The sequence below is a fragment of the Phocoena phocoena genome, chromosome 20 (assembly GCF_963924675.1).
Source record: "Phocoena phocoena chromosome 20, mPhoPho1.1, whole genome shotgun sequence".
Lineage (NCBI taxonomy): Eukaryota > Metazoa > Chordata > Mammalia > Artiodactyla > Phocoenidae > Phocoena > Phocoena phocoena.
In genome coordinates this window covers 2,543,550-2,602,813 of record NC_089238.1, presented here as the reverse complement: position 1 = coordinate 2,602,813, position 59,264 = coordinate 2,543,550, and the positions used below count along the sequence as shown (strand labels likewise).

The window sequence follows — 59,264 nt, the reverse complement described above, 5'->3', positions numbered from 1 at the left end:
TCTGTTGCCCCCTAGTGTAAAGTGCCCAACATTGAGTTGCCCACGTGAAAAGCAGCTCAGTTACAAATCATCACTTACGATTCAGAGGAAATATGGGTTTGGTGTTTACATTTGAAACCCAATGGGGACTCCTCTAATCATGACATCTATGTAGGGCATGTCTTTCCCAATCAACTGCTCCACAGTCCCGTGATGCAAAATTTCAGGAGCTCCAAAGGAAGGTTCTAACTTTGAATATCCCTAGAGATACAAATGTGGATCTGTACTCTTCTTATAGTTTAAATCATGTGATACAAAACACGTTATCTAAATTGCACGAAACTCTCTCAACCACCTTTTGTGATGTAATGGATGAATGATCAGAATATTCTTATATCACAGTGTATTATATTTTATGAATGTTGTACTCTATTTCTGTTTGCTTGTTTACTGTAAGGGTCATTTATTTGACTGTGACCTCCATGACTCTGGACACTGTTGGGGGGAGGGGAGGGAAATTTCTCCCCTCCCCCTCTTGAGTTCTTGTGGCTGGACTAATAATACAATTGACTCAAGACAGAGTAACAGGAGAAAAAGAAACTAACTTTAATTCAAAGAAATGAGACTTAAGAAGTGGCCACAGCAGGCAGCTTTTATACTTTTTAGACAAAGAAACAATAAATTTGTGAGGAAATGACAGGACAAAGAATTTTAGGTTTTGGGTGCTCAGTTAGTGAAGAATCTAAACAGAATTAGGTTTAGCTGGTAAATTAAAGAAGTAGTAAGGTTTGCTTATACAGGTCTCTTGGCCCTAAATTCCATCTCTGGTGATAAGGATGTCTCGAGACCTTCTGGTACAGGAAAAGCGCCTTTCACACAGGAGATTTCCTGCTTTCAGGGAAACAGAGGTGGGTCAAAGCATCCCTCTTTCACCAGCTCTTTCTCATGTAACTTGCCTTCAAAATAATCAATATGCCAATGTGAATGAAAAATGCTGCTTGCCATATCAGTCTGCCAAATAAACCATAATTCTCAGTTTTAGGTTTTTTCAGTTGACAATATACTTTTGACCAGGGACAGCAATCAGTTAAGTGCTAACTGCTAGTAGTAGTGGTGGTGGTAGAAATAGTAAAAGTCCTAATAATAGTACAGTTAGCTGCTATTTTGATTATCACTACCTAGTCACAGAATTGGGAAACCAAAACTAGTTCTTCACACATTCATTCTTGATACCTACTCCCAGAAACTCACACACTCACAGGGTCATACACACAACCACAAGCCCTGGGTTCCCTCTGCACATACCCTGATATTCTGATTTATAATAAGAAATACGTTCATCACCAGTTCCTGGCACAGAGCTCCCCAAACTCTTGGAATTTCCTTTGTGAGGAGCCAGATCAAGGTGTCTTTTGTTATGTTAATGAACGACTAGTAGGGGGTTGGTTGCCACGGGAACCAACCCAATTACTCAGCAGTTAGAACTTTCAGTTCCACCCCTAGACCTCCAGGGAGGAAAGGGGGCCTAGAGACTGAGTTCAATCACTAACGGCCAATGATTTAAGCAATCATGCCTAAGTAATGAAGGCTCCACAAAAACTCAAAAGGACGCAGTTCAGAGAGCTTCCGGGTTGCTGAACACATGGACACACTGGAAGAGCGGTAAGCATGGAAGCTCCGTGCCCCTTCCCACACATATCTTGCCCTATGTATCTCTTCCATCTTTCCACTCCCGAGTTATATCCTTTTATAAAAATTGGTGGGTGATCTAGTAAGTAAAGTAAGTGAACATTTCTCTGCGTTCTGTGAGTTGCTCTAGCAAACTAATCAAACCCAAGGAGGCGGGGGGCAGTCATTGGAACCTCCCATCTATAGAGGGTCAGTCAGAGCACAGGTGATACCTGGACTTGTGACTGGCACCTGTGGGGGGTGGGGGCATCTTGGGGACCCAGCCTTTAATTAACCTATGGGAATCTGCCTCTATCACCAGCTAGACAGTTGTCAGAGTTGAGTTGAATTGTTAGGACTCCCAGCTGCTTTCAGAAAATTGCTTGATGGTGGGGGGGAAAAAAAATCCACACACCGTAATTGAAATCAGAATTATACATACACACACACCTCTAAAAACGCAAAGCTGGATCACTACACACACACACACACACACACACACACACACACACACTGGTTTCCCATATGCTCATACACAACCACAAAAAGTGGGCCACACGCATACTTGTACAAACGCACACTTCCAGAAATGGTAGCTTCTACACACATTCACTATCTGCGGGTCCACAGACAACTACACAACCACAAAAAATGGGATCTACAGAGTCGGTATTTTAAGCTTTGTGGGCCAATTTCTGTGGCAACTGCTCAGTTCTGCATTGCGCAAAAACAGCCATACATGACACATCGAGGTGCACGAGCACACACATTCAAAATGAATTTACACACACACGTACACAACCACAAAAACTGGGTTTCTCACACACGCAAAACACAAGGGTACACAACCACAAAAATCCGGTCACACGCGTTCACAAAGTTTCATCCTCACACATACACACAATAACACAACCTGGGCCTCACACACATAAATGCACAATGACCACCCGGGACCCGCAAGCCCAGACGTCAGGGGCGGGTTCACACCTCCCGTCTTCTCTCACAGACTCGCGGTCACCTCACGCACCGCCACAGGAGGTCGCTCGCGTCCCCGCCCGGCCGACGCGCAGCCGCGTCACTACACGAAGCGGAAACGAGTCGCAGGGGCTCCTGGGAGATGTAGTCTGGGGCCTGGAAAGGCGCCGCGCAAAGGACTCTGGGGCTGTTCGTTCAGAGAAGGCGCAAGCGATATCCCACCCCTGGCCTGGAGCAACATCCCTTCGCTCCTCTCCTGGGTCCATTCGTGTCCGGGCCGGGATCACTCAACCTCACGATCCGGGAGTGGCCGTCCTGAACGGCGCCACGTCCCGGAGGCTTCTGGGACGTGCAGCCTGAGCTCGCAGTGCGCATGCGCGAGCGTGTGCGTTACGGTCCGTGGGTGAGCCTGGCTCCCCAAACCCCTCTGAGCTCCAGGGGCAAAGGGGAGGGTGTTGGGGCTAGAAGCCCCCGGACGGGAACGTGTAGGTGTGGATGCTGGGGAGGCTGGGTTTGGTTGAAGGGATCAAGGAAGGGTCTCAGCACCCGAAAACATCTACGTGATTTTATAAGGACAGCAACAAGTGGGGCCCTGGGAAGCGCTAGGCGGCCCTTGCGCGTGCGCGCGGCGTAGCGTGTTCCGAGGGCTGGTGTAGGGGCGGGGCCTCGGGCGGGCACGCGAGCGGCGATGCCCCCAAGAGCGGCTCTGAGTGCGCGAGCGCGCCTGCGTATTCCTGCCTGTGAGTGTGTTGGGGCCTCAGGTCTGTGCCTGTGGAAAGGTCCCGGGAGAGGTGAGTAAGCGCCTGCGCACCGCGTGGCTTTATTTAGGGGCGGGGGCCTCGCGCTCCTGTGGACGCCTAGGGGCGGGGCCGCGGCTCGCCGTCGTGTCTCGCGCGTGAGGGGGCGGGTCCAGCCAGTGCAGACCGAGGGCCGCGGAGGAGAGTACGCAGGCGCGGGGAGCGCGGGGAGCGCGCCGTGCCTGCGCAGCTGCCGGGGTGGGCGCTGCCGGGACGCGACCCAGGAGGACAGGTTGAGTGTGGCTGTGGGTGTGCGCCCACGGCTGCCTGGAATTTTCCGCCCGTGACCGCCTGTGGGGTTTTGTCTGGTTGTGTGGTGACGGAGTGTGAGGTGAGGGACTGTGTTTGAAGCGTGTGGTGGCGTCGCTGTGTTGTGAGAGGAGAGCGGGTTGTGGCGTTTCTGCGTGTGTCTGTGACGGAGCCAGCCGTGTGGTGACGGGGACGTGCCTCAGGACCATGTTCGTATTTCACCGCAAGGTCTGTGGTGTTTATGTGAGGAGGAGGTGACTGCGCCTGTGGGAGGGGGGCCGGGAGTGGGTATGTAAGTGTGGCTGTGAGAATTTGTGTTGTTGAAGCGCGTTCGTGTGTGTGTGTGTGTGTGTGTGACCGACTGATGTAGGTGGCCGTTTATCGCCGTCTGGAGTGGCTGCGTGATTTGACCGGGTGGCTGTATGACTGAGCTTCAGTGGCTTTGCGGTTGTGCGTGTGTGGCAGTGTGCGACTGCGCTGTCGAGGTGTATCTCTCCCTGTAAGCGTGGAAGGAGGATCCCTGTGGGGAGGACTCAGCGGCTTTACGGGCGTGCAGGCTCCTGGCAAGGAAGTATGTGTGCGGTTGTGGGAGGCTTTCCTTCTCGGTAAAACAGGATAACACCCGCGTCAGTTTTGGGAAAATTATATAAATGGGGTAACGTAGTGAAATACCCCATTGCCGAGCTTGGCACTCACCAGGCCCTGTGTAGGTACTGGGTGTTTGTTGGAGTGCTGGTGGTCGTTTTTCGTTGTCCCCGTGCAGAGGTAGAAGCGCGGTCGTGAACGCTGGAGAAATTTGCATCTCTGACCTTGAGATTGAGCAGTGCTTCTCAGGGCTGGGGATCTGACCTCTTCTAGAAGAGAAGCGGTGCCCCAGTAGCCCAGCTGCTCCTTGTTGTCTGTTATTGCATTAGTGCATTTGAAGGGAGGGCAGTGTCTGCCCTGGTCTCTGGGACCTGAGGCTGCGTATGGTTGTGTGTCTGCTTCCTAACCAGTGTAGCTTGGGGGACTCTGGGACTTCTGGTTCCATCACTCAGTAGTTCTGTGACTTTGGGAGAGGTCACTTAAATTGCTGACCCTCAGTTTCACCTGCAAAATGGGGATAATAATAGTACCAATCTTAGGCCTGTGGTGAGCGTTAAGTAGAACAGTGCCTGACACAAGTAAGCAACGAATAAATGCTAATTGCTTTATTATTAACCTAATAACCCCAAGGATTCCACACCCAGAGAATCAAATCCACAGGAAGAAAAGCAAGAAGTGGAGCCTCAGAGAAAAAGTTGCAGGTTAAGAGATAAAGTAATCCTAAAGGCTAAATTGAGCTTAGGTTCAGAATTTTCTAGTCGGGGTTCTAGGAGGGCACGAACAGAGGGTCTTCCTTTATGGAGATATCCCTAGGGAGCCTGTGGGGTCAAGACGCAAGCACTCAAGAGTTAATTTCTTTCATTCTGAGAAGCCCACTGGTCAAGACCCAGTGGCAGGGACTGAGGAGGAGTATCTCCTGATAACACAGCGATCTAGAGACATCTCCGTGTCTAGACCAGGGTTTCTCAGGCTTGGCACTTTGTTGTTTTTTTTAAAAATAAATTTATTATTTATTTATTTATTTTTGGCTGCGTTGGGTCTTCGTTGTTGTGCGTGGACTTTCTCTAGTTGCGGTGAGCTGGGGCTTGTTTGTTGCGGTAAGCGGGCTTTTCATTGCAGTGGCTTCTCTTGTTGCGGAGCACGGGCTCTAAGCGCGCGGGCTTTCAGTAGTTGTGGCTCATGGGCTTCAGTAGTTGTGGCGCGCGGGCTCTAGAGCGCATGCTCAGTAGTTGTGGCGCACAGGCTTAGTCGCTCCGCGGCGTGTGGGACCTTCCCGGATCAGGGCTCGAACCCGTGTCCCCTGCATTGGCAGGCAGATTCTTAACCACTGCGCCACCAGGGAAGCCCCAGCCTTGGCACTTTGGATGCCTTGGGGCAGATAATTGAGAGATGGGGGAGAGCTGTCCTATATATTTTCGGATGTTTAGAATTATTCCTGTTTCCTACTCCCCAGATGCCAGTAGCATATCCCTGCTGCCCCAATTTTAACAAGCAGAAGTGTCTCCAGACACAGCCTGGTATCCCCTGGAGAACAAAATCACCCCAGTTGAGAACCACTGGTGTACAGGACCATGATGAGGGCACACCATGAACATTTTCAGGGCGTGAGGGTGGGGAGGAGAGCAAGGGGGCTGGAAGAGAGAGGTGATAAAGGGATAATGTTTCTGAGATGAGAAGAAAGGGTGTCCAAAGCCTGCAACATGGGTAGGCTCTGAGAGGCACTCATTCATTGAGCAGTCAGATGCCTGCCATAGGCCAAGCACCTTGCTAGTCAGGATGGACCAGGTTTCTACTCATTGGAGCTTGCATTTAGTAGAGAGATGAAATTAAATTTTTTTTTTTTTTTTCACGGGCCTCTCACCGTTGCGGTCTCTCCCGTTGCGGAGCACAGGCTCCGGAGGCGCAGGCCCAGCGGCCATGGCTCATGGGCCCAGCCGCTCCGCGGCATGTGGGATCCCCCCAGACCGGGGCACGAACCCGTGTCCCCTGCATCGGCAGGCGGACTCTCAACCACTGCGCCACCAGGGAAGCCCCTGAAATTAAATTTATAACAGGTGGCAGTAATTATTTTGAAAAGGAAAGCAGGGTGAAGGGATTACAGGGTGACAGTGGGTGCTGTTTTCAGTGTCGACACCCAGGCTTTCCATGGGCATCTCAGTCAACTCCAAAGCCAAGAATGGCCACCATCAGTGACTCCTTGGAATCCTTTGATCAGGGAATCTAAGGGTTTGGCTTTTCTCCTCCCCAGTGCTGAGGTCTGGACTCTTAACAGGGAGAGGTCAGATCTCCAGCCCGCGACTGAGGCTTGGAGACTGGAGCAGTAGTTCTAAACTATAGCCTTGCATATAATTTAGAAATCTTAAAAGATAAAAATAAGACATGCCTGGACTCCATCCCCAGAGATTCTGACTTAATGGTTCTGGCAAGGGGCCCAGCCATCAGTATTTATTAGAAAGCTCCCAAGAGATTCCTGTGTACAAACAGGGTTGAGAGCTACAGCTGTGAGAGTTCATGGGCTTCTCAGAATGAAAGAAATTAATTGAGTGCTTTCAGTATCTTATCAAAGGCAGTCCCTACAGCTGCACTTCCCTGCAATAGGGACATTCCTAACCCCATCCTACAAGTGAGGAAATCAGATCTGTACCTGTGCCAGCAGAGCAAGGGCAGGTCTGACATTCAGATGCAAAGCTTATGTTTTCTGCTATAGCTGGGCTTGGGTCTTTGGAGAAAGTACCTTTCTATATCCCCGGCCTCTGGGGCTGGCAGGTTCAGGATAGAGGTGATCTTAAAATACCAGATAGGTGGTATAGCAAAAACAAACTCTGGTTGAACGGAAGCAATGTGTGGGTGCATTAATGGCTGGCTTTCAGTTATGTCAGGACCCACCCCAGCTCAACACCCAGCACAGGCCCCCAGGATCACAAGGGTGCTGTGCCCCAAGGGGAGGCATGGCCACTGTCCAGTAACTCTTTTTATTTTAATTTATTTATTATTATTTTTTGGCTGCACTGGGTCTTCGTTGCTGCACGCGGGCTTTCTCTAGCTGCGGCGATCGGGGGCCACTCTTCCTTGTGCACGGGCCCCTCATCGCTGTGGCCTCTCCTGTTGTGGAGCACTGGGCTCCAGGTGTGAGGACCTCAGCAGTTGTAGCAGCGGGCTCTAGAGCGCAGGCTCAGCAGTTGTGGCACACGGGCCCAGTTGCTCCATGGCATGTGGGATCCTCCCAGACCAGGGCACAAACCCGTGTCCCCTGCACTGGCAGGCGGATTCCTAACCATTATGCCACCAGGGAAGTCCCTCCAGTAACTCTTTAAGCTTGTTCTCATCCAGGTTCTAGCCATCCCTGCCTTAGGAGCAGGAATTTAGCTTTGTGCTAAATTGCAAAGCCCCTTCCCACCCTAAGGTCTCGGACTCGGAAGAGAGGCCAGGTTTACAGCGATGCCCTGACGTGGGTGGGATCCAGCCTCTTTATTTGTGGTGGTGATGGTGTTTTGAAAAGGTAATTGTATATATGATACAGAACGCCAAAGCGTAGATAGATAGGGAAAAGTGAGTTTTGAGTTTCCAAGCCTAGTGACCCAGTTCCCTTCTTCAGGGACAATCGCTGCTACCAACTTCTTTATTTCCCTTCCAGAACTTGTCTGTTCCTTTTCAAACTCATGTATTCGTATCCTGTATTTTGTTTCTTCTAAGCATTTTCTCTATATCTTTATTCTCCTCATTACACCATATCTTGGAGATCATTTCACAGTACATATAGAGCAGATTTCTCAACCTCAGCACAGTTGACACTTTGGGCCAGATTGTCCTTTGCTCTGGGTGCTGTCCTGTACATTATAGGATGTTTAGAAGTATCCCTGGCCTCGACCCATTAGATCCCAGGAACACCTCCCACCCCCAAGTTGGGACAACCACAGATGTCCCAGGCATTGCAAGTGTCCCCCGGGGGCAAAATTGCCCCCAGTAAAGAACCTCTGAGGTAGTGCTGCCTTGTTCCTTTTAAGAACTACACGGTGTCCCATATGTGCGTGTAACATTCACTGATTTTCTTATTGATGGGCAGTTGTTTCCAATCTCTTGATAGGAGTAGTAATTGTAATAGGGAAGAACCTTTGTATTCTTTTTTTTTTGGCTGCACTGTGAGACATGTGGCATCTTAGTTCCCCCGACCAGGGTTCGAACCTGTGCCCCTTGCAGTGGAAGTGCAGAGTCCTAACCACTGGACTGCCAGGGAAGTCCCAGAACCTTTGTGTTCTATTACAAGTTAATCACTAAAGGGAGGTTGCTTGAATTACACATAATGGGGTTCTCTGGGAAACCGTGCCTCCCAGGTAATGAGCATTAAGCTAAAATACCTTTGTTTAGCCCATAGGAAACATCCCGACCAAACCCACCTGTGAATGACTGCAGGAAGGAAGAAATTAACACATCCCCTCTGAAATGTTTGACTTTTTCCCCTCCCTTTTAGTATAAAAAAATCTTGAATTCTAACTCAGGAAAGATGATTCTTTGGGACGTGAGTCATCATCATCTCCGTCTGCTGGCTTTCCGAATAAAGTCACTGTTCCTTGCCCCAACAACTCGTCTCTCGATTTACTGGCCTGTCGTAGGGCGAGCGCTATGAGATTGGCCTCAGTAACATAGTGATAATAAAGAAACTAACATTTGTTTAGCTCTGGCACTGCTCTCAGTGTGTTACATGTTTTCATTCATTTAATTTTCACCACAGCCCAGTGGAGTCATCATTGTTATTTGCCTCATTTGACTGTTGAGGAAGCTCAGGCCCAAAGAGGACAGGGAGCATGTCTGAGGTCACACAGGTAGCAGGTGGCAGAGTTGGAAGCTGAACCCAGACAGCCTGGCTCCAGATGGATGCCCTTCACTGTAGGACTGTACTGCCTCTTCCTACAAACGCTGTCATTTTACACACATACGAGAACGTCTGAAGATAAATACCAGAAATGAGGTTACTGGGTTAAAGGGTATGTGCACCTTCAGCCTTAAAGATATTGTTGGGCTTCCCTGGTGGCGCCGTGGTTGAGAGTCCGCCTGCCGATGCAGGGGACGCGGGTTCGTGCTCTGGTCCGGGAAGATCCCACATGCCGCGGAGCGGCTGGGCCCGTGAGCCGTGGCCGCTGAGCCTGCGCGTCTGGAGCCTGTGCTCCGCAACGGGAGAGGCCACAACAGTGAGAGGCCCGTGTACCGCCAAAAAAAAAAAAAAGATACTGTTAATTTCTCTCCAACCAGCACTGTGTGAGAATTCTTACTTCGGCCCTCTTAGTGTCAGGCTTCCTTGATGCGTGGTGTATACTGAGTTAAAAAGGAAAAGGAAGGCAAGAAATAACCGTGTGGCTGTTGCTGAAGATATCTCATGTAAACTTTTAACAGCTAAGGGTGAAGCAGGTTTTGTTTACCCCATTGCACAGGTGAGCAACCAGGCTTTGTGTGGCTCTCCCACAGCCAATAATTGGCAGAAGCGAGCTTTGAATCCAGAATTATCTAATATCAAACTGCTGTTCTTTCCTCCCCAGCAGTGCTGAGTTCCTTGGAGAAAATTATTTTGTGGACGAGAATCGTGCTCCTTCAAGGGCAAACAGCCATGAGAATCCACAGGATGGATGCGTTGCCACTTCCTGGAGCAATCCATTTTACTTGAGGAATCAGAAGAGAAGAATCTGGTAAATGATTTAAAACATGATTTTATATTAACACAGACTCAGATTTATCATGATGTAGGATGCGAAAAGTTATATGGATGTTTCAGAACAAAACAGAAGATTGCAAGAGTTTTATGTTATGGGGCAACTGCATTGGGGTATTCTCAGGCCACAGAGCTAGCCATTAACCCTCCTCTACTGTGCAAGGACATTTGTCAGAAGTTCTCAGACGCCACGTGTCAGTGAAGTGCTGGAGCTGGCTTGCCCCGCCTCACATGAACCCGTTGTGCACACCTCTCCCCAGTTCCATGTTCAGTGACATCAGTTTGATATATTACAGTGGGCCCTGGTGGGAGTATGTACACCGTGGAAATTGGCAGACACTGCAAATTACCCAGCGCATCACTGTCCCAAGGTTGAATACAGAGAATTCAGGCATCCAGGATTCTTTGTCACCATTTTCTACACAAGGGAAGCCTTGCTCAGCACAGTCAGAATTGAAGGCCAGGCCACTCGGTTTGTCACTGAGCCACAACTCATCAACCTTAGTGTGGTCTGCTCCAAAGCTCCCCAAGTGCTGTGGCACTCTGATATAACAGAGGTACATATCTCGTAACTGTGGTGCCACATTGACACCTCCCGAACCCTGCCAGAGAAGACAGTGTGAGTATTTGCCATGTAGACCCTTATCCTGCTCCAAGAGGACAGACTGTGCTGCATGTGGATGGGGCTTAAATCCAGGCTTCATCACTTAAAGCTCTGAGACGTCGGGCAGGTCTTCTTCCCTCTTTCATCCTCAGAATGGAAACTGGAACCCATGTGGTCAGTTTGCTCTAAAGGTGAAATCATATAATGCATATAAATATCCAGTACAGCTCTCAGTCTCATACTTACTACTTTTATTGATTTTTAAATTTTTATTGGGGTATAGTTGATTTACAATGTTGTGATAGTTTCAGGTGTACAGCAAAGTGAATCAGTTATACATATACATATATCCACTCTTTTTCAGATTCTTTTCCCATATAGGCCATTACAGAGTATTGAGTAGAGTTCCCTGTGCTACACGGTAGGTCCTTATTATCTCATACTTATTATTAATTGGGAGGCATTGTTGTCACCAGGGGTTGAGCACATTTAACATGCACACACCTGAGGGCTTCCCCAGAGCATGTGAACAGAAGGACAGTAGACTGTTCAGAACAGAAGACTCAGCCCACAGCACCGGCCACATGCCACACTAATAACAACAAAAATGATAAGTACAGCTACCATGATAACTGTCTTGTCTGCTCCTCACAGCAGCAGCCCTTCACCTTCCTTTTGCAGACATAAAGGATCAAGGTAAAGACCCAGTAAGGTTCAGTGTCTTGCCCAAGGCCACACAGCTACACACAGGAATGTTGGTCAACTCACAGCGTGCAGTGGAGAACAGGAGGTGAAGGCAAAGGCGGACGTAGTAACAATAGAATTAGTTTCCCACGTAATGAAGTGGCACCTACTGCATGTTCAAGAGGCCCCTACCCCAGCTAAGTGGGCCAGGGAGGGCTCTTTGAAGAAGTGATGGTAAAGAAAGTATTTACTACTGGGCCTTTAGTCGTTCAGGTAGCGAATAGTTAGCCAGCCCCTTCCACGTGCCAGCTCCTGGTCCCCAGGGCACGTGGGGCTTATGCTCACGTGGTTGGGACAGACTGTAAGCACCAGAAGCAAATCACATAGTGTGTCAGCGAGGAGAACTGTGGAGAAAAGAGAAGTCAGAACTGGGAAAGGGAGAGGTGGAGGGTGATGGATAGGAGGGTCAGAGGTAGGTTGCAGTAATAAATACAGTGGTTAGGGTGAGCCTCACAGGTAAGGTGAGGTTAGAACAAAGATTGAAGGGAATGAGGAACTGAGACAGGGGAAAGAGCATTGCAGGCAGGGTCCTGAGGCAGGACTGTGGCAGCTCATTCAGGGATTGGCAAGAAGGCCAGTGTGAGGAAGGGGAGAATTGTGAGACCTGAATTCATAGCTCATGGGAGGGAAAATAAGGCCAGATACTACATGTAGACTCTTACCTAATCCTCACAACAACTCCAGAAGTAGTTCTGTGTTGCCCCCATTTAACAGGGGAGGAAACTGGCACAGAGAGGCTAAGTAATTTGCCCAAGGTAACACAGCTAATAAAAATAGTCATCAAGCCCAGGTGGTCCAACTTCAGAGTGAGGTGTTTAACACACACCAGGCCACCCAGCCGTTCCCTGTAACCCAGGTGAAGATAGGGCAGGGCTCCAAGCTCCTTCTGGACCTGTGAGTCTGAGTTAGGCAGGGCTGGTGTCCCACGGCTCCTTTCTGCCCTGCTGGAGTGACCTCATAGGCTAACCTCAGTGATCTCCAACCAGCCCCTTTCATCTGGCCTTAGCGCATCCCTGAGATTCCTCTGAATCATGCATTTTTTTTTTAGCACCAGGTCATTGACAAAAGAGAAGAAAAGCCCACTTATAGGGCACATGAATGGGAAGGAACAAATGGAAGGGTCACTGTATTTGTTTCCCATTGCTTTGGTGACAAATTACCACCAACTTAGTGGCTTCCAACACACCTTCATTCTCCTACGGTTCTGAAGGTCAGATGTCTGAAATGGTTTAGGCAGGGCCATGTTCATTCTGGAGGCTCTGGGGAGAATGTGTGACCTTGCCCTTTACAGCTTCTAGATGCCACCTGCATTCCCTTCCTGCATCTTCAAAACTGGTGGCACAGTGTATCCAGACCTTTTTCTCTCTGACTCTGCTTCCATCATCTTCTCTGTCTCTGACCTCCTGCCTCCCTCTCGTAAGGGCCTTATGACCACATTGAGCCCACCTGGATGATCCAGGATCATCTCCCCACCTCAGCATCCTTCATTTCGTCATATCTGCGAAGTCCCCATTTTGGCCTTTTTTAGACCCTGCCCTTTTCCAAAGACAAGAGGGCTTGAAATGACTGCTGTTAGAACTGTTCTCTGTGCTGTGGTTTCAACATAAAATGGTTGCACTCCACCCCACTTTCAGCATGCCAGGAAGCATTTTGGACTGGTTACTAAGTCAGTCAATAATTTTTATTGAGCACCGCTTTGCACAGGGTATGGTCTCATACATGGGAGGAGAGAGTGAACAAAACAGTTTAGGTGTCTGCTCTCATAGAGCCCAAGTCACATGGGGGACATGGTACCTGCATAAACAAGCCCTTTTCAGGAAGCCGGGGGTACTGCACAGAAAATGGAGCAGTAGAATGGCGTAGACTGTATAGTATGAAGCAGTGCTGTCCTGTAGAAACATAATGCAAGGCAGAATTTTAAATTTTCCAGAAGCCATATTGAAAAAAGTAAACAAATTAATTATTAAAGTTAATTTTAATAATACATTTTGTTTAACTCAATACAGTATATCTGAAATATTACCGTTTTAATTCGTAATCAATATAAACAATTACCAGTGAGATTTTTTTACATTCTTTATTTCTTTTTTAACTGAGTCTTTAAAGTCAGGTGTGTCTTCTACATGTATAGTGCACCTCAATCCAGACACTTAATTGATCTGTATTTAAATTTCATAAAATTTACCATTGGAAAAGTAGATTCACACACCCAAGTTGTTCCAAACATACTTAAAAGTTTACAGTAACTGAATTAAGGATCAATTCTTAATTTTAGATTAATAATAAATTTTAATTCAGTGATTTTAGTATTTATCATTTATTATGGTTTTAATAATAAACAAATTGAAATAAAATTAAATAGTTTCTTATTTCCAGAACTCCGCGTCTCACGTGGCTGCTGGCATGTGTTGGGCAGCACAGGTATAGAGTGACTCAGGGTGATAGAGGGCCTCCTGTGGAGGTGATACTTGACGTCTCACCTCTTCCTCTCCCACTAATGCACACCATTGAGATTACCCTTCTAGATTTCTGCATACCTATCTAATGAGTCCCTTCTCCAGCTGTTGCTTCCCCCTCGCCCCTCCCCCACCACACATACCCAGTTTATTTGCCACATAGCCACCACGAAAAATTTTGTTAAATATTAGGTCAGCCACATCATTCCTCAGCTCAGCCACCAACCCCCCATGATGCCTTATTGCGCTTAGGATGAATTCCAAACTGCTCCTCAGCCCTTCATGATCTGGCCCCTCCTGCCCTCACACACCTCCTAGTCCACCACTCCCCGTCTCACTCACTCTGCGTCAGCTCACCCGCCTTCGCACTTCCCTTCACCTGCAAGCATGTGCCTGCCGCAGGGCCCTTGCACCTGTTGTACGTCTACCCAGAATGCCCTTCTCCCAGTGCCCAGGTGGCTCACACTGCAGTCACACCTCGGCTCAATGTTGCCTCCTCTGAGAGGCCTTTCCCTGCCACCCCGTCACTCCATCCCCTGCTCGGGTCCTTTTTTTCCTGCATAGCAGTGATCTCAGCTAACACTGTGTTCTTTTTTTTTTTTTTAACACTGTGTTCTATCTGGACTTGTCTTCCCTGCTGGAATGTAAGGTACTTGGGAGCCAGTACCTCTCTGCTCTAACTCTGCTCTCTCCCCAGCGCTGGGGACAGTGCCTGGCACCTGATGAGCACTCCACAATTCCTTGTCAAATGGAAGAACAGGTGTCTGCCTGTCTCATTTGCCTCCTGATCTGGAGCCTCCTGTGATCTTAAGAACAGATAGTGTTGGCCGTGGTCCCTCCCTGATCCTGAGAAGGGGCAGGAATGCTTCAGAAGATGTTGTGACCTCCCACAATGTGCATGTCTGTGCACGTGTGTGTGACCAGGGTGTGGGGCCAGGGGATTCTTATCCTAGAGACCCTGGGACCACCCAGAAGGCCCAGTCGACTCATGACTTCTCTTCTCTCCCAGCCCCACCTTCTGAGCACTCTGCCCCTCTCCAAATTGAAACCCTCAAGGGGGAGGAAAGGATGCCTGCTGCACGCGGGAAATCCAAGTCCAAGGTAAGTAGTGGTTCCTCGTCCTTTGGGAAAGTTCCATCGTGTAAGAAACCATTTGCTTTCCTTCCATGGGAACATCCTATCCCACAGAGACCCAACCAAGACATAGTCCCTGGTTTCCTTCCATCACCACCACGGGGCGTGGGAGCGTGAGAAGGGCCACTCAGCGTACCCCCTCTCCTTTTTTCTCAGTGTGCACATGACCATTCACCTATTCATTCAGCATCTCCAGGGTCTCTGCCTGTGCTGGGAGGAATACTGTCCCCAGAGAGAAGACCAGAGCCACCATGATTTCTCGAGGTGGACATGAGTACCCAGGTGGGACCTGCTGGGGCAGAGGAGGATTGGATGCTGTGCTCCAGAGTTAATCTCTTGATGTTGCTTTGTTTTTACATGTACACCCCATTTTTACAAGGAGGACATCTCTCTAAGAGACTCCTCATAACCCTGTATTCAGGTTGAGTTAGTTGGAGCCAGGCCAGTGAGTCAGCCTCCTGAAATAAGCATGTTTCAAGACTTTAGATGATGAAGTGATTTTCTACAGTAAGCCTCTTCAGTGTAGTTTCTCATAATAGACACTTTTGCCCTTAAGTTATGGGTATTCATTCCCTATTGCCACAAAGTTGGCCATTCAAAACAGCACACATTTATTATCACACAGTTTGTGGGCTGGAGTTCAGATACAGCTTGGCTTAGCTGGATCCTCTGCTTTGGGTCTCACAAGGGTGAAATCAAGGTGTCAGCAGCTGTGGTCTCATCTGAAGCTCAGGGTCCTCTTCTGAACTCATTGGTTATTGGAAAATTAGATCCCCCTCCTGCATTTCATGTGGCTCCCTCATCCCATCTTCAAACCAGCAGCAACAGGTCACATCCCATTCATCCTTCACATCTCCTAGACTTCCCTTTCTGCTCTCTTCCACCAGCTGGAGAAAATTCTTTGCTCTTCGGGGCTCCTGTGAGGACATCGGGTCCACCTGGATAATCCAGGCTACTCTTCCTATTTTAAGGTCAACTGATTAGTAACGTTGATTACATCTGCAAATAAACTTTTGCCATGTATAATGCAGGCACATGTGGTTAGGGACATGAATCAGCAGCCAGACTGCCCAAATTGAACCCCAGCTCCTTCATTTACAAGCTATTAGATCTTCAGTAAGTCACCTCACGTTTCTGGGCCTCAGTCACTGGCTAACATGAGCCAGTACATGCAGAGTACTTAGAAAAATGCCTTGTCTTTGTCAATGCCCCGTAAATCCAAGTTGATATGCTTTTTATGCAACAAAATCTTTATCATGTTGTATTGTGTTTTGTTTAATACACCTGCCCCTTTTGATCTCAGAACCGCAAATGTTTCCTTAATAGAATCCTGGCATCATGTATCTCCCGTGTTTGGAAGTCCAACGTTTTCTCAGCCATGTGGAAGCACAAGCCCACAGTGAAAGAACGTGTGATTTTCCATTTCAGGCACCAGTCACATTTGGGGATTTGGCCATCTACTTCTCCCAGGAGGAGTGGGAATGGCTGAGCCCCATTCAGAAGGATCTGTATGAAGATGTCATGTTGGAAAACTACCAGAACTTGGTTTCTCTCGGTAAGGCTCTCCTGCCCCCATAATCCACAGCTGGCCCATCGTGGGACATGAATCAATCAGTCTAGTCAAGAAAACAGAAGCCACTCCAGTTTTTTTTGTTGTGGTTTTAATGGCTTTATTTAGGTATAATTTACATATTATACAGTTCACCCATTTGCAGTATGCAATTCAGTGATTTTTTTTAATGTATTTACAGAGTTGTGCATCCATTACCCTAGTCAATTTTAGAACATTTTCATTATCCCCAAAGGAAAGCCTATACCCATCATCAATCACTTTTTATTTCCCCCTGCCCACTCATCCCGCCCGATTAGGCAAACACTAATCCACTTTCTGTCTCTATGAATTTGCCTGTTCTTGGCATTCCATAAACGTGAAATCAAATATGTTGTCCTTTGTGTCTGGCGTCGTTCACTTAAGGTAATATTTTTGATGTTCATCTACATGGTAGTGTGTGTCAATACCTCATTCCTTTTTATGGCGAAATAATATTCCACATTTTGTTTATCCATTCACCAGTTGGTGGGCATTTGGCTTGTTTCCACTGTGTGGCTGTTACGAATATGCTGCTGTGAATGTCCACGTACAAATTTTCGTGTGGATGCATATTTTCATTTCTCTTGGGTATATACCTAGGAGTGGTATATGCTGGTCATATGGTAACTATATATGTAATCTTTTGAGGACACCTGGCTTGTTTTTAAGAGAAAAAATTTGAAGTATTGACTTAACAGGTACTATTAAAAGGTGAATATTAGACACAGATGGTAACTGCAGGACACAGCCACCATCCTAGGGCTGGGAGGACAGAGGAAAGAGTTGAGAGTTTTTAGGACTCTGAGGAAGGGACTCAGACTTCTGAAGGAGAGGGGTGCACTGCTTGGTTTATCCTTCTGAGGGGGCAAGATGAGGCTAGTTCTGGAAGTGCAGGGAAAAAAAGAAAAGCATAAATTGAAACCACCAGTACCCCTATTGGTGGATGCTGACATGGAGCACCTGGCATAGAAGTGTGGATTACAGCAGAACGGTGGGCTTGGGAGCAGAAAGGCAATAGCTGAATAACCAGCCTCAGGAGTTTCTGGTCCAACTTTTCATGAAAATAGTTGGCTTTGTAGAGTTAGAAATGAATAACTCTGCTGGCTATGACTGAACTTTCATCCTTCTTATTCTCCACCTATCCTTTACATCCTCCATGTTTCTCTTGCACTAATAAGCCCCATTTTTGTTGACACAAAGCTTGGCTCTGACAAGCATGTGTCAGTGTCATGTCAAGCATGTCATGGTGCCCACATCATGCTCAGTTCCAGTGTTTTTCCTGTGTGCAGGACTTTCCTTTCGGAGGCCAAATGTGATCACCTTATTGGAAAAAGGGAAAGCACCCTGGATGGTGGAGCCAGTGAAAAGACGCCGGGGCTTGGGTGAGTGACAGAGAACCAAGGCTTAGAAGCTGACATTCTGTGTAAAGGTGCCCTCCATCATGAGAGGGCAACATCTTTAAGATAATAGTTGAGAGCCACTTTCTCCACCTCAGAGGCCCCAGGCTTGTGCAGAAAACGCCAGCCTCTTCAGTATGAGCCCCAAGAGGGAGAATAACCAACATTTAACAAGCTCCTCATTAGGTACTCTTTTAAGTACAGGTTCCTCCCAACAACCCTATAAGGTAGGTACTATTATTATTCCTATTTTACAGATGAGGAAGCTGAGGGCCAGAGAGGTTCGGTGACTTGCCCAAGGTCACCCAGCTAGGAAGTGGCAGCAGAGTTGGAGTTTGAACCCCAGCTTCCGGTCCCAGAAGCTCAGCTTTTAACAGCCTCATCCCCACCTATCCAGTCCCCTATCTCGGCTTTCATATTTCCCTTCAGAGAAAGTGTGTTCTGATTTCTCTAATGATAGCATTTCAAATGATCAAACTTGCATCATTTTCTTCAATCCTTAAAAAAAAATTAAAAATCTTTTCCATAACTGTTTATTTTGACTGCTTTTCAAGAACTCATTCCCTTTCCTCATAGATTCCTCTTTGGTTGGTCAAGTTATGGGTTTTTTAAATTTTTTTGTGTTTTTTTGTTTGTTTTTATAGATTTATTATTTGTGGTAAAAAGCACATAACATTAAATTTACCATCTTAACCATTTTTAAATGTACTGTTAAGTATATTCACATTGTTGACCAAGAGTTATCTAGAACTTTAATTTGCAATACTGAAACTCTGTATCCACTAAATACTAGTTCTTCCCACCCTTCCATTGAGCCCTTGGTATGATTTTGACTACTATGGATACTTCATATTAATGGAATCATGCAGTATTTGACTTTTTGTGACTGGCTTTTTTCTGCTTAGCATAATGTCATCAAGGTTTCATCCATGTTGTAGTATGTGACAGTATTTTCTTCTTTTTTAAGGCTATATGATACTCCATTGTATGTATATACCACATTTTCTTTATCCATTCATCTGTCAATAGACATTTGGGTTGCTTCCCCTCTTAGCTATTGTGAATCATGCTGCAATGAACATGGGAGTACAGATATCTCTTCGAGATCCTGATTTCAATTCCTTTGGGTATGTACCCAGAGGTAGGATTGCTGGATCATATGGTAGTTATGTTTTTAATTTTCTGAGTAACCTCCATACCGTTTTCCACAGTGGCTGCACGATTTTTCATTTCCACCAACAGTACACAAGGATTCCAACTTCTGCTCATGCTCACTAGCACTTGTTGTTATTATTATTTTTTAATATTTATTTATTTGGCTGCGCCGGGTCTTAGTTGTGGCACCCGGGATCTTCGTTGCTGCTTGTGGGATCTTCGTTGCAGCATGCTGGTCTTACTGTGGCATGTGGGTTCTTTTTAGTTGCGGCATGTGGGTTCTTTAGTTGCGGCATGCAGGCTCTTTTAGTGCGGCATGCAGGCTCTTGGTTAAGGCATGTGGGATCTAGTTCCCTGACCAGGGATTGAATTGGGCCCCTCTGCATTGGGAGCATGGTGTCTTAACCACTGGACTACCAGGGAAGTCCTCTGGGGTGTTTTTGATAGTGGCCATCCTTATGGTGTGAGGTGATATTGTGGGTTCAATTTGCATTTCCCTGATGATGAGTGATGTTGAGGATCTTTTTATGTGTTTATTGGCCATTTGTCTGTCTTGGAGAAATGTCTGTTCAAGTCCTTTGCCCATTTTTTAACAGGGTTATTTGTCCTTTGTTTTTAAATTGTAGGAGTTCTTTATATATTTTGCATGTTAATCCCTTATCAGATATATGATTTACAATACCCATAGGTTGCCTTTTCCCTGTCGTTTTCTTTGACATGCAAAAGTTAAGTTTGAAGTAGTCTCATTTGTCTGTTTTTTCATTTTGTAGCATGTGCTTTGATGCCATGTCTAAGAAATCAGTGCCAAATCCAATGTCCTGAAGCTTTTCCCCTATGTTTTCTTCTAGGAGTTTAATAGTTTTAGGTCTTACACTTAGGTCTTTAATTTATTTTGAGTTAATTTTTGTATATGGTGTATGGTAGGGGTCCAAGTTCATTTTTTGCATGTAGATACCCAGTTTTCCCAACACCGTGCATGGAAGAAACTGTTCTTTCCCCATTGTATAGTCTTGGCACCCTTGTTGAAAATCATTTGATCAGATTTGCAAGAGTTTATTTCTGGGCTCTCCATTCTCTTCCTTTGGTCTACATATCTATCTTTATGCTACTACCACACCATCTTAATTATCAGGAAGTCTGAGCCCTCCTGCTTCATTCCTCTCTTGCAAGATTGTTTTGGCTGTTCAGGGTCCCTTGAGATTCCATATGAATTTTAGGACTTTTTTCTATTTCTGCAAAAAGATGTTATTGAGATTTTGATAGGGATTGCATTGAATCTGTAGATAACTTTGAGTGGTATGGACAGTTTTACAATATTAAGTCTTCCAATCCACAAGCACAGGATGTCTTTCCATTTATTTGTGTCTTTTGATTTCTTTTAGCTATGTTTGTAGCTTTCAGTGTACAAGTCTTTCATCTCTTTAGTTAAACTTGTTCCTAAATATTTTATCCTTTTTGATGCTATAATAAATAGGATTGTTTTCTCAGTTTCCTTTACGGAGTGGTCATGGTTAGTGTATAGAAACACAACTGATTTTCGGGTGTTGATTTTATATCCTGCCACTTTACTGAATTCATTGATTGCTTCAAACAGTGAGGTAGTTCCTTCTATTCCTATTTTTTTGAGTGTTTTTATCATGTTAAGTTTTGTCAAAAGCTTTTTCTGCATCAGTTGAGATGATCGTCTGGTTTTTATCCTTTAATTTGTTAATGTGATAGACTACATTTATTTTCCCATATTAAACTATCCTTGCATTCCAGGTATAAATCCCACTGGCTCATGTGTATGATCCTTTTAATATGTTGTTGAATCTGGTTTGCTAGTATTTTGTTTAGGAGTTTTGCATCAGTATTTATCCAGGGATATTGGTCTGTAGTTTTACTTTGTTGTGATGTCTCTGGTTTTGGCATTAAGGTAATGATGGCCTTACACAATGAGTAAGTATTCCCTCTGCTTCTGTCTTCTGAAAGAGATTATGGAGAATTGGAATGATTTCTTCCTTAAATGTTTGGTAGGATTCACTAGTGAACACATAATGGGCCTGGTACTTTGTTTTTGAAGTTTATTAATTACTGATTCAGTTTTTTAAATAGATATATGCCTATTCACATCATCTTTTTCTTGTGTGAGTTTTGGCAAATTATGTCTTTTAAGGAATTGATCAATTTCATCTAGATTATCAGATTTGTGGGCATAGAATTGTTCAGTTTTCTTTTATTATATTTTTAATTTCCATGAAATATGTAGTGATGTCCCCTCTTTGATTTCTGATATTAATTTGTGTCTTCTCTCTCTCTCTTAGTCTATCTAGAGACTTACCAATTTTACTGATTTTCAAAGAACCATCTTTTTATTTCATTGTATTTCTCTATTGATTTCCTGTTTTCATTTTCAATGGTTTGCTCTAATTCTTTTTTTTTTCTGCTTACTTTGGATTTAATTTGCTCTTTTTCTAGTTTCCTAAGGGGGAAACTTAAATTTTTGACTTTAGGTTTTTGTTCTTTTCTATTATATGCATCCAGTGCTATAAATTTCCCTCTAAGCACTACTTTCAGTGCATCCCACACATTTTGATAAGCTGTGTTTCCATTTTCATTTAGTTCAAAGTATTTTAAAATTTCTCTTGAGATTTCTCCTTTGACCCATGTGTTATTTAGAAGTGTGCTGTATAATCTCCACGTATTTGGGGATTTTCGAGTCATCTTTTTGTTAGTGATATCCAGTTTAATTCCATTGTGGTTTGAAAGCAGACAGTATGATTTCTATTCTTTTAAATTTGTTTAGGTGCGTTTTATGGCCCAGAATATAGTCTGTCTTGGTGCATGGTCCACGTGAGCTTGAGAATAATGTTAATTCTGCTGTTGGATGAAATACTCTATAGGTGTCAATTATATCCAGTTGAATGATGGTGTGGTTGAGTTCCATTATGTCCTTACTGATTTTCTGCCTGCTGGATGTGTCCATTTATGAGAGGAGGGTGTTGAAGCCTCCAACTATGATAGTGGATTCATCTATTTCTCTTGTGGTTCTATCAGTTTTTGTCTCATGTAGTTTGATGCTCTGTTGTTAGGTACATACATGTTAAGAATTGTTATGTCTTCCTGAAGAATTGACCCCTTTATCATTATGTAATATCTCTCTTTATCCATGATAACTTTCCATGTTTTTAAGCCTGCTCTATCTAGAATTAATATAGCTACTTCTGTTGTCTTTTGATAAGTGTCAGCATGGTCTACTTTTCTCCATTCATTTACTCTTAATCCATATGTGTCTTCATATCTAAAGTGGGTTTCTTATAGACAGCATACAGGTGGGTCATGTTTTTTATGCACCCTGAAAAATCTCTTTTAATTGATGCATTTAGACCATTGACATTTAAAGTGATTATTGATGTAGTTGAATTTATATCTACCATTTTGTTACTGTTTTCTATTTGTTACCTTTATTTTTTGTTCCTATTTTTGTCTTCCACTCTTTTCTGCCTTTTAAATGAACATTTTATATGGTTCCATTTTCTATCCGTAGCATACTTTCTTTTTTTATACTTTTTTTTTTTTTACTTTTTAAACTCTTTTTAGTGGTTGCCCTAGAGCTCACAGTACACATTTACAGTTAATCCATGTCCACTTTTAAATAACACTGTACCACTTTGTGGATAGCATGAGTACCTTATAATAAAGTAATGCTAACTCCTTCCTCCCATCCCCTCTTTCATTGCTGTCATTTACTTCACTCATATATATAAGTATACATTAGCATACACACACACATAAGATAAATATATAAGCATATGTAATCAAATACATTGTTGCTATTATTATTTTGAATAAACTGTTATCTGTTAGACTAATCAAAAATAATAAAAGAGGTTTTTTTTTTTGCTTTCATTTATTCCTTCTTCAGTGCTCTTCCTTTCTCTATGTAGATCCGAGTTTCTGACTTACATTATTTTCCTTCTCTCCAAAGGACCTCTTTAACATTTCTTGCAAGGCACGTGTACTGGCAACAAGTTCTCACAATACTTGTTTATATGAGGAAGTCTTTCTCTTTCACTTTTGCAGGAAATTTTCACAAGGTACAGAATACTAGATTGGTGGGGTTTTTTCTCAGTAATTTAAATATTTCATGCCACTCTCTTCTTGCTTGCATGGTTTCTAAGAAGTTGAATGTAAATCTAATCTTTGTTCCTCTATAGGTGGAATCTTTTTTCCCTCTGGCTTCTTTCAGGATTTTTTCTTTGATACTCTGCAGTTTAAAAATGATATGCCTAAAAAAAAAAATTACACGCCTAGGTATAGGTTTCCTAACATTTATCCTGTTTCGTGTTCTTTGAGCAGCTTAGATATGTAATTTAGTGTCTGACATTAATTTGGGGAAGTTTTCAGTCATTATCCTTTTTTCTCTTTCTTCTCTTCTGGTATTTCTATTACAGATATGTTATTTCTTTTGTAATTGTTCCAGTCTTTGGATATTTTGTTCTGTTGTTTCAGTCTTTGTTCTCTTTGCTTTTCAGGTTTTGAGGATTTTATTGATAAATTCTTTAACTCGCAGAATCTTTCCTCAGCTGTGTTAAATCTACCAAAAAGCCCATCAAAGGCATTCTTCATTTCTGCTACAGTGGTTTTGATCTCTTAACATTTCATTTTGTTTCTTCCTTAGGATTTCCATCTTTCTGCTTACATTGCCCATCTCTTCTAATATGCTGTATACTTTATCCACTAGAGCCCTTAGCATATTAAACATACTTGTTTAAAATTTCTGACCTGATAAGTCAAACATCCCTGCCATATTTGAATCTGGTTTTGATGCTTGCTTTGTCTCTTCAAGTTGTGTTTTTTGCCTTTTGGTATGTCTTCTAATTTTTTCTTGATAGCCAACCATGATATACCATTTAAAAGGAACTGCTCTAAATAGGTCTTTAGTGATGTGATGGTGAGGTGGGGGAGGGAAGAAGTCTTTAGTCCTATGATTAGGTTTTCAGTCTTTTAGTGAAACTTCTCTGGATTGTGAACATCACAAATGATTCTGTTTTTCCCTCCCACGTTAGGTGGGACAAGCTGGCTAGAGCCAGGTGGAGTTGGATATTTTCCTTCCCCAGGTCAATTAAGCTCTGATAATACCTCAGCCTGGTAGGCTCTGGTTACCTACCTAGTGTCCCCTGAGGGCAGGCCTGGTTAAGAGGAACAGACTGATCTGGCATATTTCAAAATGATTCCTTTTCCCCACCCCCTGGAGGCAGCCCAAGATAATTTTTCTCCTATATTTAAGGTGAGAATCTGATCAAACTCCTAAAGGTAAATCTTGCCATATTGTGTGGGCTGCTTTGACTAGGTCCCCCTGGAGTTTTTAACTCTCAGAGCTGTTGGCACTGAGCCTCCAACAACTCATTAATTATAGTTTAGGTTTTCCTGCCCCAGCACAGGTTCCCATGGTGGTTATGCTTCTGAGTCTCTGCTTCAGTAAGCTTCGGTTTGTCTCTCCAGTCTTGGAGGAAGTGGTTCGCCCCGTGCCCTCCCCTCTATAATGGATCTAAGAAGAGTTGTAGGGCAAAATGGTGACTTCCAAACTTTTACATGAGGAGCCAGAAACCAGAAGTCCAGTTTGTTTTTTTTAAGATTCGATTTTAAGAATACATATAAAAAAATTTACAACTTTATTGAGCCACATACTGTAAAATTCATCCATATTAAGTGTATAATTTAGTAGTTTTTGCTAAATTTACCAAGTTGTGCCACCATCGCCATAAACCAGTTTTGGAACAGTTTTGTCACCTCAGTAAGATCCCTCATGACCATTTACAGATAATCCCCATTCCCACCTTCAGCCACAGGCAACCAGTAATTTACCTTCTGTCTGTATTTTACCTTCTGCCTTTTCTGGACATTTCCTATAATAAAACTACATTCATCTGCTGAACAATATATGGAGTTTAATGTGGTATATGGTATACATTTATTCTCTAAATAAAACCTTTATTCATTTCCAATTGCGCTTCCCTGAATTTCAGTTATGAAATGTTTCTATAAAGCCCTTACTGTGTTAAAACCATAATGTGACACTAAAAAGTTATTCTGATTATCATTGTTATTATGATAATGATTGCAAATAGCTTTATTTTTCTAGCACAGGAAAACAAATTGAATTTCTTGATGTCTTTCAGACTTAGGGTCTAAATGTGAGACCAAGAAGTTATCTCCATATCAGTGCAACAAATCTGGGCAAAGCATCTATCAGAAAGCAGTTTCTGCACCACAAAAAGTTCCCACAGGAAAGAGAGGCTGCAAGAAAAATTCAGTCCTAATAAAACCCAAGAAAGTGCATTCAAAGAAGAAATCTCTAAAATGTAACGACTGTGGGAAATTCTTTAGTCAAAGCTTATCTCTTAAACTTCATGAGAACTCTCATACTAGAGAGAAGCCTTATGAATGCAGTAATTGTAGAAAAGCTTTCAGACAGATCTCATCCCTTATTCTTCATCAGAAAATTCACAATGGAAGGAAAAGCTATGAATGTGATAAATGTGGGGAAGGCTTCATTCAAAGAACAACCCTTATTTTACATGGGAGAAGTCACGATGAAAAGGAAATCTTTGACTGTGGGAAGGCCTTGAGTCAATGCCAATCTCTCAGTATACATCAGAAAATCCACCTTGTCCAAAATGTCTACCAGTGCAGAAAATGTGAGAAAGCCTTCATTCGAAAGTCATCTTTTTTACTCCATAAGAAAATTCACAATGGAAAGAAAATACATAAATGCAATGAATGTGGGAGAGGCTTCAGTAAGAAATCCGTCCTTGTTGTACATAAAAGAATTCATACTGGAGAGAAAACCCATGAAAGTGAGAAGGCCTTAAGTCAGAGTTTACAGCAGCGAAGTCACCATGCACAGAATCCTTATAAATGCAGAAAATGTGGGAAATTCTTTAATAGGATTTCATCCATTATGCTTCATCAGAAAATTCACACCTCAAAGAAACCCTACAAATGTGATAAATGTGAGAAGATCTTCATGCGGCTTTCAACCTTTACTCTACATGTAAGAATTCATAATAGAGAGAAACTATACAGATGTAATAAATGTGAGAAGGTCTGCAACCGGCATTCATCCCTTATTCAACATCAGAAAGTTCATACAAAGAAAAAGAAACTGTTTGAATGTAAGGAATGCGGGAAGATGTTTTCTGGAATTGCCAACCTTAAAATACATCAAAACATTCATTCTGAAGAGAAACCTTTCAAATGCAATAAATGTAGTAAAGTTTTTGGCCGCCAATCATTTCTTATTGAACATCAGAGAATCCATACTGGAGAAAAACCCTATCAGTGTGAGGAATGTGGGAAAGCCTTCAGTCACCGAATATCTCTTACTCGACATAAGAGAATTCATACTGAAGATAGACCCTATGAATGTGATCAGTGTGGGAAGGCCTTCAGTCAGAGTGCACACCTGGCCCAACATGAAAGAATTCACACTGGAGAGAAACCATATACATGCAAAACGTGTGGGAAGGCCTTTAGCCAGCGTACATCCCTTATTCTACATGAAAGAAGTCATACTGGAGAGAAACCCTATGAGTGTAACGAATGTGGGAAGGCATTTAGCAGTGGCTCAGATCTTATTCGGCACCAGAGAAGTCATTCTTCAGAGAAACCCTATGAGTGTAGTAAATGTGGGAAGGCATATAGTCGGAGCTCATCCTTGATTCGACATCAGAATACACATTCTGAGGAAAAGGCTTAAGATTGTTTTAAATATGTAAAAGCTAAGAGGGAGGCTAGCAAAGTAGCAGAGACACAGGCATGGGAAAATGCATTTGTCTATAACATAAATTGTGTAAAAATGGGACAGTTTGATGGTGTGTCCCACTTTGAAACCCAAAGAGCAAAAGTCATTGGTGATTTTGACCTGAGTATTTGAAATCAACTGAGGCAGTGACTTTATTATAGGTCTTTGTTTCAAAATAGCAAGCTCAGATGATTGGATCAGTCATTTTTAATGAAGAGCATTCTTCATTTGATAAAAATAACTGGTACTTTATTTCCAATGTAATTTTAAAGCTATTTCATTGGTTATGTACAACAAAGTGAATTGTAAATCCATTTTTCTGGATGGAGCTGTGAGCCTGATTTAAGGTAACATGAAGAAAGAGTTTGAGTTTGTCCCTTAGAACTAGAAGTATCACACAGAAGGGATTTCCTCACAAACCAGGGTGCCATTTTCAGCTGGCAGAAACTTCTGGTTGAGAATAAAGAAGATTGAGTAAAGATAGCACTCATAATTGTGTGACGCAATAGAGTCATTACCATACTGTCTCTATGGATATGAAGACATATGATCTTAATGGTGTGAAAAATCTAACAAGCCTGGGACAAGCTAATGAAAAAAAAAACAGGATGTATTGAAGAATGAGGAACTTCAGAACAAGGAGAAATCATTTGTTATTGTTTTGTTTGAAAATGAATTTATATTTATATGAATAAACATTGGTATTTTCATGTGAAAACACTGGTGTACAAGTGATTGGTGGAGAATGGGATGTCATGGACTGAATGTGTCCTCCCAAAATTCGTTTGTTAAAACCCTAACCCCCAATGTGACTGTATTTGGAATTGAGGCCTTTGGGAGATAATAAGGGTTAGATGAGGTCATGAGGGTGGGGCCCTCATAATAGGATTAGTGTTTTTAAAGAAGAGACACCAGATACCTCTGCCACGTGAGGACACAGCAAGAAGGTGGCTATCTGCAAGCCAAGAAACTAGCCCTCATCAGTATCCAACCTTGTGGCATCCTGATCTCAGACTTTCAGCCTCCCAAACTGTGAGAAATAAATTTTGTTTACATCACCCAGTCTATGGTATTTTGTTATGGCAACCTAAACTGACTAATACATGGGAAAAACCCTGCATTTATGTGCCAGGCTCTTTCATGTCAGCTGTTCACCATATATATAATAGTTTTCAATGCTGCTTTCCAGTTTGTGCAAAATGTGTAAGAAATAAAATCAGAATTCTTTTTTGGAATTAGGTTATATACAGTTGGACTCTTCTGTGTGCGTTTTTCTGTTGCAAAAGCTACTTTTGAAAGCACCTATATCTAAGACAACTTTGTGAAATGTTTGACCACATGGATTAGGTCCCTCTAACTTTGACCACAGCTGAGAAGACGACAACTGGATTTGTGAAGGGAGCATGCATGTAGGATAATAGAACAATTTTCCATTTAAACTTGTCATATCAGTCTGCAAGATCAGCATAAAAAATCAACACTTCAAGCAAATGGATGAGCAAACAGCATAGAGAAGGCTCATGGAGGGGCATGTTTTTTCTCCCTATCCTATACACACACCCCTCTACTTTGTTAAGTCCTCTGTCAGTCTGCCATAGAAGTTGGTTCCAAAATAATGGTCACAAACCTAATATGTACTAATAAGACACTGTTCTTGTCTGCAGGCATTTACAGTTTAGGGAATACAGGATATTTAAATACGGAAGCATATAAGGTACACAGGTAATATAGAGGATGATGAACTCCATGGTGATGGATCACTTGGAGACAGCGATAGTATTAAAGGGAGAATAGAAATTTACTAGGCACAGAAAAGTTGGGAGGCTATTGAAGGCAAGAGAAAGTACAGAGGTACAAACTAAAGGCAGAGGGTTGTGGAGTATTAGGGGAGTTACAAGTTCCAGCATTTAGTATAGTGACTGGCACATAGGAAGTAATAAGTACTCAATAATATTGAATGAATGAATGAAAACATCTTAGTTTAGCTGTCCTGTCTCTAAGGCATAATCCAAAGAGAACACTGAAATTTGAAGGTCACACAGACATTGAGATTAACCCATGGAAAACATGCCCTAAATCTAAGGAATCACTAGTGAATTTTGAAGGCTGTGATGAACTTAGGGTAACCACAGCAAGGAGCAACCTTAAACCTAGTCCAATTTTTATATTAATGAAAACCTACATGAAGGGAATAACAGAAGGAATGACATGACCATTTCTAGGGCTTAAATCTGTTTACCTCTGTTTCTACTGTCCTACATGAGATACCTGGGTTTGGGCCAAAAAATAAAAATTTACAAGACATACAAAAATGCAAGAAAAGTCACCACCCACCAAAAGACAAAGCAGTCAAGAACTAGACCCAGACTACCTCACACAGAATTTTAAATAATATGTTAAAGGCTCTAATGAAAAAAGTGTACAACAGGCAAATTAGATGGGTCATTTGATCAGAGATGGAACTATGAGAATCAAATGGAAATACTGAAATGAGCACAGTAAAGAGGTGGGAACAATACCTTCAACAGGCTCAAAGGTATACTTGACATAGCCAAGGAAAGAAGTCAACTTGAAGGTAAGTCAATAAGAATAGCAAAACTGAAACACAGAGGAGGGCAGGGGTCACAGAACAAATCATGCAAGAGCTGTGGGAAAAGATCTATTGGTCCAACACATGCAGAATTGGATTCCTGGAAGGAATAGAGAAATTGGGTGGGAAGAAATATTTGAATAAACAATAGATAATGACACCAGAACAAAAATCTATAAAGCTTCAAAGAATACAAGGAAAGACTTTTTTAAAAAAGACGTTACGTAGGAACAAAAGGGGGAAAAAACTGTCTTTATGAAATTTTTCATGAAAATGTCTTTCAGAATTGATAGAGAAATGACTTTCTCAGAGGAGGAAAAAACAGAAAATACATTGCCAGAAGACCCTACTCTAACTTTATTTAACAGTTCTTTAAACAGAAGGAGATGCACAAAGAAAGAGATCTGGAAATGGAATAAATGAAGGTAAGATAGTTTTTTTTTTAACTTATCTACCTAAAAGCTGTCTAAAACAGTATGCTATAGCATATATCAGTGTAAATAGATGACAGAAGCACAAAGGATGTGAGGGAGAAATTAAGAAATATATTGTGTAATATCTTTACTTGTTAATGTTACATTACTTGAAGATATATTCTGGTTAGTTAAAGACATATTGTAACCTTACAATAACCTCTAAAACATTTTAAAGAGATGTAAGCAGTTAACAGAATAAAATGGAATAATTAGAAATCCTCAGTTAACCCAATAGAAGGCAGAAAGAGAACAAAAACCAAAGAATAGGCAGAACAATTAGAAAATAGTTAAGAGGATGGGTGGGTTTTAATCCAAATATATAAAAAATTGCATCAAATATAAATGGTCAAAACACACCAGTTAAAAGACAGATTATAAGATTGAATGAAAAAGCAGGACACAGCTATATGCTGTCTAGCAGAAAGTCACTTTAAAGGCATAGGTAAAAGTTAAGTAGTGGGGAAAGAGAGATCATGCAAGCATTGGTAAAAAGGAAGCTGAATTCATTTTTAATATCAGATGAAGTAGACTTTAGAGTAAGGAATATAATCAGGGAAAAAGACAAACACTACATAACAATAAATTTTCTAGGTAAACATAACAATCCTAAACGTATATGCATCAAACTACAGAGGTGCAAATTTCACAAAGGAAAAAAGAAAGTGTAAATAGTCTACAATTATCATTAGAAACTTCACCACTTCTCTCTCAGTCATTGATAGAACAAGTAGAAAATCTGTAAGAATATAAAACTGAACAACATGATCAACCAAATTAATGAGTTGACCTTTATAAGACATTCCACTCCACAAGAGTAGAATACACTTTCTTTCCAAGTCTTCCAAATGTTCTTTCCACATGGAACATTTCACCAAGAGAGACCGTAAAACAAATCTTAATAAATTTTTAAAATTTAGTTACATAAAGTATATTCCCTGTCCATACAGAACTAAACTAGCAATAACAGCATGGTATCTGAAAATATTTGGAAGGTTTAAATTACAAATTCCACTTTTTTAATAGATACAGAATTAAATTTACTATTGAATAAGTGGACCTATGCAGTTCAGACCCAAGTGATTTGGGGTCAACTGTAATGAGTACAGAGGAATTACAGAAGTAACTGAAAATGCTGGGATTTAAATCATGATGGGAAAGACCCATTCATTATGTGATACTTTCTGTGCCGTTTTCTGATATGTCACACACTCCTGGAAATACATAAGAATTCAGAAATTGGCTAATAAGCATCAAATAATTTAATCTTCAAACGTGTGGGTTTTTCTTCAGCAGTTTCTTTCTCATATATGCAGAAATGCAGGCAATTCAGGCAGATGTAACAGGTTAGAAATGAGAAAGCCCCCAATTTCCCACCTGATTTTAAAGTCAAGAACTTGACATGTAATTTAACTTCTTAAAGTGCAGACCCCTCCACTGCTCTGGCTGCATCTCGGGCCACCCCCCTCGGGCCCCGCCACCTCGAGGAGCAAGCCCACCTTTTCCTCCACTGCTGGCACCACATGACACGGAACCTACATCCTGTGGGCATCTGCTCGATGACCTCGTGCCAAGTTTGCCTCAATCATTTCTTACTGCCCCAGTATGTTTGATTCCCAGTACTCCTGCCACATTGCCGAAGAATGGAATGAACTTTGAGTCATTTAGAAGAGAACAAGCAGCTATTTGGAAAAAGCCAAGGTAGACTGTACACTCAATCCTATTTTTTTAATTGACCAATCCTATATTTCCTCAAATTCGTTTGCAAGATACAAGTTTTTCAGTTTATGTTCCATGGTCATTAATTCTGCTTTTGACACTTCTTGACTATGAATTTAAAGTTAATGATCTTTTTGTTGACAGACAAAAGCTCATCTACCTTGCCTGCTTCATTATTTAAGATCCCAAAAGGTGAGTTTCACTTTGTGTTTATTTCATGAAGGTTATAAAATTTGCTGTGGGAAACTGGGTGTTACTAATTGTGGCAGATATATCAAGAAATCAAACATTCCTTTATAAAAAGCACTTGACAAAGGATAAACCAGGAATAAGTTGAAGAATTATTTCTTCTTGAGTAAGGTTGGCAGTTTGGTTCTTCCAAGAAAAATTTTACATTTTATCTAAGTGGTTAGATTTATTTACATAAAGTTCCCAATATTCCCTTATCTGTTTAATAACTGTGGTGATGTCATCCCTGCCATTCCAGATATTGGTAACTTGTGTGTTATCTCTCTTTTTTTTTTTCATATTGTCTGAGTGAAGATTTATTGGTTTTATTGACCTGCTTTTGTCTTTTCTGTTTCCTACTGATTTCTTTACTTCCATTTTTATGGTAACTGGGTTTCATTGCTCTTCAATTTCTAATTTGTTAAGGTGGAAATTGAAGTCATTGATTTGAGAGTTTTATTTTCCAACTTAGTAATATTATGTTTCCTTCTAAGTAATGTGTTAGCTGCATTCCACATATTTTGATATGCTGTGTTACAAGTTTCATTCAATTAAAAATACTTTGTTTTGCCTTTTGATTTCTCTTTTAACCCATGGGTTACTAAGAATTGTGCTATTTAGATCCAAATATTTGGGGGATTTTCCAATTATCTTTCTATTATTGATTTCTAACTTAATCCATTCTAGTTAGAAAACATTTTGTATGAATTGAATCCTTTTAAATTTATTGAGATGTGTTTTAAGGCCCGGAATATTGTCTATCTTGGTAAATGTTCTGGGTGCATTTAAAAAGAATGCATATTCTACTGTTCTTGGGTGGAGTGTTTTTTAAATGTCAACTAGATCAAGTTGGCTGATGGTGTTCAAGTCTTCAGTGCCCTTACTGATTTTCAGTCAACTTGTTCTTCGGGAGATGCATGTCAAAATCTATTATAATTGTGGATTTGTCTTTTTTTTTAAATTGAAGTATAGTTGATTTACAGTGTTGTGTTAGTTTCAGATGTACAGTGGAGTGATTTACTTTTATATATATATATGTGTATATATATATATATGTTTTTCAGATTCTTTTTCATTATAGGTTATTACAAGATATTGAATATAGTTTCCTGTGCTATACAGGTCATTGTTGTTTATTTTATATATAATAGTGTGTATCTCTTAATCCCAAGCTCCTAATTTATTCCCTCCCCTACCTTTCCCCTTTTGTAACCATAGTTTGTTTTCTGTATCTGTGAGTCTGTTGCTGTTTTGTAAATAAGTTCATTTGTATCAGTATCATTTTTTTTAGATTCCACATATAAGCAATATCATTTGATATCTGTCTTTCTCTGTCTGACGTACTTCACTTAATATAATCTCTGGGTCCTCCATGTTGCTGCAAATGGCATTATTTTATTTTTTTATGGCTGAGTAGTATTCCATTGTACATATATACCACATCTTTTTTATCCATTCATCTTTTGATGGACATTTAGGTTGTTTCCATGTCTTAGCTGTTGTAAATAGTGCTGCAGTGAACATTGTCGTGCATGTGTCATTTCAAATTATAATTTTCTCTGGATATATGCCCAGGAGTTGGATTGCAGGATCATATGGTAACTATGTTTAGTGTTTTAAGGAACCTCCTTACTGTTCTCCATACTGGCTGTACCAATTTACATTCCCACCAACAGTGTAGGAGGGTTCCCTTTTTCCCACACCCTCTCCAGCATTTATTATTTGTGGACTTTTTGATGATGGCCATTCTGACTGGTGTGAGGTGATACCTCATTGTAGTTTTGATTTGCATTTCTCTACTGATTAGCAATGTGAAGCATCTTTTCATGTGCCTGTTGGCTATCTGTATATCTTTTTTGGAGAAATGTCTGTTTAGGTCTTCTGTCCATTTTTTAAATTTTTTTAAATTGGGTTATTTGTTTTTTGATTCTGAGCTGTTTGTATATTTTGGAAATTAATCCCTTGTGGTTGCCTCATTTGCAAATATTTTCTCCCATTCCCTAGGTTGTCTTTTGTTCTGTTCATGGTTTCTTTTGTGTTCAGAAACTTTTAAGCTTAATTAGGTCCAGTTTGTTTATTTTTGCTTTTATTTCCGTTACTTTAGGAGAAGGATCCAAAAAAATATTGCTACAATTTATGTCAAAGAGTGTTCTGCTTATGTTTTCCTCTAGGAGCTTTATAGTATCCAGTCTTAAGTTTAGGTATTTAATCCATTTTGAGTTGATTTTTGTATATGGTGTTATAGAATGTTCTAATTTCATTCTTTTACATGTAGCTGTCCAGTTTTCCCAGCACTTATTATTGAAGGTACTGTTTTTTCTCCATTATATATATATATATATATATATTTTTTTTTTTTTTAATTTATTTTTTGGGTCTTTGTTGCTGCGCATGGGCTTTCTCTAGTCGTGATGAGCGGGGCCTACTCTTTGTTGTAGTATGCAGGCTTCTCACTGTGGTGGCTTGTCTTGTTGCGGAGCAGGGCTCTAGGCACGTGGGCTCAGTAGTTGTGGCCCGTGGGCTCTAGAGCGTAGGCTCAGTAGTTGTGGCGCATGGGCTTAGTTGCTCCGCGGTGTGTGGGATCTTCCCAGACCAGGGCTTGAACCCATGTCCCCTGCATTGGCAGGCGGATTCTTAACCACTGCACCACCAGGGAAGCCCTCCATTTTATATTCTTGCCTCCTTTGTCGTAGGTTAATTGACCATAAGAGTGTGGGTTTATTTCTGGGTTTTCTGTCCTGTTCCATTGATCTGTCTGATTTTGTGCCAGTATGGTACTGTTTTGATTACTGTCGCTTTGTATTATAGTCTGAAGTCAGGGAGCATGAGTCCTCCAGCTCCATTCTTTCTTAAGATTGCTTTTGCTACTGGGAGTCTTTTGTGTTTCCATACAAATTTAAAGTTTTTTTGTTCTAGTTCTGTGAAAAATGCCATTGGTAATTTGGTAGGAATTGCAATTGATCTGTAGATTGCCTTCAGTAGTATGGTCATTTTAACAATATTGATTCTTCCAATCCAAGAACACTGTGTATCTTTCCATCTGTTTGTATTGTCTTCAGCTTCTTTCATCAGTCTTATACAGGTCTTTTGCTCTCTTGGATAGGTTTATTCCTCAGAATTTTATTCTTTTTAATGCAGTGGCAAATGGAATTGTTTCCTTAATTTTTCTTTCTGATATTTTGTAGTTAGTATATAGAAATTCAACAGATTTCTATATATTAATTTTATATCCTGCAAATTGACTGAATTTATTGATGAACTCTAGTATTCTGGTAGTGTCTTTATGATTTTCTATGTATAGTATCATGTCATCTGCAAACAGTGACAGTTGTACTTCTTCTTTTCCAATTTGGATTTCTTTTCTTGTTTTTCTTCTTGGCTTGCTGTGGCTAGGACTTCCAAAAGTATGTTGAATAAAAGTGGTGAGAGTGAGCATCCTTGTCTTGTTCCTAGAGAGAATGCATTCAGCTTTTCACCATTGATTATGATGTTAGCTTTATCATATATGGTCTTCATTGTGTTGAGGTATGTTCCCTCTATGCCCACTTTCTGGAGAGTTTTTATAAATGGATGTTGAATATTGTCAAAAGCTTCTTCGGCATCTATGGTAATGATCATATGGTTTTCATTTTCCAGTTTTTTTTTTTTTTTTTTTTTAATTTATTTTTGGCTGCGGTGGGTTTTCGTTGCTGGGTGAGGGCTTCCTCTAGTTGCGGCTAGCGGGGGCTACTCTTCGTTGAAGTGTGCGGATTTCTTACTGTGTGGTGGTTTGTCTTGTTGCGGAGCACGGGCTCTAAGCGCGTGGGCTTCGGTAGTTGGGGCACGCGGGCTCAGTAGTTGTGGCACACGGGCTTAGTTGCTCCGCGGCATGTGGGATCTTCCCGGACCAGGGCTCGAACCCGTGTCCCCTGCATTGGCAGGCGGATTCTTAACCCCTGAGCCACCAGGGGAGTCCCCATTTTCCAGTTTTTTAATGTTGTGTATCATCACATTGACTGATTTGTAGATATTGAAAAATCCTTGCCTCCCTGGGATAAATCCCACTTGATATTGGTTGTGTGATCCTTTTAACCTATTATTTGGTTTGCTAGTATTTTGTTGAGGATTTTTGCATCTATGTTCACCAGTGATATTGACCTGTAATTCTTTTTTTTGTGATATCTTTGTCTGAGTTTTTTGTTTTTTTGTTTTTGGCCACGCCACACAGCTTGTGGGGTCTTAGCTCCCTGACCACGGATTGATCCTGGGCCCCCTGCAGTGGCAGCACGGAGTCCTAACTACTGGACCACCAGGAAATCTCTGTCAGATTTTGCTGTCAGGGTGATGGTGGTTGCACAGAATGAGTTTGGAAGTGTTCCTTCCTCTACTGTTTTCTGGAATCATTTCAGAAGGATAGTTGTTAACTTCTCTAAATGTTTGGTAGAATTCACCTGTGAAGCCATCTTGTCCTGGACTTTTGTTTGTTGGGAGTTTTTAAATTACTGATTCAATTTCAGTACTGGCAATTGGTCTGTTCATATTTTCTGTTTCTTCCTGTCTCAGTCTTGGGTGATTGTACCTTTGTAAGAATTTGTTCATTTCTTCTAGGTTGTCCATTTTATTGGCCTATAATTGCTCGTAGTAGTCTCTTATGATCCTTTTTATTTCTGTGTTTTCGGTTGTAACTTCTTTTTCATTTCTGATTTTATTTTTTCAAATTTATTTGTTTTGTGGTATGCAGGCCTCTCACTGTTGTGGCCTCTCCCGTTGTGGAGCACAGGCTCTGGACACGCAGGCTCAGCAGCCATGGCTCAGGGGCCCAGCCACTCCGCGGCATGTGGAATCTTCCCGGACCGGGGCACGAACCCGTGTCCCCTGCATCCGAAGGTGGACTCTCAACCACTTGCGCCACCAGGGAAGCCCTCTGATTTTATTGAAATGGGCCCTCTCCCTTTTTTTTTTGATGAACCTGGCTAAAGGTTTATCAATTTTATTTATCTCTTCAAAGAACCAGCTTTTAGTTCCATTGATCTTTTCTATTTTTTTAGTCTCTATTTCATTTGTTTCTGCTCTGAATCTTTATGATTTTTTTCCTTCTACTAACTTTAGGTTTTGTTTGTTCTTCTTTCTCTAGTTCCTTTATGTGTAAGGTTAGGTTGTTTTTTGAGCTCTTCCTTGTTTTCTGAGTCAAGATTGTATCACTGTAGATTTCCCTCTTAGAACTGCTTTTGTGGTGTCCCATAGGTTTTGGATTGTCATGTTTTCATCTCTAGGTATTTTTTGATTTCTTCAGTGATCCCATTTGTTGTTTAGTAGCATTTTATTCAGCCTACACGTGTCTGTTTTTTGCAGTTTTTCTCGTAGTTGACTTTTAGCCTTATAGCATTGTGGTCAGAAAAGATGATATGGTTTCAATTTTCTTAAATTTACTGAGGCTTGTTTTGCCACCTAGCACGTGATCTGTCCCGGAGAATGTTCCATGTGCACTTGAAAAGAATGTGTCTTCTGCTGCTTTTGGATAGTATGCTGTATAGCAGGGGTCCCCAACCAGTCCGTGGCCTGTTAGGAACCAGGCCACATGGCAGGAGGTGAGCGGCAGGCAAGCGAGCGAAGCTTCATCTGTATTTACAGCCACTCCCCATCGCTCGCATTACCACCTGAGCTCCACCTCCTGTCAGCATTATGGTGAGTTGTATAATTATTTCATTATATTATTACAATATAAGAATAATAGAAGTGCACAACAAATGAAATGTGCTTGAATCATCCCGAAACCATCCGCCCTGCCAACCCCAGTCTGTGGAAAAATTGTCTTCCACGAAACCAATCCCTGGTGCCAAAAAGGTTGGGGACTGCTGCTCTATAGGTTTCAGTTAAGACCATTTGCTCTACTGTGTTACTTAAGTGTGTGTTTTTTATATCCATTAATGTAAGTGGAGTGTTAAAAGTCCCCTACTATTATTGTATTACTGTGGATTTCTCCTTTTATATCTGTTAATATTTGCCTTATATATTGAGGTGCTCCTATGTTGGGTACATATGTATTTACAATTGTTATATCTTCTTGGATTGATCCGTTGATCATTATGTAGTGTCCTTCTTTGTTTCTTGTAACAGTCTTTACTTTAAAGATTTGGATTTGTCTATTTCTTTTTGTAGTTCTATCAGTTTTTTTCCCCTGCTTCAGGTAATTTCTTCACATGCATGTTCTGATGAGTATTCAGGTAAAATTCACCTAAAAATTCTGCAGATGTCTAGGGTTTTTTCCTCTAAGAGCTTTCAGGCACTTCATCCTGTGAACTCCAGTCACCTCAGTCTCCGTGACTTTTAGCTTCATTTCCTCAACTTTGGGAGGCAACAGCCTGGAAACTTTCCATGCAGTTATCTGGAGAAATCATAGTACTCATCTCATTTGTTTCCCATTTTTCAGCAGTCTCTGTTTCATTGCCTGTTATCCAGTGTCTTGAATGCCAAGGTTTCATGTTTTGTCCAGTGTTTTATTGTTTCAGATGGGAGGATAAACAGTTCTCTATAAATCCATCTTCACCAGCAGATCTCAAATAAGCATTTAGTTAGGGTAGGCCTCACTGTGGAGCTAGGATTTATTTTTAAAAACAGGGTTGCAATTAACAGTCTTTCACATATGCTTTTGAAATTTTTTACCAATATTTTTGGAGAATTAAATTGCTGGATCAAAGGATAGGCATATTTTGATAGATACTGCCAACTTGCCTTTCCTGTTCAAACTAGTATTTATCTAGAATGAAGGTTACCTAGAGAAATGTTATGTACCTTTGTCCAGTGCTGCCTACATCTTGCCCATCTTGAGATATATTAGTAAAGTTTTTCAGAATTTCTTCTGCCTACTTTTTCTCCATTATGCCACTTTACCAGAGGGCAGACTGTGCCAAAGATATTGGCATGTTCTTTTAATGTGGCTCTGTTAATTCTATATTTTACTTTTCATAGTGTGTGATGTAAGGTGGTATATTGGGGTTTTTTTCCCTCACTCTGTTCAATTTTAGTAAGAGGAATTTCTAAATCTGAGTCTACTATCATTCCATAGGGTCTCTGAAAGACTAGACTACATTTTTGAATGAGTAGAGCTCTTCCTGATCTGGCTGTTTATTAAAGGCCTGTATTCTAGACTAGTAGGAAATTTGTTTTAGCCTAGTGATTCTCGTGTATTACCGTGTATTCAGATCACCTGGGCATCTTGTAAGATACAGATTCTGAATTACTAGCTCCGGGTTAAGGCCCAAGGTTCTGGAATCCTAAGAAATTACGAGGTGAGGCTGATGCTGCTAGTCCAGGCCCCACATGTTGAGTAGCAAGGATTTAGCATTTACCTTGCAGTCCTGCACATCATTCGCAGCTTCCCTCTCCTCTGTCAGATGATAAATCACCTCTTCAAAACCCATGTATTTCCTCCTTGAACACTCCAGCTCCTCACCCCTACCACTTTTTTGCAATTGTAAACAGAATTTCCGGAGACTTCTAAAGCCAGACTTTTCAGAGTAATACTGTGGCTTCAGTTGAAGTGCCTTTTCTTTTGCCCTTCCAGATATGCCACTACTTTGGAGGTATTTTGTGCTCATCAATGCATCATCAGTTTCCTCTCCCAGGATTCTCACATTTAGCAGCATTTCCTTGTGGATTTTGAGACTCAGAATTATAGACGTTTCTTTACTTCATCGAAGATGGAGTTTCCTTCTGTTTCTTATTCTTGTTGCTTTCACTTGGTTTCAGAAAGGAGAAATGGATAGAGATATCTTGGTCCCACCACTTTAAATTCAAAGTTAGTATTTTTAAAAGCTCCTCATACATACATTTGAATTTGCCTCCTTATGGGAATGTACCAGTCTGCTACTCTTCCATAGAGACCATGAAAAGGGGCGGTGGGGGGTGGGGGGGAAATGGAGTTTTTCTAAACTGGAAGGCAGTCCCCTTTGTAGAGCAGATCTGCTGTCCTTTATGTAAACAGCTTCATTTTTTGTTGGCTGTCTCTGACATCTGTGCAGAAAGCCTTCTTTGGAGGTCTTTAAAGGGAACTCCCCTGATGTCTCCTGGCATAAATGATGCAGGTGAGGCTCAACCACTTGTCACCCAAGCCCTAGTCTCTTGCTGTTGGAGTTACCTTGTCCAATGTGCAGCCACCTCAGGAGTCTGGCAAGATAGCTTAATTACTAGCAACTGTGTATTGAGTCCAGTTGACCCCTGGAAATTTAACTTACCCTTGCTACAGGGGCTGAGGCAGCTCCCTATAATTACACACAGTATTTTTGCAGCAAAAGATAGGTATATCTACACACTTAGTGAGTCAGTGTTGCCCTCATATGTCAGTTCAGGTCTGTTGTTTTCTTTATGGGAACTGATTCTCAACTGCCCTCCACCCTACCCCCATCCCATGGGAATTTTGTTAATTGGCCATCCAGTGATCCAATTCCCCTGGTATGTGAACTTGACCCAGCTTGGCCAGAGTACCCCCTACCCTGGATCTGGTGATTGGTCCAGAGTGGGCACATAGCATAAACTGGAACAAATTATATTTTCCTCCCAGGGATTGACATGAAGGCTCAGAAAGAGATCACCTTGCTTTTGAGATTAAAAGCTCGAAGGATTTTTTAAGTGTAATATCATCAGATGCCATTTTCTTCCTGCCAAGAGACAGAACCTGCCAGAGGATGAAACAACTGAACACAGAGCTGTGAGCTATTAATCTCTGATGAGTCTGAACACTTACATGCAGCCTACAGCCTACCTGAGACTGTAACATACATGCTCTACATCTTTGAGTTATAGGAACTAATAAATACCTTTCTCCTGAGCTGACTTGAATTGGGTTTCTGTCATAATCATGATTACAGTTGTAATTTTATTTGTAAATTTATCAACTTTATACAGTCTTTCTTATGAAAGGTAAGGATTTAATTCATCCCACTGAGTTATATTAGCTCCTCTGATGTGTTTTAACTTGAAATACAGCTAACCTACATTTCTTATTCTATCGCCTTTAGACATCTCCTGAATCCCCTCTATATACAGTGAGCATATTTCCCCTTATCCTTGCTTCAAGCTCTTATTTCCTTGTCAACCTCCCACCATCCAGTCTATATCAGCTATATTTTGCCTTTACGTTATTAGGTAGATATTAGATATGTAGATATATATACACATAGAGACTTCAGTGATTTGTCTATTTTAAAGTTGGAAATAAAATAGCATTAGATCGTTATCACCACGTAAATATTATTCTCTGAAGAGTCAGAGCCAAGCAATGTGTGACGATTACATTTTCTGCTCTACAAGTCCAATGTTATGATCCCAGTACCCACTTAAAGGAATCTATTCCTTGTATCAGTCATATGGACTTTTTTTTTCATATTCTACTTATTTTCCAAAGTCATGTGACATTTTATGGGGGCTTGCTTTATATTAGGACCATAATATCTGGTATGGCTTCTCCTTTTTTTTTTTTCCAGAGCCAGTAATTGTTTTTCTTTCCTTCTGACGAACTTTTGTCTTCACCATATTACTAAAATCCTCAAACTTTGTATTAATTCTATTTAATGTAACCCACCCCTTTCATTCTTAAGTTCCTCTTCACTGACTCCCTGGATATCTAGGCTACCAGTAATTTGGTCTGATTCTTGCAGGGTGATCATCCTATTCATCCTCAGCACCACTTTACTGGGTTAGATCCACTGTTTAAAGCCTTTCCTGTTTTTTACCTTTTCCATCCAAATTTTGCTGAAGCTAATCATTCAATACCCTATTAAAAGACAGTGGGAGTAAACTGAAGTAAACTGGTAATACAAAATATCAGTACTTGGCCTCATGCTTAATTACTGTTTGGGTATAAAGTTCTAGATTCAAAGCAGTTTTAACTCACAAGTTGGAAAGTGCTGTTCTGTATTCTACAATCTAATATTGCTCATCAGAGGGAAGGCTAATGCTATCTTGATCATTATTCTTTATCAGGAGAAATTTCCATATTTTGAAAGCTTTTAGGATGGCCTCGTCTTTAGTATTATGAAATTTCACAAGCGTATTTCTGGGTGTCTTTTGTTTCTATTGTAATTGTGCTTTTTGCCACTTCAGCCTGCCCAGCATTGAGTGAGCTATTCCTAGCTGAGTGTTCATAATTTTCTTCAGTTTAGAAAGATTCTTAATCATTTATTTGATACATTCCTATTATATTTTCTCCATTAATTTTTTTTCTGGAACTCATTAATTAGATGTTAGACCTTCTGAACTTCCAGGTCCCTTTTGTTTCTCATTTAACTTTTCAATTTATGAACTTGAAGAGTTTCTACAATTTTCTTTCAAACCTTCTATTACAGCAATAATGTTTTTTTCATCCTTAGGAGTTCTGTCTTATTCCTGTTTTTGGTAGCTTCCCATATTTGCTTTAAAAGTGCAATATCTATTCAAATCTCAGACTAACATAAATTTTTATTTTCTTCTCATTGTATAACTTTCCCTACTCTGGTTCAGTCTCTCTCTTGGTCCTTATTATGTTGGTACTTTTCTTCATCTGTGATGATCCTTAGCTGTCTGTTCACGCTTAATAATGATATGGTTTGATTATCTTAGGTAGATAGCAGGAGGTTCTCTCGTTATTCTCATTGTAGATCTGTTTCCCTGAATGAAAAGGTTTACTGGGATCTCTGCCTGCATGGGAAAGGCTGGTGAGTTGATGGGAAATTCTCCAAATTCCAAAAAAGGTTTCAACTTAGGCTGCCAACTCTCACTCTAGCTGCTCTAGTTCTCCGTGAGTTTGTTGAATTTTTTCATAGTTTAAGTTTTTTAAATTTTAACATTCTTATTTAAAACTTCAAACATTACAGATAATGGTAAATTTACCCTCTTGACCAGAATGTCCAATTCTAGTTCCCTCCCCCAAAGAAACACTTATCAGTTGGATGTGTCTGTTCAGGACTTTTTCTAAGTATTTGCATACTTATATAAATGTATTATAAATATATTTTAAATATATAATACTCTATTATTCTGAAAATTTTCCATTTTCAATCAGTGTCTTTTAGTCAAATCCATACCAATATTACAAGTCCATTTTTTTAAACTGGTGCTAGTATTTCTAGTCATGCCTCTGTTGATGGAAATTTAGACTGTTCCCAGTTTCATGTACTGTGCTGCCCTCCAAAGGGGTTATAGTGAGCATTTTTAAAACTTCAGTGCCTCCAAATTAGCACTGATGAGAGTATTTATTTCTCTACACAACTACCAAGTTTTTTTATTATTGTAGATTACTTAAATTTGCATCTCAATACTAGCAAGGTTAAGCAGGGACTCATATTTATGGTCCACCTGTATTTCTTCTGACTTGCGCATTCTTGTCCTTTGTTCATTTTTATTCTTACTTGGTTGTCCTTTACCTATTTATAAGTACTCTTACATCTTTCCCTTTGTATTATATTACAATTTTTCCCCATTCTGTTTCTTATCTTTTTTTAAAAGCATTCTAACGTTTGATTTAATCTTCATTATGGCTTTCATTTTTGTCTAATTTAGGAAGATATGTCCAACAGCAAAGTCATAACCATATGGTACTATATTTTCTTCTAATACTTTACTATTTACTTTAACATTTAGGATTTTATTCAAGTGGAACTAATTTTTGTGAATGGTGTGAAGGAAGGATCCATTTCAATTTACTTATAGAAGAGAGGGTGGAGTGGGAAAGCTGTTGGCAGGGGTACTAACATAACTTTCACATAAAAAATCATTAACTGTCTTGTCATCGTGTCTCCTTATTACCCAGCCTCAACTCAAAGCATGAACTTTTCTAGGGACCCTTTGGACAGACTGACTCCCTTTACTGAAATCCCTGTCATGCCAACATTTCAGGTAACAGCTTCTTCTGCAACATTTCATGAATAACCACTCTTTTCCCTTTTGTCTTTTATAAAACTTGATTCTTTCATCCACTGATGACTTCTGCTCTTTTTTGATACCTTTTAAATTGTTTTATCTGTTTAATAGGATATGGAGGAAAGATAAACTTGTGTTTAACTGCAAAAGAAAACCTTGATTCCCAATGAAAATTTTGATGCTGACAAGTTACCTTTCAGAAATACTGTACAAATTCGTACACCCTTACATCAGTACATAGAAGTACCTCCTCTCCTATGCTTTTGCAATGCAAATTTTATCAATCTGATATTGAAAGATGGTAGTTCATTTGTTTAACTTGTGTTCTGATCCTTGTGAGATTCTGTACTTCCCACTTTCATCAGTCACCTGTTGGCTCTTTATACCCTTTTGCCCATGAGGGGAGGAGGTGTCATTTTTCTAAATGACTTGTAGAAGCACTTTTATGTTAAGTATACGAACTTCATAAGTTAAACATATTTTAATGATTTTTTCCAACTCTAAAAACCTTTCGTCTGTACTATCTTTGACTATATAAAAGCTTTAATTAAAGTTCTTATATAGTCAAATCTAGAATCTTTGTGTGTGTGGCTTCTGGATCTCATGTCGTATTTAGGAAGACCATTCTTCATGATTATAAAGCATGTTATGGTGTCCTTTAATGACTCTGTTTTGCATCTGGATAAAAGAATGAGGTGATTGTTTTGTACAGAAATAATTTTTTGAGCCGAATCTCATTTACCAATACTGTTAAGCCACTGACATGAAATATCACCTTTATTATATATTTCCTTTATGTGTGTATGTTGTGAATGTGTATGTGTGTATGTTGGCAAACACAATGTTTCAAGCCTTAAAAAGAAAGCCTTATTTTGTCAGGTACAAAGAATCTATAGATTAATCTGAGGCCTACTAACAAATCTATAGATTAATTTGGGGCCTATTAACATCTGTAGAGTACTGAGTCTTCCCCTACAGAAGGATAAAATGTCTATTCTTTTAATCCTCCATTAAACTTTAGTTATTTTCTTTGTACTTATGTTCACAAGAGAACTGGTTACTGCATTGATTGCATGCTCAAAGCCTTCAGGAGTCAGGAAGTAATATAAAGTGTAAAACAAGTCAGATGTAAGGGAACAGGTAGTGGTTTGAACTGTGCAGAACTGGAAAACACATGTCCATCTAAAGGTATTCATATTCATTTGAAACTTGATGCATATCAAATCAAACATGTTGATGAGTTTTGACCTATAGTTTTGGTTTCTTTTCCCTCTAGTTTTGGAATTACAGCTTAGAAGCTTAACAACTTTTCTATTTAAATGACATGTGTTTAATACAATTCATCTACCTGGAATTAAGAGAGGTGAGTTAAACTTAACTTTCTATTCTTCTTTGGTTATTGATCTTTTAAAGTTTTCTGTCTTTTAAAAACTATATTGCCTTTATTTAGATGCAAGTGATGAATACATCTCAGTAAATTTTACTTATTACAAGTGATTTTTAACACCTGGCTTCTTAAAACTGTTGACTATATAATGAAGTTAGTTTTTCTTATCAACAAAATCATATCTCTGTGTATTCATGTTGAAACAGAAGCCCCCATCTTACTCTGTCATCATGGACTCCAACATTAACTCTCCTGTGCTGGATACCCCTATCACCCACCTTTAGAACAATGACTGCTGTTCCTAATCAAAAACCTTTACAGTCTTTTGGGTTGCTTTGTTATTTCGCAGATAATCATTGCTGAGATGATATTCTTTTTTCATAGTACCTTTTTATTTTACATTAGTGTTTATTGAGTGATTACTTTATGCTAGGCACTCTGCTGAGCAGTTCACATGCATTATCTCATTTAATCCTTACATTAACTTGAGGTAGTACCATTATTATTTTCCATAATATAAATAAAAAGACTGAAGCTTACAAGGGACAAAAGGTTTCTCCAAAAACTAGAGGGCCAGAAAATGGAAGAGTAAGAATTGGAACCCAGATCTATTTGATGCTGCACTATAAATTCTTAATGTTGATAAGTAGCCAAAGAATGAGGTGGATAACATGAGATAGGACTCTGAAATGTAGACTGGAACAAAGTATTGGGGGTTGGAGGTCTTTTAGGCTATTTTGAGGAATGTGTGCCTTGACCTAAGACCTATGGGATGCCAATGAAGGGTTTTAATGACGGAGAAGTGATATGATTAAACTTTTTAAACACAAGTTTGACTGTAATATGCACTACTAGCAGGAAATGGTAAACACAGGGAGATCAATTAGAGAGTTATTTCCATAGTCCATGTCAAATAGATTATTGTGTACTGGACAAAGATGACAGAATGGAAATTAATTAGAGTCAGATTCAAGGCATATTTAGGAGATAGAACCTACAGGTCTTGGCAACTGACTGGACACGGAGGGTGAGGGGGAGGAAAGAGTCAAGAATGACTCCATGGTATGAATTCTCTCATGATGAGCAAGGTGTGCTCGCTGCCTGAAAGATTTCCTGCAATCCTTACATTCATAGGGTCTTTCCCCAGTATGAATTCTTTGATGTAGAGTAAGAGATCCACTGTAGCTAAAGGCTTTCCCACAAATGTTACATTCGTAAGGTTTCTCTCCAGTGTGAATTCGCTGATGTTGAGCAAGGCCTGCATTCTGGCTAAATGTTTTCCTGCATTCCTTACACATGTAAGGTTTCTCTCCGGTATGACTTCTCTGATGTTGTGCAAGTGACGAACTGTTGCTAAAGGCCTTCCCACATTCGATACATTCATAGGGCTTCTCTCCAGTATGAACCCTCTGATGTTGATCAAGGTATGCAATCTGGCTGAAGGCTTTCCTACATACTTTACACTCATAAGGTTTCTCTCCAGTATGAACTCTCTGATGTTGAGCCAGGTGTGCATACTGGCTGAAGGTTTTCCTACATTCCTTACATTCATAGGGTCTCTCTCCAGTATGAATTCTCTGATGTACAATTAGGTATCCTCGATGGCTGAAGGCTTTCCCACACACGTTACATACATAAGGCTTCTCTCCTGTGTGAATTCTCTGATGCTGAGCAAGAAATGAGCCATTACTAAAGGCCTTTCCACATTCAATACATTCAAAAGGTCTTTCCCCAGTATGAACCCTCTGATGTTGAGTCAGGTGTGCAATCTGGCTGAAGGCTTTTTTACATTCTTTACACTGATAAGGTTTCTCTCCAGTATGAACTCTCTGATGTTGAGCAAGATGGGCATTCTGGCTGAAGGCTTTCCTACATTCTTTACATTCGTAGGGTTTCTCTCCAGTATGTATTCTCTTATGTTGAGCTAAGTTCGCACTCTGGCTGAAGGTTTTCCCACATTCAACACATGCATAGGGTTTCTCTCCAGTGTGAATTCTCTGATGAAGAGTAAGAGATGAGCTCTGGTTGAAAACCTTCTCACATTCATTACATTTCAAAAGTTTCTTTTCTACATAGACTTTCTTACGTTTCATTTCAACAGATTTTTTCCGGTAGCTTCTCTTTCGTGGCTCATGCTTATGTATTCTTTCTTTGGTGGGAAAACTCTGCCTTATATCAAAGATTGCATCCTGGTGGAAAGTTTGCCAAGATTTAGTATATTCATTACTTTGATCTTTAGTCAGGATTTCTTTATGAGTGATGATCAATTGACTAGAATGTATCTCCTGACTTCCCAAGTGGTTCTTAAACCAGTCCTCATTTTTAGAGTCTTCTCTCAAACTGGAGCAGTCAAGGTTATAACTAAGATGGCTTCTTCCCATTGTCCTTACTTTGGATGATTCCTCATAAATAACTTGCTTTGATGAAAATTCATTGTTTTTAAATGCATACTCCCAATCTAAAAGATACCAAGAAAACAAATGTCTTTTGTATTTATGCATTAGAAAAGAAGAAGTTCTAAAGCACAAATTGGTGAATGAACTACATAAGAAGTTCAAGGATTTAACAGCTATTAAATGCTGTCTAATAATGAGATTATAAAGAATGAGAATGAAGGAAAATTTATTAAGAAAATCATGCATAACTAAAGGTAATTATCAGAAAATCATAATAATCTTTTTATAGATATATTAATATAACAGTCTGCAAACACCCTTCCTCTCTTGCTGCTAGTTATCCTGCATTCAAGCTAAGTTCATTACCCTTAAAAAACCAATTTCATGTCAGTGTGGCTGAATAAACTCCCAGTACCATTAATTGCCATAGGCTGTAAATAAAACTCTATGGTTAAACTTTTGCAGCCTGGAAGTGGTCTTCCTGAGTATCATTTTCTGTGTGATATGTTCCAACCAAATGTAAGTTTTCAATTGATACTCAAGCTAAGATGCCTTCATATAGAAGTAATTTTGTATAAAATTTCTTGGTTTTATATTAACCTGCCATTGGCCTTAATTTGCCTTACCCTTTTCATTCCCAAATCAAATCACCTATTATTCTGTTCAAGATTTTCCAGTGGTTTCTCACCTTATTTATAGTAAAACCAAAATAAAACCAAAATTCCTATTATGATTTACAAAATCAATGTAGCACATGAACATAAATGTAAAGCCTATATAAAATTATGGCAAATAAAATCCAGGAACATATGAAAGCATAATCATAACCAAGTGGAGTTTGTCCCACGAATGCAAGGTTGGTTTAATATATGAAAATCAATGTAATTCACCACATTAACAGATTAAAAAAAGGAAAATCATATCATTTCAAAAGATATAAAAGTATTTTACTAAATTCAACACCTGGTGGCACAGTGGTTGAGAGTCCACCTGCTGATGCAGGGGACACAGGTTCGTGCCCCAGTCTGGGAAGATCCCACATACCATGGAGCAGCTGGGCCCGTGAGTCATGGCCACTGAGCCTGCACGTCTGGAGCCTGTGCTCTGCAACAGGAGGGGCCACAACAGTGAGAGGCCCACATACCGCAAAAAAAAAAAAAAAAATCAACACCTGTTTATTATAAAAATTCTCGGCAAACCAGGAACAGAAAGGAAATTCCTCAAGCTGATAAAGGGCATCTATGAAAAATCTGTAACATCAACAGTGAAAGAGTGAATACATTTCCCCTTACAACAATGCAAGTATATATGCTCTTACCAATTCTAGTCAACATTTTACAGGAGGTCCTAGCTATTACAATTAGTCAAGAAAAAGACATAAAGATCAGAAAGGAAGAAATAAAACTGTATTTGCAGAAAAAATGTTCATGCAGAAAATCCTCAGGAACTTACAAAACAACTACTAGAACAACTGCTAAATCAATCCAGCAAGGTCAAAAGATGTAAAGTTAATATAAAAGTCTAACAACATTGTAAATGAACTATACTTCAATAAAAAAATTTTAAAAATCAATTTACATTTTTACATACTAGCAGCAAACAATTGGAAAATAGTCTTTTTAATATAAAAGCACCAAAAAAACACAAAAGACTCAGGGAAAAAAATTTTTAGATATAAGTATATTTTTTATATATAGCTATATAAATATAAGACCACTACACTGGATATGACAAAACACTGCTAAGAGAAATTAAGACTGTAAAAAATGGCTAAATAAACAATACTCAGAAATTGAAAAAAATGATATTAGGATGTCATTTCTCTCCAAACTGATACATAGATTCAACACAATCCCAAACAAAACCCCAGGAGGCTTTCTGGGTGGAAATTCTCAACTTCATCCTAGAATTTATATGGAAATGCAAATGATCTATTAAAGTAGTCAAAGTGATTTTACAAATTGAACTGATATCAAAATTTACTATAAACCTACAGTAATCAAGACAGTGTGGTACTGGTGAAAGGACAGAGTTTAGAACTTAATGCATGCATATACGGTCAAATGACTTTCAGTGAAGGTACCAACAAGACAATATAATGGGGAAGGGAAAGTCTTTAAAAGAAAGGTACTGGAGAAACTATATATACAAATTGGGGGAAAAAAAAAAAAGAACTTCAACCTTTACCTCACACAAGACATAAAAATTGGCTCAATGGAACATATACCAAAATATAAAGCCAAAATGATAAAATTCCCAGGTGAAAACACAGAAGAAAATGTTTGTGACCTGCGGGTAGCAAGACTTTCTTAGATATGACACAAAAGGGACAAACCAAGGCAATAATTTGGACTTAACAAATATTGAAAACTTTGGATGTTCAAAAGACAGTAGTAGGAAAATAAAAATACAAGTCACAATTGGTATGTATGTCTCAATACACATAAATGACAAAGAATTTGTATCAGGACTATACAGGCATACCTCAGAGGTATCATGGGTTCAGTTCGAGGCCACCCCAATAAAATGAATGTTGCAATTAAGCGAGTCACATGAATTTTTTGGTTTCCCAGTGCATGTAAGAGTTATGTTTACACTATACTGTAGTCTATTAAGTGTGCAATAGCATTAAGTCTAAAAAAAATCAGTTTACATACCTTAATTAAAAAGCACTTTATTGCTAAAAAGTACTAACCATCATCTGACAACGCAGGGTCACCACAAACCTTCAATTTGTAAAAAGTGCAATATCTGCGAAGTACAATAAAGTGAAGCACAATAAAATGAAGTATACCAGTATTAAGAACTTTTACAATAATAATAAAACCTAATAAAACATGGGCAAAAGATTTGAACAAATACTTCACAATAGATATATGAATGGCCAATAGCACATGAAAAGATCCTCAACATCATTAGTCATCAGATAAATACATACTAAAACTATGAGATACCATAACACAATCATTAGAATGGATAAAACTAAAAATAGCTCACCAAAAAGGGAACCCTCCTACATTGTTGATGGGAATGTAAATTGATGCAGCCTCTATGGAAAACAGTATGGAGGTTCCTCAAAACACTAGACTTGCCATATGATCCAGAACTCCCACTCCTGGGCATATATCCAGACATAACTATAATTCAAAAAGATACATGCACCACTATGTTCACAGCAGCACTATGTACAATAGCCAAGACATGGAAACAACCTAAATGTCCATCAACAGGTGAATGGATAAAGGAGCTATGGTACTTATGTGTGTGTATACATATACACACACACACATATGTACATACATACACACAATGGAATATTACTCAGCTATAAAAAAGAATGAAACAATGCCATCTGCAGCACATGGATGGACCTGGAGATCATCATACTAAGCCAAGTAAGTCAGAGAAAGACATACCATATGGTATCACTTATATGTGGAATCTAAAATACAATACAAATGAATATATTTGCAAAACAGAAACAGACTCATCTAGAGAACAGACTTGTGTTTGCCAAGGGGGAGGAGGGGTGGGGGAGAGAAGGATTGGGATTTTGGGATTAGCAGATGCAAAGTATTATATCAATATATAGGATGGATAAATAACAAGGTCCTATTGTGTAGCACAGGAAACTATATTCAGTATCCTGTGATAAACCATAATGGAAAAGAATATATGTATGTAACTGAATCACTTTGCGGCACAGCAAAAATTAACAGAACATTGTAAATCAACTATACTTCAATAAACTTATTTTAAAAAAGAAAAAAACCTCACCAAGATATGGTGAGGATGTAGAGCAACTGGAACTCTTCTACAGTGCTGGTGGGAATGAAAATGATACAATCTCTTTGGAAAACTATCTGGCAGTTTCTTAAAAATTTAAACATATTCCTGTTATATGACTCAGTTTTTCCACTTTCAGATATTTACCTAAGAGAAATGAAAACGTATGTCCACACAAAGTCCTGTATGTGACCACTTCATATAGCCCCCAAACTGCAAACAACCCAAAAGTGCATCAACAGGTGAATGGAAAAAGTGTGGAACATCTATACAATAGACTGCTACTCAGAAACAAAAGGAGTAAATTATTTATATATGAAACAATATGATTTTCAAAATAATTTTGATGACAAAATAAGCCACACATAACAGTATGATTCCATTTAGTTTAAATGCAAAGTAATCTAAAATGACAAATATCAGATTAATGTTTGGAGCCAGGAGTGAAGAAGAATGAACTGCATAGAGGTACAAGCTATCTTTTGGGGTGATGGAAACGTTTTATGTCTTGAGTGTGGTGATGGTTTCATGGACGTATACAACTGGCAGAACTCATCACATTGTGTAATTTATATGAAAGCAATTTACTGTATGTAAATAATTAGTTATTAAGAAAAATATTATAGGGACTTCCCTGGTGGTCCAGTGGTAAAGAATCTGCCTTCTTAGTTCCTGGTTGGGGAACTAAGATCCCACATGCCGCGTGGTTACTGAGCCTGCATGCCACAACTAGAGAGCCTGTGTGCCACAACTACAGAGCCCATGCACTCTGGAGCCTGCATGCCACAACTACTGAGCCCACGTGCCACAACTAGAGAGCCTATGTGCTCTGGAGCCTGCATGCCACAACTAGAGAGAAACCCAAGCACCACAATGAAGAGCCTGTGCGCAATAATGAAAGATCCCACGTGCCACAATTAAGACCCAATGCAGCCAAAAATAAGAAAGAACAAATTATAGATGGAATCAAGAAAGATTAAGTAAAGAGAGACTTTAGTAACATAATAAAAAAAGAAACTCATGTAATAAGCTCTTTACACTGAAAATAGAGACTATACCTTGGAACATATGGAACCGTTAAAGAAAACTAATGCTATATTAGGACATATAAAATCCTCAAATCGTTAGAGAGTAGAATTAGTACTAATTACTATCCTGATCAAATATGATAAAACAATTTGATCAAGATAAAATAAAACAAGAAAAGTTTTTTTTAAACAACTCTGTGTAAAAAGGAATTTAAAAAAAAATAGGTTGTCTAGGAAATGGAAATAAGAAAAACAACTACATATCAGAATCTATGGAAGTCACCTAAAGCTATATTCAGAGGAAAATTAAAACTCCTAATAATGTCATTAGTGAATGAGAAAATGAAATTAATAGTTTAAGTTTTTTTCAGCAAAATGGAAAACAAAATAAACCTAAGGAAATTAGATGGAAAGAATTAGTAAAGAGAAAAGCAGAAAATAGAGAATTAGAAAAGAGAAGAATGATGACACTACATATTTAACAGATACATCCAAAAGCTGGATTTTAAAAATAAATAAAAATTAACAAAATTGACTGAGTAGCAAACAATTTTTTAAAAAAATAACAGCTATGTAAAATAAATTAAAATTGGAAATTACTAGATATAAAAGAAAAACAATTATAAGCGATTATTATGCTCAGGTTCATAGAAATAAATCTGTAACCTAAATGAAAAGGGTAACTAACTAGAAAAATTTTAATTTATATAATTTAACCCAAGGAAGAAACTATAGGGAGGTTATTTACCAGAGAGGACATTGAGAAAGTTGTCAAAGGTCCACTTCCCCACAAAGGCCCAAGTACCAGGACTTTTCTCTCAAACTTGAAGACTATGACCTCATTCCTTCACACTAACATCTCTAAATCAGACTTTTTCTTCTTAGCCTCCATCTCCCTCCAATCATACATTGCATATCTTCCCTTGGCAATCTCCCCATCTCTTAAAAATAAGTCTCTTATTGTCCCAAGCCAAATTCATCTTTTCCTCTACCAACCTGTTCTTTCTTCTGACTTGTTTCTATTAAATGCTATCACTTTCCAGTTACCCAGACTTGAAAATACAACTGGAAATGCTTTATTTTTTCTTTGATGGTTTATAAACCTCTGAATAATCCTAAAAATTGAGCAGAATGATTTTATGAAAGTAGAAATTCAGTGAATCACGTGAATAAGTAAATGAATCAATCCTTCAATCTGAAAGGAATGAGTGACCAAAAAGGAAAAAATATGCATTGCTGTGTCTGGATTTTTAAACATAGTATGGAGCAATGTGTGTAAAACTAAAAAGCAAGGACAAGGAGATAACTGTGACATCTGCATCCAGAGAATAAGAAAATGTTATCAGAGAAGAGAGTTATGTGTGAGAGAAAATATACACACATAATGTGTGAGGAGAGTTAGGTTGGGGAACTCACGCTAGACACACCACAGTGTTTCTTCCCAGGCCTTGAGCCTTTTCAGGCTACCCAGGAAACATCAATTATGAGCTGGAACTTTACAGAATAGCTGAGCTTTTCCTTGCAATGGCCTCTGCCTGCCTAGTTCTCTCTCACTCACCAGGGCATGCTCCTCTTGTCCCCTCCTTCTTCACCATCCAGGGCTCTTTTCCTTGCTCCAATAATGAGATCACATCTGGCTTAGAAACTGAAACTCCTGCTTACAAGAAATAAAAGGGGAATTAGCCAGGCCCATAAATCAGATCAAGTTGCTTGGTCATCAGGAAGGTGAGGCCATTATAGAAGGGAGCTGAGGAAGAGATGAAGTATTCTGAAGAATGGGGAAGATGAAGTTGCATGGACAGTCTAATGAAGCTGCCAATTCTACAAAACTATATTTATCTGGGGGAGCACAAAAATCAGAAACTTAGCGAACTATATCAGAGGTTTCCCAAACATTACATTGGAAAGCAGCCCTACGTGCAGATTCTGAATTACAGGGAGACCTCCTTACCCAGTGATACCAGGCTCCTATAGTTCTGCAACATCACTTTCCTGTACAAATTCCTCTGAGCAGGGTTCAGCCATTCCCACTCCTCTTGAGAGAAATCTACAGCCACATCCCCAAATGTCACCAAATCCTGAAATGACATAAACATATTCTTGCTCAACTAGTGTCCTTACCCTCGCATGAGCATAGTTTAAAAAATTAAATTGTCTATACTTCTAGAGAGAAATTTTCTGTCAGTATCTTGAGTTCTGAGCAACACATGTCAAGTAATTGCTAGACAACTTCTCTGCTTAGTGTTGATATTCTGTCATGGAAAGTATACAATTTCAGAGTCTCTACTGATGGAGAAAAGATACACACAGAAATTGGCAATAACACAACACTGTAAACAATCAAGTGTAAAATGTTATTCATACTAAATGCTAGAGCATTTCTCAATATGGAAAATAAGGATAGACTGGGGCAGTGAAAAAGGCTTCAAAGAGGAGGCAGAAACATGAGTTTTGCCTTACAGGATGTACATGGTCTAAACCAGCATTTTCCCAAATTCTACAATGGAATGGTCAATGTGCCAGCTATATCAATAAGGTATATATTAAAGTATATTTGATGCTTATAACTGGTTTTCTAAAATTAAATACAAATATAATAAAAACAGTAAAGTTTTATGGTGATTTTGCAAAAATAAAACTATATGCCATTACGGAGAACAATCAGGGACAACAAAAGATTACATAACAGCTCTGACAACATCACTAAGTTTCAAAGACAGCTGGTAACTTATCATGCTACCTAAAAGACAAAATAATAGTAATTTTAAGCACTACTAATTAAGTTAAAGAGTGAACATTTCAAACGTGATAATGAAGTGCCATCAAAAAATACCTACAACTCTCACTAGAGGAACATACCCAATTGTGCACATCTAATGAGCAAGAGTTTTTTAAATGTTAAAACATAGCTCTTTAAATACCACTGTATGTTACATTAAGGATCTTGATAGCACGGAAGATGACCTAGTCTGCTCCCTAGAAATTGAAAATGGGCATTCTTCCTAATGTGGTAAATCTGCTTCAGACTTATCAAGGCTTGCTGTCTGATTTGGTATATGCTTCACAGGTCTGGCATGTCACGGAGCAAAATCTACTCTTAAGCTGAGCTGGTATGTAGATGACCTAAACAGCTGAACTGACTTGTCAAATATTGAAATCCTTCCACACTGGTTGGTAAACAGCAGAGGAACCACTCCCAGTTAAAAGACCAAGAGCATTCCCCTGAAAGAACAAACAGTGAAACAGACCTCTTCATTCTAATAGACACTGATTTCAAAAAGGAGATAATGAAAATACTGGAGGAGTAAGAAAAGCTATCGACAGAAATGCAGAGTACTGTAAAAGGGAACTAGAAACTATACAGAGGAACCACAAAAAATTAGAAAACTCATCCGCAGAGATGAAAGCTACGGGCAATGAATAGCAGAATGAATGATGCAGAAGAATGAATAAGTGACCTGGAACATAGAATAATGGAAATCACCCAACAAGGACAGCAGACAGAAAGCCAAATGAAAAAAAATGAAAGCAATATAAGAGACCTATGGGATAATATAAACCATGCCAATCTACACATAATGGGGATTCCAGAAGGAGAAGAAAAAGGGGGTCAAAAATGTATTTGAAAAAATTATGTCTGAAAAATTCTCAATGGGGCTTCCCTGGTGGCACAGTGGTTGAGAGTCCACCTGCCGATGCAGGGGACATGGGTTCATGCCCTGGTCTGGGAATATCCCACATGCTGTGGAGTGGCTAGGCCTGTGAGCCATGGCCGCTGAGCCTGCGCTTCCAGAACCTGTGCTCCGCAATGGGAGAGGCCACAATAGTGAGAGGCCCGAGTACCACACACACACACACACACACACACACACAAAAATTCCCAAACCTAAAGAAGGAAACACATATCCAGGTACAGGAAGCACAGAGGGTCCCAAGTAAGATAAACCAAAACAGACCTACACCAAGACATATTACAATAAAAACAGCAAAAGTTAAAGAGAGAATTCTAAAGGCAGCAAGAGGAAAACAAAGAGTTCATTACAAGGAAACCCCCATAAGGCTACCAGGTGATTTCTCTACAGAAATGCTGCAGGCCAGAAGGGAGTGGTAAGATACATTCAAAGTCCTGAAAGGGAAAAATATACAACCTAGGATACTCTACCTAGCAAGATTATCATTTAGAATAGAAAGAGAGATAAAGAATTTCTCAGACTCATAAAAACTAAAATACTAAATCTATCCTAAAGGAAACATTGAAAGGTCTTCTCTAAATAGAAAAGAAGAATCTATAGGAAAGAAAAAAACATCACAATTGGAAAGTAAATTACTTAAATTTACTTTAAATTTAAAGCCAGGACACAGACTAAAGAAAACCAAAAATTTGTGTGAAAATGATGGTAACCACAATGAACAGCAGAAGGATGAACAAGATGTAAAACAGAACATCAAAATCATAAAATGTGGGGGAGGAGAGTAAAAAAGTGTAGATTCTTTTTCTTTCCTAGAATGAATGTGTTTCAGCCTATATAACTACCAGTCTAAGGCAAGTAGATATAGGAAGGGGTTAATATTCTTGAAAAATAGGGGACCCACAAATCAAAAACATACAGTAGATTCACAAAAACCAAAAAGAAGAGAACATAAGTATAATACCAAAGAAAATCATGAAACCACAAAAGGAAAAATAAGGGACAAAGAAGAAATATAAAATCAACAGGAAAACAAGGTTTAAAATAGCAATAAATACATATCTATCAGTAATTACCGTAACTGTCAATGGACTAAATCCTCCAATCAAAAGACACAGAGTGGCAGATTGGGAAAAAAAAAAAAAAAAGAGCCTACAATATGCTGCCTACAAGAGACCCACGTTAGGGCAAAGGACACATAGAAATTGAAAGTGAGGGGATGGAAAAAGATATTTCATGCAAAAGGAAATGACAAGAAAGTGGGGTTGCAATACTCATATCAGATAAAATAGACTTTAAGACAAAAGCCATAAAGATAAAGAAGGATACTATATAATGAAAAAAGGATCAATACAAGAGGATTTTACGTCAACATATATGCACCTAATATAGGAACACCCATGTACGTAAAACAAATACTAACAGAAATACAGGGAGAGGGACTTCCCTGATGGTGCAGTGGTTAAGAATCCACCTGCCAATGCAGGGGACATGGGTTTGAGCCCTGTTCCAGGAAGATCCCACATGCCGTGGAGCAACTAAGCCCATGCACCACAACTACTGAGCCTGCACTCTAGAACCTGAGAGCCATTACTACTGAGCCCATGCACCACAACTACAGAAGCCTGTGTGCCTAGAGCCCACGCTCCGCAACAAAGAGTAGCCCCTGTTCCTACTCGCTGCAACTAGAGAAAGCCCGTGTGCAGCAACGAAGACACAAAGCAGCTAATAAATAATACATTTATAAAAAAGAAAAAGAAGTAAAGGCAGAAATTGAGAAGACTACAATAATAATAGGATATTTTAACACCCCGTTCACATCAATGGACAGATCTTCCAGATAGAGAATCAATAAGACAAGAGATACTAAATGATACAACAGAAAAGTTAGACTTAATTGATATTTTCAGTACGTTACATCCAAAAAAACCAGAATACACATTCTTTTCAAGTGCACATGGAACATTCTCTAGAACTGACCACGTACTAGGGCATAAAACAAGCCTCAACAAATTTAAGAGTATAGAAATTATCTCAAGCATCTTTTCTGACCACAACGGCATGGAACTAGAAATTAACCACAGAAAAATAAATGAGAAAAAAATGATTACATGGAGACTAAACAACATGGTACTACAAATCCAATGGGTCAATGAGGAAATCAAAGAGGAGATTTAAAAATACCTTGAGACAAATGACAATGAAAACACAACCATACAAAATCTATGGAATGCAACAAAAGCAGTTCTTAGAAGCTCATAGCAATACAGGCTTTCCTCAAAAAACAAGAAAAATCTCAAACAACCTAACCTACCACAAAGAACTAGAAAAAGAAGAACAAACAAAACCTAAAGTCAGCAGAAAGAATGAAACAATAAAGATCAGAGAGGAAATAAATAAAAGACATTTAAAAAATAGAAAAAATCAATAAAACTAAGAGCTGGTTCTCTGAAAGGATAAACAACATTGACAAACCTCTCACCAAGCTCTTCAAGGAGGAAGAGAGAACTTATTTCATTAAACAAAATAAGAAATGAAAAAGGAAACATAACAACTGACACCACAGAAATACAAAAAACCGTAAGGGAATACTACGAACAATTATAAAAGAAAAGCCAAAACCCACATGGTCTTCTGAATAGACGTAGAAAAGGCATTTGACAAATTCAACATCCATTCATGATAAAAACTCTTACCAAAACGGGTATAGAGGGAAAATACCTCAAGATAATAAAAGCTCTTCATGACAAATCCACAGCCAATATAATACTCAACAGTGAAAAGCTGAAAGCATTCCTGCTAAAATCTGGAACAAGACAAGGATGACCACTCTCACCTCTTCTATTCAACACTATTGGAAGTCCTAGCTGCAGCAATCAGATAAGAAAAAGAGATAAAAGATACCCAGATTAGGGCTTCCCTGGTGGCACAGTGGTTAAGAATCCGCCTGCCAATGCAGGGGACATGGGTTCGAGCCCTGGTCTGGGAAGATCCCACATGCTGCAAAGCAGCTAAGCTTGTGCGCCACAACTACTGAGCCTGCACTCTAGAGCCTGCCAGCCACGACTACTGAGCCTGTGTGCTACAAACACTGAAGCCTGCGCACCTAGAGCCTGTGCTCCACAAGAGAAGCCCCCACAATGAGAAGCCCGCGCATGACAACAAAGCCCCCACTTGCCGCAACTAGAGAAAGCCAGCGCACAGCAACAAAGACGCAGTGCAGCCAAAACTAAAAAAAAAAAAAAAAAAAAAAAATCCAGATTGGTAGGGAAG

General features: G+C 39.9%; 2 protein-coding genes across 2 annotated transcripts; one reads left to right on the top strand and one right to left on the bottom strand.

Moving 5' to 3' along the window:
- Window positions 1-14,826: 14,826 nt before the first annotated feature.
- ZNF667 (zinc finger protein 667) lies at window positions 14,827-26,776 on the top strand. The gene is made up of 4 exons (XM_065898871.1): window positions 14,827-14,859; window positions 16,321-16,447; window positions 17,773-17,865; window positions 25,197-26,776. The coding sequence occupies exons 1-4, from the start codon at window positions 14,827-14,829 to the stop codon at window positions 26,774-26,776; spliced, it is 1,833 nt and encodes a 610-aa protein (XP_065754943.1).
- An 18,393-nt stretch (window positions 26,777-45,169) lies between these two features.
- On the bottom strand, window positions 45,170-54,395 carry ZNF583 (zinc finger protein 583). The gene is made up of 3 exons (XM_065898872.1): window positions 54,254-54,395; window positions 53,861-53,956; window positions 45,170-47,550 (listed from the first exon to the last, which is right to left on the bottom strand). The coding sequence occupies exons 1-3, from the start codon at window positions 54,390-54,392 to the stop codon at window positions 46,073-46,075; spliced, it is 1,713 nt and encodes a 570-aa protein (XP_065754944.1). The 5' UTR covers window positions 54,393-54,395; the 3' UTR covers window positions 45,170-46,072.
- Window positions 54,396-59,264: the final 4,869 nt, after the last annotated feature.

Bases quoted from the DNA above. Each gene is read 5' to 3' on its own strand.
- ZNF667 (XM_065898871.1), top strand. From the start codon at position 14,827: ATGCCTGCTGCACGCGGGAAATCCAAGTCCAAG. The intron at 14,860-16,320 runs GTAAGTAGTGGT...TTTCCATTTCAG, and splicing joins GCGGGAAATCCAAGTCCAAG to GCACCAGTCACATTTGGGGA. The intron at 17,866-25,196 runs GTGAGTGACAGA...GATGTCTTTCAG, and splicing joins GAAAAGACGCCGGGGCTTGG to ACTTAGGGTCTAAATGTGAG.
- ZNF583 (XM_065898872.1), bottom strand. From the start codon at position 54,392: ATGTCATTTCAGGATTTGGTGACATTTGGGGATGTGGCTGTAGATTTC. The intron at 53,957-54,253 runs GTAAGGAGGTCT...TCTTGTAAGCAG, and splicing joins TAGGAGCCTGGTATCACTGG to GAGTTTCAGTTTCTAAGCCA. The intron at 47,551-53,860 runs GTGAGTGAGAGA...GGTATCTTTTAG, and splicing joins GACAAGAGGAGCATGCCCTG to ATTGGGAGTATGCATTTAAA.